We start from the raw sequence: 72,089 nt of genomic DNA on the forward strand, positions 1-72,089 counted from the left end.
CAGTTTTCTCTGACCACAGAGAAAATTAAATTAGAAAATAACAAAAAGAAGACACCTAGAAAATTCCCAAGTATTTGAGAATTAAATAAGACACTTTTGAATGACTCATGAGTCAAAGAATATATCACAAGGGAAATTAGGAAATATTTTGGGGTGAAGGAAAATGAAAATAAAACTTTTCAAAATTAGAAAAAAAAATCTCCAGTTCTTTTATTAGATTGAATGGAAGTTTATGATTTGGGGGGAAACATTCTAGGAATAATAAGGAGGAAAAACTAACATTTTGCATCAGAAGGTGTTGGTTTCCCTTTCAGACTCTTCTGATAACTAGAAGGGCATCATCATGGAAGTACACAGGTAGTCGCAAATGGTATGTGTTTCTGAGCCTCTTAAAGACTGTTACAGAAACTTAACCATGCATTAGACTCTTCTTTCCCCTTGCAAGCTCCCTGCTATGTTGCTCTCTAACATATCCTTCCTTCCTTCTTTTGTTCCTCCCTCCCTTCCTTTTTTTTTTTTTTTTTTTTTTTTTGTGGTATGCGGGCCTCTCGCTGTTGTGGCCTCTCCCATTGCGGAGCACAGGCTCCGCAGCGGCCATGGCTCACGGGCCCAGCCGCTCCGCGGCATGTGGGATCTTCCCGGACCGGGGCACGAACCCGTGTCCCCTGCATCGGCAGGCGGACTCTCAACCACTGCGCCACCAGGGAAGCCCCCTCCCTCCCTTTCTGCTTCCCTCTCTTCCCCTTTCCTTCCTTCCTTCCTTCCTTCCTTCCTTCCTTCCTTCCTTCCTCTTTCCCTCCCTCCCAACTTTCTCACTCTCACTTTCTTGTTTAAAATTGCTTCTTTCCTTCCTTCCTTGCTATTATTGTTGTTGTTGTTTGCTTTATTTTTCACAAAGGAGAAATATTCCAGCCCTTGAAGATAGTTTGAAGCCAGGCGTTTATTCCCAGTTTGGGCATGGAGAAGAGATTCACTACTAGATATTTAAAGCTCAGCTAAACATTCAGTCTGTGATTGGAATGATTAGGTTGTAGACTGATAGCAGGGGCACTGAGTGCAAAGTAACCCAAAACTACTAAGGAGGTACCAAGAGTTATATGTCAATGAATATCAGGTTCAGGAGAGAGGAATGATCAAATACAAAGCATTATACTACTACTACTAGCAAATAGTTAAAGAGTGCATACTATGTGCCAGGTACTTAGTATATATACTCATATTTTTTGACAACAGTCCTATGAACCAGGTACAATTATTATGCCCATTTTATAGATTAGGAAGTGGAGGCACAGAGGAGATAAATAACTTGTCCAAGATCACACATTAGTATAAGGATTTAAACCCAGGCATTCTGGCTTCAAAATCATCCTCTTAGATGTGGATGTACATAGAGACTGTCATACAGAGTGAAGTAAGTCAGAAAGAGAAAAACAAATATCGTACATGAACACATTTATGTGGAGTCTAGAAAAGTACAGATGAACCTAGTTGCAGGGCAGGAATAGAAAGGCAGACATAGAGAACGGACATGTGGACATGAGGGGGAAGGGGAGGGTGGGGCGAACTGGGAGATTAGGATTGACATATATACACTACCAAGTGTAAAATAGATAGCTAGTGGGAACCTGCTGTATAGCACAGGGACCTCAGCTCAGTGCTCTATGAAGACCTAGATGGGTGGGATGGGGGAAGGCAGGAGGTCCAAGAGGGAGGGGATATATGTATACATATAGCTGATTCACTTCACTGTTTAGCAGAAACTAACATGGCATTGTAAAGCAATTATACTCCAATAAAAATAATAATAATAAAAATAAATAAAATTTTAAAAAAAACAACCAAAAAACCAGGGAAAGATTTCTGCAAAGAGAGTTATGCAGCCTGAGAAGAGTACAAGGAATGAAGGAGTGTATTGTGGTTAAGATCATTGGCTCTGGAATCCAGACAGAGCTGAGCTTAAATTCTGCTTCTGTCACTCCATAGCTGTGAGACCATAGGCAAGGTACTTTTCTGAGCCTGTCTTCTCAGCTCTCAAATCTGAATAATTATACATACCTTTCAACATTGTTGTGAGAATTAAATGAAGCAATGTCTGTTAAGTTCTTTGTAGCCCAACACCAGGCACAAGGTGCTTAATGAACAAGACATTCATACATATACGTACATACGGGTATGGATAATCTGAAGGGTGGAAAGGAGCCTGGGAATTTCTAAGTGGGAAGAAATGTTCTTTATTTCTGTGATGAAGAATACTCATTGGTCTTTTCCTATAGAGGTGTTGAGTTTTAGAATAATTTTTTAAATTGGCAACTCTTATTTAGTTTTCAAGAATTCACCTGTACTTTTGAGGCTCCTTCTGAAAAGGAGCAGTGTCCATCACTATGCAAAAGACACACACACATAATATTGGGACAAACCTTTTTGTGGCTTGGACCTCTTGCCAAGAAATATAGATAGAATGGATGAAAAACACTGGAGGTGAAGGCTGTGCATGACTCTCCCAGCCCTCAGCCAGTGCTGATGCATTTACGTTTGATACACACTTTAGTTAAGGCAGTAAACAAACTTCACAGCCCAAGAATAATTTTGGATTACTTATTTCGACGAACACATTCCCACTGCGTTCCTACTGATTATGAATTAATTCCACTCAGGTATTTCTCACAGGGAATGTTTTATAAAATTATCATATGCAAATAGCTTGTGGCATATTTACCCTTTTTTATTTTTTTATTTTTTTATCCACACCAGTTATTTTGTGGAGTGCTTCTCCAGCAGCACATCAAAACTTGCTTTTCAGTCATTAGGCACAAAATAAAGACTTCTACACTTGGTATTGTTTCACAAGTCTTGGAACTAGATGACTTAGTTTTCTTATTTCGGAATCTGAGAATCCCAAAGTATGAAGGCCTGTTCTTTGCATATTCATTTATGCCTGGCGACTCAGACAGGTACGGGGGAGAAAAAAATCATCACGTGGAATAAACTGCAGTATTGTTAGTCTCAACATGCAAAGTTATTCTATGATACCTAATTTCAATCTGCTATGCCTAATTAAAGTGGTGATAAAATGAGAAATAGAGAATCTGAATTTTAAATAAATTTTAAAATATATGAGCATTTTTAAAGAACTTAGTGGTAGAACACTTCCAAGTAAAATAACGCATCATGCTTAAAATAATCTTCAGAGTCTTTCCTTTTGGTGGGATTGGCAGACCACCCTTCAGAAAGCTTAGGCGGACAGTCTCACAGTAGACCAAGAAGTTGGTTCTTTTTGAAGATAGTAAATAGAATTCATGCTCCATGTTGCCTGAGGAGGTTTAAGTGATGCATTTCATACTCTATCTTGGGCTTAGTGAATTCCAAATTCAAATCTAATACCAAGATTAAATTAGAAGCTCAGAAGCTTTGTGGCAGAGACTTTTGTTTCTCTCAGATTTAAACACGTAACTGGTCAGACTGTGTCAGCTCATGATGGCACCTACTGAGAAAGATAGTCCTTAGGTTAATCAGGGCACAAGCTAGTGACAATATATTTGGCAAAACATTTCCATATGTAAAAATTTAAATACAAAGTGTTATTCATCAAGATGCTAACAGTTAGTGTATTAGTAAGCAAATACATCTATGTAAAATAATGAGTCTGGTTTTTGGACAGCCTAGGAAAACCCAGAATCACATGTTTAATTATTTGGTAAGTAGCAACACAGGTCACCCCAGGGAATCTCTGTCTATTCGTGGTAGCGCCTTGACCTAAATAAACCAGCTTCACAACTACTAGACATTGTCCTCAAGTTACATGGCAGCTTAATTTGCCTGTATATGCTCATGAGCTAAAAGACATGACAGAAAAGGATGTCTGGTAAAGAAAAAAGGCACCAACCCACCATACCTCCAATGTCTTGAGGATCCTAGAGGTGAGCTAATCCCATACAGTGCTGAGGTCTTATATTTGCCACAGTAGCTAGTCTGTGAGTTCTGGGCTGAGTGGAATCCCTTTCTTCTGCTGGGGTCTGTGTAAGAGATTTCAGTTTTCTCTAAATGGAATAGATGTGGCTCAGAATCAGGCACCCAAGACTAATGCCAGTTTTCTTTCTGTTCCCCCTTTCCCTGCTATGGAAGCCACAATATACAGTGGAGGTGAGGAAATGCATTTTTCAGAAAAGCAGAAAGATTCTCCTAGAAAGGGAGGCACTGGCACTTTGGATCCTCAGAAGTGGGAGAACCTAAGACCAGATGAAGTCCTAGTTGGAATAATTAAGGTAAACAGCTAATTAGAGGCTTTTGAAGCCTGAGTGGATGGAGGAAACGAGAAATAAAGGTGAAGTAAGCCAAAATGGCAAGCTTTCTTGAAAAATTGCTGCCTGAAGCCAAGAGGCATGAAGTTCTGCCAAAGAGAACAGAGACTGTAAGGTTTCAGACACAGAAGGGATTCAGAATTATTGCTTTGTAGACTTAAGAAGGAAGGGCCCAAATCTAGTGATAGAATATATTTAACCCATCTTTAAATGCTTACAACTTTTAAATATTGTTCTTTAATATGTATGCCTCTTCATCCATTAGGCTATTAGAATAAGTCATTCCAGGTATTTATTTTTTTTGCCAAAAGACTATATTTACCAATTCACAGTGACACTAACTTGGCTTTTCTTGGGAAAGTCCCACTAGTTGCTTCATACAGCCATAAAGTAAGGCGCCATTATTCATTGGGCAGGGGCTTCTTGAACTGGAACATTGAAATTGGGAAGAACTGCCCAGCCCAGCCTTTATCGGGGTATTCCTACACCTTCCCAGTAATAAAGACCATACATGCATGTCCATCCCAGAGAAAATCCCTAGTGTCATCCTAAATTGGCATGGTCCCCTTGGGTACATGGAGGATGCTGAGTCATGCCCCAGCTCAAAGCTTTATTGTCTTTCCACCTCAAACCACAGAGAATTTATGTATTAAGCTCAACAGCTTAAACTTTCCTCTGTGGCCTACTGCGTACTCCTGGCCCTTGGTGCAGGGTGCAGTGTGGCTTTAACAGTTAAAGTATTTTCTTTATGCTCTACCAAGGAAACAGGAAATCATACATAATTCTGGTTGTAGTGGCATTAAAGAAAAAGCATCTCAGCCTGCTTTCACCTACCTAATTCAGATAGGAAAAGACAGTCTTAGCCATAAATTCCAAAAAGGAATCCAGAAGTAAAAGTGGAATCAGGGGAGTGACTGAGAAATACGGAGATTAGAAATCTAAATGTCACGAATATATATTTACAAAAATGTTCATTGCACTATTTTTCGTGATCATAAGAAATTGGAAGCAGCTTGAATATCTATCAATAAGATGATGGTTAGGTTAATTATACAACCACCATACCATGGTGTGTGGTAGACAGGGAGATTATATGAGATAAAGGAGTGTGGTAGATAGAGAAAAATCCCTTATACATATTGTTAAAAGGAGAAACGAATTGCATAGCAATACATATTGTATAATCGCATTTATTTCATAATCAACATTACGCATATACAGAAATATTATACATATATTCTTAAATGCATTTTTATATGGTCTGAGAGAATATTCCTATCAGTGGTTACTTCCGAAGTGGAAAATGAGTTGGGGAATGAAGGGGGAAAGAGAGACCTAGATTTTTTTACTGCACTGATTTAGGATTTTAAAAAATGTTTTTACGATGAACATATATTATTCACATATCACTTATTTATATAAAAAATAAATAAAGGTGAAGAGCAACACCTAATGGTTCCTTACCTTAGTATCTTAATTTTTTTCTTTTCACCTTATCCAGTTTTCTCTCTCTCATTCTCCTAGGGATTTTTATAGATACCTCTTCATTTTTATAACACTTGATAGAATCATGTTCCTATGCTTTTTTAGGCCAGCAAATATTGATGGATTAATATATCAGGGTCTCAGTGGTTATATTAATTTGCTAGGGCTACCATAAAAAAAAACTACCGATTGGGTGATTTAAACAACATAAATTTATTTTCTCACAGTTCTGGAGGCTAGAAGTCCAAAATCAAGGTTTGATTTCTTATGAGGCCTCTCTCCTTGTTTTCTGTTTCTTGTGAGGCCTCTTGTTTCTTGTGAGACCTCTCTCCTTGGCTTACAGATAACCGTCTTCTTGCTTTGTCCTTACATGGTATTTCTCATGTGCACACTCAGCAATTTGTATTTCAATTTCCTCTTCTTATAAAGACATGAGTAAAATTGGACTAGGGACCACACTAACAGCCTCAGTTTAACTTAATCATGTCTTTGACAGCCCTGTTTCCAAATACGGTAGCATTCTGAGGAATTGGGGGATTAGGACTTCAACATATACATTTTAGAGGGACAAAATTCAGTCATAAGAATGAGCCTGGAGCTCAAAATTTTCTTTAAATGTTCACACTTGTCCACCAGAAGAAACCATAAAGACCTTGAGTCCTTTAAGTGCAGATCTGTGTTCTTAAACGAGGGCTCCTTGTCACCTCCAGGCCACTCCAAGGGAATGGGCATGCACCAAAAGTCAGCACTTTGAGACCCCTCTCATTCACCTCAGGGGAGGTGGTATGGCACACCATGGTGAAGAGAGGACGGGCTTTAGAGTGAGACCACCTTCTCTGCCACTTACCTGCTCTTCTTAGACTCTAGTTTTCCATCTGAGGTAGGAGGACAGTAATACCTGCCTCAGGGTCAGGGCCAACTACATACATTTTTGGCCTTAGAGCAAAATGAAAATGTGGGGCCTTGGTTGGGGTGGGGATGTCAGTCTTCCCAACCCACTGGCAAATGGATAACACCCAAGGGATTGTTACCTCTGTGCTAGAACATAGGTAGTACCTGGATCAGGGCTGGGCAAAAGGCCTCCAGCCAGTCATTCCAGTTGTCAGCTACCTCCTTGCTGCACTGAGATGCCCCAGGGGACACATGCCTGACCATGATCCTCCCCATGGTCATGTCCAGGTCTCCAGCAGGAACAGACGGCAATGATGGATCGCAGCCTCTCCTTGTCGATGCAACCTGGTTGCCACCCCAGAAGAAGGGTGGCTTATTTCCCATGTGTGGGGATGGGGGAAGGGGGAGGTCAAGTGCTGCATGCAGCTCCAGGTAGTGGGGAGCTGGGGGCTGAGAACCTGTCCAGAGAGGTGTGGAGGTGGTGAGACATGGGACAGCATGTGAGTTCAGGCTTCAAATCCCCAGCGCATACTTCAATGTTCTATCAGATTTCACCTACAAACCACAAATTCAAAGATAAAATTATTAAGAATTTCAAAACACTAACTGCAGAGCATTAAGCCCCAAGTACAGGGCCCTTCTGAGCACAGTGTCCTGTGCGAACGGGCTGATCTCATGCTCATGAAGCCACTCTGCTCACGGCTAAATAACCTAAGAAAGGCTTACTTAACACAGAGCCTGATACACAGTATGAGTTCAGAACAAGAGTGTCTCTCTCCATTCCCATTCATTAAAGGAAGCTTAAAGTTACTCTTGCATAATTCACTGCCTTCATAGGACTTCTGTCACTTATCAAAATGAGTTTATCAAAGGATCCAAACAAAAATAAACCATGCCCTCTCATCCTTCAAGACCCAGCTTAATTTCCATCTACTTCAATAAGCCCTTGCTTTTGAATTAACCTCTCTATTTCCTCGGGTGGAAATTCTCCAAGAACTTTGCTTGTTCCTGTATTTAAACTCTGCCTTAGTCCAACCCAGGCATGTTGGACTATAGACATCAGAAGGCCCTGGGAGACAAGCTAGCCTCATCTGATTGTGTCCTTATAATACCTAGCACATGAAAATAAGTTTGGGGTTGAATTAAATCCAATGGAATTGAAATGGATTCTATCTATTCTAAGGAAGCACTTTTCTAATTTCTGAGTTTCTCATTCCCAAATTTGGTTATACATTTTTAAAGTAACACTAAGTGACCAGTGATACAGGAAAAAGCTAAAGCTCTAAAATGAGTTTAAACGAATTGTGGGTTTTCTTTGAGATTTCAGGGAAAAAGTTCTAGTCCAACACAAACAAAATGTTCTTACCAAATGATAATTAGCCAGATTGGTAAGTACATACATGAAACTCCATAAATTCAAGACATTGAATAATATTTAAATGGTCAAATGACAAGGCTTCCATTAAGTTATTATTTAGGAAAAAAGTGTCTATCCTAGCACACCTGTAATATCCTTTAAAAAAATGCATGATATGGACTTGAAGAGAATGTAGAGATATGAAAAGACATTGATTTGTCAGGATGATGGGGTTATAGTAAAATTATTTCTTTATTTACTCTTGTGTTCAATACATTTAGGAAATAAGCTAAAACAAAATGTTTCTATTCATACTGCTACTTAACTTTAGTCCTCGAGTATACTATTCCTTCACGAATACTAGTCCCAAGGGAAGGGTAAGGTTTTGACTAATCAAGATTTGTCACATTTGAAAAGAAAACACAAGAACAACAGAATTCCCCTACCAGATGATTTCCTAATATTCTTAACTAATCAATTTCTAAGATTAGTGGACTTTCCTGTTAGTTTCTTAAGAGGTCTAGGATTCCTATGAACATTTATACCTTTTTAAAAGCATACCTTTGGCATTTTATTCAAACTCCATTCATTACCGGTATGTGCCAGGTGATGGATTCTCACGGATTGTTTTTCCTAGAATTTGCCTCCCACCAAAAGAGCATAAACTATCAGTTGTGGTGGTCCCTAAATATGTGATGATTATCAGGAACACTTTTTGTAGACTTGTTCTGGAAGATTTTATTTAGGCAAGGGCCAACTATTTGTAATATCCTCTAACTAATTTATCGCAGACAAACTTGTTCTATTTCAAATACCAACCTTAAAGATGTAGGACTTCTAATAAGCCAAAAACCGTTCCTTGTACTTTGAGAGTCCTTTGGCTTATAATAGCTTGTGGTCTCTGCTCCCATGAAGTTTTGGCAACCCTCACTTAAAAAAAAAAAAAATCTCAAAAGAAATTCACATCTGGATTCAATTGATTGGACTTTAACCAGCCTCCATTGCAGTATGCAAATAATCGTCCTCCGTGGTATGTACTTCATGGCTGATAAAACTGAGGTGTCTTATTCTCAGAGCCCCAAACTTCTTTCTCATTTCCTTCCTTCCTCTGATACCGAAACCTTTCAAACAGACAGATGTCTTCATCCAGAATGCATCTCAAATGCTGGACAATATTGCCGAAAAACGTCAGTGCTGTACTGCAAAACATAAAACAAGCAGATGTGAAATTTCATTAACAAGGTTGCCTCACTGTGAGGCAAATGGACTCCTTCCAACCATCTCCATAAGAGCAGACTTAGAATATGAACACAACTCTTTCCACATCTCTGTTTTCCTCACTTAATTCCTCACACTTTTATACTGACCCATGCTCTCTCCACCTCCCACTCACCCACCTGTCCACAACATCCAAAGTCTCCTTGTTTTTGCAAATCTAAAGGTCATTCATCTCTTCCCTTCTTTCAACTCTTCACTGCTGTCTATATTTTGTTTCAATGACTTGCTTATTTTTCATGATCTCTCTTAAGATGTCTAAAACATGGAGATTGTTTTAATACTTGGAAAGTGACCTAGGATACCCAAAGAAAGTTAAGTAAAAATTTTGGCATGCCCAAATTTCCAGAATACCCAGTAATCTGAATTTCCTAAAATCTGGAGGCAGATGCTTCTAATACTAAACTCGAGAACTTGAGGACAGCTAATCAACATGATTATATATGATATATCCTTAATTTCAATTCTAGATGTGAAGCAATATGCCTACACAAATGTTCCCATCGACGGTCTCTGCAATGGATGCTAGTCCATTTGAGAATTCAAACTTAGATATATCATCCTATTAGTTTCTCTGACATTTATCCCCACCCCCACACCCCCAATTTCAATTCCATGTGAATTTAACACAGGTGCAGACTCAGGCTTAACATAAGGGAGCAATTTTCTGATTCATTCGTGTAAGACCCCGCGGGAAAGGGAGAACAAGATGTACCAAGGTAATATTGTATTGTCAAAAAATTAACTTAGCTTGTTTTTCCACTGAGGCAAAACTACCCACATCCAAATGCTTAGATATGTAAATTAGGTCTCACATACAGTTCTTGTCTTAGTCATAGTGTGGTAGCATTTTGAAAACTCATTCTCAAGAAAATAATTTTAAGGGAATATAGATAGATGATTATTTTAATGGGATTTTGAGGGGAGAAGTCCATATACATTGTTGTTTCAGTTCTGCTGGGGGCAGGGATGCAACAGCAAAAAATAAGGTGGTCCCTCCCCCCAGTCACACTGCTCTGCAAAAGCCACTCTTGTTCTGAAAGGAAATGGCATGTTGAAACATTTTTTATTATTATTTATAAAAATTCTTAGGTTTTATTAGTCCAGGGCTCAGTGAGTCTTCTAGCCGAACTGTACAGTTATTCAGTGCCTAGGAGCAGAATGGAGGGAGAAACTAATTAGCATAATTCTTACATCACCACCAGAAATTCTTTATTTGCCTTCAGGATCCACATTGCCGTGTGCTGATCAATATGACAAGGTCAGTAACCGTGTTTTTGTAACAATGAATGCTAACAGACTCAGGCCTCACACACATTGTCATTGTTTAACAGGGTCAGCTGAGTTAACTGAGAGCATTATGCATGTACAGTGCCAAGAAGACCCCATCAACAGTCAAATATACAGTGTTATCATTTTAGCATAAGTAGTGGAGCAACAGATTGCCCAGCTGTGCGCAAGTCAGATTTATCCAAAGATTCTGCACCAACCGTTGAGCCATAAGAAGGATTTATACCATGGCACAGGGGCACTGGACAGGGAGATGGGAGACAAGGGTGCTAGTCTTGCCTCTGCCACTTCTTCTCTGAAGGCTCAGTTTACACAGCAATAGAATGAGAAGTCAGACCAGATGACTTTGAAAACCTCTTTATGCCCCCAAGGCTATGATTCTAAGGCAGTGTACAGGACAAATGCATTGCCATTATGAATTTCAATGGAAACATAGTTTTAATACAGTATGTTTTGTACTGAGTTTCTATTTTTATTACTTTGGCATTTGGCAGAGAGATAAAGAAACTGAATTCCAGCAAGTCTGGTTACCTCAGGTGGCATATGTGCAGGAACTCAGAAGTCTGTACAAGATGAATCACGTGATGACTGACATGTGCTCCTTAGGCCTTGCAACATCATCAGCCCTATAATACAATCTACTTATCACTTTTCTTCTGAGAAATTCTGTTTAAATGTCCAGTGGGAGTGTGTGACTCCCTTTAGAATACCGGGGAAGTAAACATTGTTTAATCCATTTTTCCATATTGAGAAATGGAGTTCATTCCAGTTAAGTCAATATTAGGATAATTTTAAGGCTTAACCAACAATTTTTTCATTTTTGTTATTAAAATTTGCTTTTTTAATGTCATCACACACACAGAAACAATTCATAAATATCAAATATTAAGACAGAGTGGAACTGTAACAATTGCCTAGAAAGAAGAAAACCCAATATTCTATAAACAAGTAACAAGGTTCTTTTGGTGGAAGAAGGGAAAACAAGGATAAAAGAAAAACTGTCTAGGGCTTCCCTGGTGGTGCAGTGGTTGAGAGTCCGCCTGCCAATGCAGGGGACATGGGTTCGTGCCCTGGTCTGGGAAGATCCCACATGCCGCGGAGCGGCTGGGCCCCGTGAGCTATGGCCGCTGAGCCTGTGCATCTGGAGCCTGTGCTCCACAACAGTGAGAGGCCCACGTACCGCAAAAAAAAAAAAGAAAAAGAAAAACTGTCTAATGGAAAAGTACCATAAAGTATTGTAGATTGACATATATATAAGATAAAAAATATGAAGGAAGGAGTGTTGCTTTTAAATCCATTTTAGTATAAATAGACATCTTAGAAAACAATTTATTTTTAATGCAAATTGTTCTACTGTTATAGTACAAACTTCCTTTGCATATCGTATTGGTTAAACTATGTCTTTTCAACCTTAATTTTTTGTAATAAATTGTAAATATTTGGGCCTTTTAAATGCTTGATGCAGTGTTATTATTCTGCAGCAAAACATTTTTCAGATGTGCAACATTATTTTACAATAAATCCCTCAAGATGAATATAGTTGCTGGAGTCCCTTGAAATTTATGGCATTTAAGACTATGTTTCTTCAGTGCGGGGGCTCTTCAAGGGAATTTTTGACCGCTGATGCAAACGTTAGTAAGCAATGCACTTGTTTGGTTAAGACTTTTAGCCTTGACCTCCAGCTTTAAACCCTTGTCCTTTATTAATCACGTGTTTCCTGAATGAAAGAGAATATTTTCGGAGGGGGAAAATTGTTCTGGGACTGAAGGAGTGTTATATACCAAACAGACATGCCCAGATGACAAATAACCCCTGCATGATAGCCAGGGTTCATCCAGCTGGTCGGCCCCATATTTTGTGATTGATGGTGTTGATGTTCTAAATAGGCCTAAGATGTGCCAAGTATAAGAGCCATAACAAAGTCCTTCAGATTTATACTGTAGATAGAAGGAGGAAGCAAGAAGGCATGTTCCCAGCACATGGCAATTCTAAGAATGGTGTCATGATTACAAGTAACCTTGCAGAGTTTGTCTGGTTTCTTTCGAAATTAAACAAAAACTATTTGCTGGTCAGGAATGAGTAGGGTCACGTAAGGTCTGTCTGAACCTTACGATTACTAAAATATTTCTCTGTAACTGGACACCTCCTGAAACTAGGATGACATTGGAATCCATTGTAGGGATTAATCCACTGATTTTTCCTTTGCCTTTTGAGGCTTCTGAGAAAATAACAGTTCTTTGCTTTAAAAGAAAGAGAGAAAGAAAAGAAAAAGAAAGTGGCACCATGACATATATTGAAGTCATTAAATATTTAAAGTAAAAAACCTTAAAGATTATTTAACTTAATCCTACTCTCCTTACATTTAGGAAAATAGGATGTTTTTATTTTAATTTAATTTAATTTATTTATTTTTTATACAGCAGGTTCTTATTAGCTATCTGTTGTATACATATTAGTGTATACATGTCAATCCCAATCTCCCAATTCATCCCACCACCACCACAACCCTCTCCCTGCTTTCCCCCCTTGGTGTCCACATGTTTGTTCTCTACATCTGTGTCTCTATTTCTGCCTTGCAAACCGGTTCATCTGTACCATTTTTTTAGATTCCACACATATGCATTAATACATGATATTTGTTTTTCTCTTTCTGACTTACTTCACTCTACATGACCATCTCTAGGTCCATCCACGTCTCTACAAATGACCCAACTTCATTCCTCTTTATGTCTGAGTAATAGTCCATTGTATCTATGTACCACATCTTTTTTATCCATTCATCTGTCAATGGGCATTTAGGTTGCTTCCATGACCTGGCTCTTGTAAAGAGTGCTGCAATGAACATTGGGGTGCATGTGTCTTTTTGAATTATGGTTTTCTCTGGGTATATGCCCAGTAGTGGGATTGCTGGATCATATGGTAGCTCTATATTTACTTTTTTAAGGAACCTCTGTACTGTTCTCCACAATGGCTGTATCAATTTATATTCCCACCAACAGTGCAAGAAGGTTCCCTTTTCTTCACACCCTCTCCAGCATTTGTTGTTTGTAGATTTTCTGATGATGCCCATTCTAACTGGTGTGAGGTGATACCTCATCGTAGTTTTGATTTGCATTTCTCTAATAATTATTGATGTTGAGCAGCTTTTCATGTGCCTCTTGGCCATCTGTATGTCATCTTTGGAGACATGTCTATTTAGGTCTTCTGCCCATTTTTTGCCTGGGTTGTTTTCTTTTCATCTTGTTTATAGTTTCCTTTGCTATGTAAAAGCTTTTAAGTTTAATTGGGTCCCATTTGTTTATTTTTGTTTTTATTTCCATTACTCTAGGAGGTGGGTCAAAAAAGATCTTGCTGTGATTTATGTCAAAGAGTGTTCTTCCTATGTTTTCCTCTAAGAGTTTTATAGTGTCTGGTCTTACATTATGTCTTTAATCCATTTTGAGTTTATTTTTGTGTATGGTGTTAAGGAGTGTTCTAATTTCATTCTTTTACATGTAGCTGTCCAGTTTTCCCAGCACCACTTGTTGAAGAGAGTGTCTTTTCTCCATTGTATATCCTTGCCTCCTTTGTCATAGATTAGGTGACCATAGGTGCATGGGTTTATCTCTGGGCTTTCTGTCCTGTTCCACTGATCTATATTTCTGTTTTTGTGCCAGTAGCATATTGCCTTGATTACTGTAGATTTGTAGTGTAGTCTGAAGTCAGGCGGTCTGATTCCTCCAGCTCTGTTTTTTTCTCCCAAGATTGCTTTGGCTATTCAGGGTCTTCTGTGTTTCCATATAAATTTTAAGATTTTTTGTTCTAGTTCTGTAAAAAATGCCATTGGTAATTTAATAGGGATTGCATTGTATCTGTTATAGTTTTCTGAGTACAGGTCTTTTACCTCCTTAGGTTTATTCTTAGGTATTTTATTCTTTTTGTTGCAATGGTAAATGGGAGTGTTCCCTTAATTTCTCTTTCAGATATTTCATCATTAGTGTATAGGAATACAGGAGATGTCTGTGCATTAATTTTGTATCCTGCAACTTTACCAAATATATTGATTAGCTCTAATAGTTTTCTGGTGGCTGCTTTAGGATTATCTATGTATACTTTCATATCATCTGCAAACAGTGACAGTCTTACTTCTTCTTTTTGAATTTGTATTCCTTTTATTTCTTCTTCTTCTCTGATTGCCATGGCTAGGACTTCCAAAACAGTTGAATAATAGTGGCGAGAGTGGACATCCTTCTTTTGTTACTGATCTTAAAGGAAATGCTTTCAGTTCTTCACCATTGAGAATGACGTTTGCTGTGGGTTTGTTGTATATGGCCTTTTTTATGTTGAGGTAGGTTCCCTCTATGCCCACTTTCTGGAGAGTTTTTTTCATAAATCGGTGTTGAATTTTGTCAAAAGCTTTTTCTGCATCTCTTGAGATGATCATATGGTCATTATTCTTCAATTTGTTAATACGGTGTATCACATTGATTGATTTGCATATATTGAAGAGTCCTTGCATCCCTGGGATGAATCCCATTTGATCATGGTGTATGATCCTTTTAACGTGTTTTTGGATTCTGTTTGCTAGTATGTTGTTGAGGATTTTTGCATCTATATTCATCAGTGATATTGGTCTGTAACTTTTTTTTTTTTTAGTATCTTTGTCTGGTTTTTGTATCTGGGTGATGGTGGCCTCATAGAATGAGTTAGGGAGTGTTCCTGCCTCTACAATTTTTTGGAAGAGTTTGAGAAGGGTGGGTGTTAGCTATGCTCTAAATGTTTAATAGAATTCACCTGTGAAGCCATCTGGTCCTGGACTTCTGTTTGTTGGAAGATTTATAATTACAGTTTCAATTTCCTTGTGATTGGTCTGTTCATATTTTCTATTTCTTCCTGGTTCAGTCTTGGAAGGTTATACCTTTCTAAGAATTTGTCCATTTCTTCCAGGTTGTCTATTTTATTGGCATAGAGTTGCTTGTAGTTGTCTCTTATGATGCTTTGTATTTCTGTAGTGTCTGTTGTAACTTCTTTTTCATTTATAATTTTATTGATTTGAGTCCTCACCCTCTTTTTCTTGATGAGTCTGGCTAAAGGTTATCAATTTTGTTTATCTTCTCAAAGAACCAGCTTTTAGTTTTATTGATCTTTGCTTCTGTTTTCTTTGTTTCTATTTCATTTATTTCTGCTCTGATGTTTATGATTTCTTTCCTTCTACTAACTTTGGGTTTTGTTTGTTCTTCTTTTTCTAGTTCCTTTAGGTGTAAGTTTAGGTTGTTTATTTGAGATTTTCTTGTTTCTTAAGGCAGGATTTTATTGCTATAAAGTTCCCTCTTAGAACTGCTTTTGCTGCATCCCATAGGTTTTGGATCATCATGTTTTCATTGCCATTTGTCTCTAGGTATTTTTTGATTTCCTCTTCGATTTCTCCAGTGATCTCTTGGTTATTTAGTAACATTTAGCCTCCATGTGTATGTGTTTTTTACATTTTTTCCCCTGTAATTTATTTCTAATCTCATAGCGTTGTGGTCAGAAAAGGTGCTTGATATGATTTCAGTTTTCTTAAATTTACCAAGGCTTGATTTGTGACCCAAGATGTGATCTCTCCTGGAGAATGTTCCATGTGCACTTGAGAAGAAAGTGTAATCTGCTGTTTTTGGATGGAATGTCAATTAAATGTCAATTAAATATCAATTAAATCTATCTAGTCTATTGTGTTATTATTTAAAGCTTGTGTTTCCTTATTAATTTTCTGTCTGGATGATCTGTCCATTGGTGTAAGTGAGGTGTTAAAGTCCCCCACTATTAATTGTGTTACTGTCGATTTCCTCTTCTATAGCTGTTACCATTCACCTTCTGTATTGAGGTGCTCCTATGTTGGGTGCGTATATATTTATAATTGTTATAGCTTCTTCTTGGATTGATCCCTTGATCGTTATGTAGTGTCCTTCCTTGTGTCTTGTAACATTCTTTATTTTAAAGTCTATTTTATCTGATATGAGTATTGCTACTCCAGCTTTCTTTTGATTTCCATTTGCATGGATTATCTTTTTCCATCCCCTCACTTTCAGTCTCTTTGTGTCCCTAGATCTGAAGTGGGTCTCTGGTAGAGAGCATATATATGGGTCTTATTTCTGTATCCATTCAGCAAGCCTGTGTCTTTTAGTTGGAGCATTTAATCCATTCACATTTAAGGTAATTATCCATATGTATGTTCCTATTGCCATTTTCTTAATAGTTTTGGGTTTGTTTTTGTAGATCCTTTTCTTCTCTGTGTTTCCCGCTTAGAGAAGGTCCTTTTGCATTTGTTGTAGAGCTGCTTTGGTGGTGCTGAATTCTCTTAGCTTTTGCTTGTCTGTAAAGCTTTTGATTTCTCTGTCGAATCTGAATGGGATCCTTGCTGGGTAGAGTAATCTTGGTTGTAGTTTCTTCCCTTTCATCACTTTAAGTATATCATGCCACTGCCTTCTGGCTTGTAGAGTTTCTGCAGAGAAATCAGCTGTTATCCTTATGGGAGTTCCCTTGTATGTTATTTGTCATTTTTCCCTTGCTGCTTTCAATAATTTTTCTTTGTCTTTAATTTTTTGTCAGTTTGATTACTATGTGTCTTGGAGTGTTTCTCCTTGGGTTTATCCTGCCTGGGACTCTCTGCACTTCCTGGACTTGGGTGGCTACTTCCTTTCCCATGTTAGGTAAGTTGTCGACTATAATCTCTTCAAATATTTTCTCGGGTCCTTTCTCTCTCTCTTCTCCTTCTGGGACCCCTATAATGTGAATGTTGTTGCGTTTAATGTTGTCCCAGAGGTCTCTTAGGCTGTCTTCATTTCTTTTCATTCTTTTTTCTTTATTCTCTTCTGTGGCAGTGAATTCCACCACTCTGTCTTCCAGGTCAGTTATTTGTTCTTCTCCCTCAGTTATTCTGCTATTGATTCCTTCTAGTGTATTTGTCATATCAATTATTGTATTGTTCATCTCTGTTGTTTGTTCTTTAATTTTTCTGGGTGCTTGTTCTTTAATTCTTCTAGGTCTTTGTTAAACATTTCTTGCATCTTCTCGATGTTTGCCTCCATTCTCTTTCCGAGGTCCTGGATCATCTTCACTATCATTATTCTGAATTCTGTTTCTGGAAGGTTGCCTATATCCACTTCATTTAGTTGTTTTTCTGGGGTTTTATCTTGTTCCTTCATCTGGTACATAGTCCTCTCCTTTTCATTTTGTCTGTCTTTCTGTGAATGTGGTTTTCATTCCGCAGACTGCAGGATTGTAGTTCTTCTTGCTTCTGCTGTCTGCGTTCTTCACATTGAATGTTTAATTTTCTTATCCTAACTTCCTTGTAATGTTGGAGGGTCTCCTGCAGAGGTGGGGGGTGGGGTGGCTGTGCCTCACTGTGGGGACAAGGACACTGGCAGCAGAAGTTCTAGGAAGTATTCCTTGGTGTGAGCCCTCCCAGAGTCTGCCATTAGCCATACCAAAGAGCCCGTAGGCACCAGTGCTCAGGAAAATGGGATGTTTATAAATCAGGGAGAGTCATAAGAACTTCGTGCTGTTTATTTTTTAAGGCATTTATAAACAATTCTTTTTTTTGTTAATGTCATATAATAATTTATTTAAAATCCATATGCAGTCACACATCTAAATTTCCATAATTATCTCTTCTGGGACAGTGAAAAAGAATATGCTCCTCGGGGCAGCGGGGACTTCAGACTATACTACAAAACTACAGTAATCAAGATAGTATGGTACTGGCACAAAAACAGAAATATAGATCAATGGAACAGGATAGAAAGCCCAGAGATAAACCCACACACATATGATTGCCTTATCTTTGATAAAGGAGGCAAGAATGTACAGTGGAGTAAAGGCAGCCTCTTCAACAAGTGGTGCTGGGAAAACTGGACAGCTACATGTAAAAGAATGATATCAGAACACTCCCTAACACCATACACAAAAATAAACTCAGAATGGATTAAAGACCTGAATGTAAGGCCAGACACTGTCAAACTCTTAGAGGAAAACACAGGCAGAACACTCTATGACATAAATCACAGCAAGATCCTTTTTGACCCACCTTCTAGAGAAATGGAAATAAAAACAAAAATAAACAAATGGGACCTAATGAAACTTAAAAGCTTTTGCACAGTGAAGGAAACCATAAATAAGACGAAAAGACAACCTTCAGAATGGGAGAAAATATTTGCAAATGAAGCAACTGACAAAGGATTAATCTCCAAAATTTACAAGCCCCTCATGCAGCTCAATAACAAAAAACAAACAACCCAATCCAAATATGGGCAGAAGACCTAAATAGACATTTCTCCAAAGAAAATATACAGATTGCCAATAAACACATGAAAGGATGCTCAACATCACTAATCATTAGAGAAATACAAATCAAAACTACAATAAGGTATCACCTCACACCGGCCAGAATGACCACCATCAAAAAATCTACAAACAATAAATGCTGGAGAGGGTGTGGAGAAAAGGGAACCCTCTTGCACTGTTAGTGGGAATGTAAATTGATAGAGCCACTATGGAGAACAGTATGGAGGTTCCTTAAAAAACTAAAAATAGAACTACCATACGACCCAGCAATCCCACTACTAGGCATATACCCTGAGAAAACCATAATTCAAAAAGAGACATGTACCACAATGTTCATTTCAGCTCCATTTACAATAGCCAGGACATGGAAGCAACCTAAGTGTCCATCAACAGAGAATGTGGCACATATATATACAATGGAATATGACTCAGCCATAAAAAGAAACGAAATTGAGTTATTTGTAGTGAGGTGGGTGGACCTAGAGTCTGTCATACAGAGTGAAGTAAGCCAGAAAGAGAAAAACAAATACTATATGCTAACACATGTATATGGAATCTAAAAAACAACCAAAAAAATGGTCATGAAGAAACTAGGGGCAAGGAGGGAATAAAGACGCAGACCTACTAGAGAGAATGGACTTGAGGATATGGGGAAGGGGAAGGGTAAGATGGGACAAAGTGAGAGAGTGGCATGGACATATATACACTACCAAATGTAAAATAGATAGCTAGTGGGAAGCAGCCACATAGCACAGGGAGATCAGCTCAGTGCTTTGTGACCACCTAGAGGGGTGGGATAGGGAGGGTGGGAGGGAGGGAGACGCAAGAGGGAAGAGATATGGGGATATATGTATATGTATAACTGATTCACTTTGTTATAAAGCAGAAACTAACACACCATTGTAAAGCAGTTATACTCCAATAAAGATGTTAAAAAAAAAAAAAGAATATGCTCCTGTTAAACACTTCCGTTTGGTTATAAACAATTCTTTGAAAGCAGATAACATATGGAAAAGCCAAAAAGTCATATTTGAGCTTTTCAAGAAGAGGCACAATGATAGCACTTCCCATTTTAAAATGAATATTAAATAGAACTCATATGCATAGGAAGTTGATACTGTTATTTTATGAGGCTTTCATTAGTAAGAGTTCATATCCTCATGTTTATGTAGCAGTTATTTTTGTGAACCTTCAGAGCACTGAGGAAGCAGATCCCAGTAAACTATCCCCCATTCCTCATCTCCTGTATATTTGCTAAATTTATTCCATTGGGTGCTTTAAGGAACAGTTCTAGGAAACTTATTCCTGAGATTGATGTAAGCGTGTTGGTCAGGACAATTTCTATGCAGACTCTTTGAGAAACTTCTTTCTACTCTTAGTATGTGAAATAGTTGTGCTTCTCTGAGACAGTGTATTTACATTTATCATAAAGACCCTGAGGTGCACATAACTCAGGGCATTCCTTCTTTGCATTGGCCATTAAAAAGCGTGGAACCTAATTGGAAACCCATCTTTCACAATAAAATAGGGCTCAACAGTGCACATTTCAGTTTCTAGTCCATTCCTGGGCTCATTAGCTGGTCCTGTCTTTTCTTTTCATTGTAGATTTCTCACTAAATTGTGTTATCTTGCTGTATCTATCTTTGTGATCCTCAAGTTTTCTGGGAACAAAATAAGCCTGTTAATCAATGTTTTGATTCCTTGTGAGAAAATGTTTTTCCCTATCACCTTTTACAAATTCTAGAAGACTTTATAAATGGGAAAACTAATAAAATGCAAAGTTTGTTGAATGGACATAAATAGTACTATGGCTTAATAAGACAGAATATTTAAGATCAGAATTGTCAACTAATCAGATCATATGAGGCTTATATTATTATTAATGTTAGAAATCTATTTCCCAACTGAGGATGGGTTTATCAGTCAGGGAAGCCAGTTAGATTCTGTTACCTGATACTTATAATATTTATGTATAATTGGGTATGACTACATCTAGAAACCTAAGGTTGATAAAATACTATATACCAGTGAAGAAAATCAAAGAAAATTAAATCATGATGTTTTCATTATGTTTTTATGACTCCTATATCAACAATATTTGCTATAACATTAGCAAAAGTGTTAAAGAGACTAGGTAAATTATAATCATTTATTATGAAATCAGAAATCAACTGGTGATATGACAAATTTTCGATGGCACAATATTTTAAGTGCTGCTGAATTGCCAGTTCTGAAAAATATTCAACAAGTACATGTAGGATCACCTAATTTGCCAAGATCAGACTTTGATGAGTTTTAGTTACTATTGCTAATATAATAATTTAGAAAATCTTTAAACCTGCAAGTCATGGGACATTATCTCAGGGAAAACATCCATAGTTTTAAGGATGAAATTCTCCTCCCGACTTAAAGGAACAAAAATGAAGTTTTCCTCTCTATTGTAGTTCTGAAAAATAGCGTGCTACAGTACTCCTTGGTTTTGTTTTTATCTTTGGCACGTTGTTGTTTCTGTTATCAATATAGTTGTTATGTTTTAAAGTGCTTTATATTTGCCCATTAGCCTTCACTTCAGCTTTCCAAGGCTGGGGAATATCTAGTTTCTTACGTCTAGTTAACAAATACGTAAACCAAGGCACACATTTAGATTCTTTTTCACCCATTACATAGCAAGTATGGAGTATAGCTAAGAATAAAGTCTGTGATCACATGACTTAAGATGATTGGCTGCACCACCAGCTCATGTCTCCATGAGAGATGTGGCCAATGATGGTCAATGAGATCTAGCAACATAAATATGTAGGGATATGACCAACAGAAGAATTCTACTCCAAGCTCTATTCTGACTGGAGAAATTTCACATCTCTAAATTAACTTCAGATGATTTTTAATACAGATAAAAGTAAAAATAATGTCCCAAGAAACTAATGCTGTCATTTGCTAAAAAAATCCTCCCACTGACAAGACTGTGAATTTAGTCAGAGTTTGTCACAGTACAGCCTGTAGTTCCAATAGAGTCCTAAGCTTTTCCACCTCTACATAGAATTTTTGCTGCTATAATCAGAGTTTGCTCAGTTCAGATATTTATTTTCAGCAATAGATGACTTTGCTATGAAGACAACAGAAGTGCCTATCCTAAGGAATAATAATTACGCATATGCTATAATATACATGTATACAATATATGTATATACACATATATTTATGAATAATTATTTTCAGATGCTTTACTTCAGATGAGATTCTGATGATTCCAGTGCTCCTATCTGCCTAGGAAATTGTAAAGCTCTTAGCTAGGAGTGGTTAATGGGAGACCCTGGGATCTGGGTTCTCTTTTTCTCTGGTTCTGCTGCTTTCTTTCTTATATCAGGGCTCTTGTAACTATTGGTGGGTTTGCTCAGTCATTGAAGCTGCAGTTGCTCCAAGTTCCCTTGAAACAGGGATTATATTATCTATTAATAGTATTTTAAGGATGTTTGCTTCTTCCCAGCTTCCTCAGGAAAATTTCGTCATGGTTACATAAGAGGCTGGGAATGCCTGCTCTCTTATTTTTTGCCTTAACTTTGCTCAGAGCACTGCTGTAACCACTTCCGTCTGTGTTCTCCCTGTGCAAAATAGAAGAGGATCTATTTTGTACCTTGGGGGGAGGGGGGAGGGGGAGTAGTTTCTAGAACAGAACTAAAATTCCACAAGTACACATCATGATCCCACCCCACTGTCATTTTAAATAAACACTATATCATGTTACCTCCTCTTTAACAACATTAAATATGCATGGACTGGAGGATTCATCAGTATTCCAGATTAGATTTTATTTTGCTTTAGGGTGAGTCTTTCATTCAAGTTAGTTGTCAATGTTGATGGAGTCGTTTCCACTGTACTAAATATATGCCCACTTATAGTTTCTCCGAGACACCTATGAAGTCACCAGTCCTTTAGTTCTGACCACTCCCTCAGGTATCCTCCTCTGTTCCTGGCCTTTTATTTGTTTTCACTTCCAGTTATAGTGAGTGTACACTGTCTCCCTGAGCGCTTTCCTCAGAGACTCTCTACTGATATTCCAAAGGGCCTAAACTTCTATTCTGTCTGTCAAAAATGGTTAATACATGAGTATTAACGTCCCTTTTTTTATATAGTAATTGAAAGGTTGCCTGCTGTGCACAAGACTCTGTTCTGCTAGCCTGGAACCTGACTGGACACAGCATTTGCCAACCACATGCTGGGAGTGACAGCACAATGAGATAGCAGGTGAACTCCGTCACCCAACAGGCATTTGCCAGGCTCTGATTTCTGTGATTCAGGCATGTGCCTTTTACAGGCTCTTCATCCAACTGCAAATCTTCCCTTCACTCATCCACTTGTTTGGATTCAGAAGATAGCACTTGGCACAAAGAGACACATTCCCTAATAACGTTTTATTCTTTTCTGTCAACCACCCTCTCTTTAATTCCCTGCATGTGGTGAGCTTACTCGAAGTCCCCTGACTATATACCCTGAGCCCATATCCTTGAATCTTTGTGTCCCTTTTCACTGTTATCACTCCAGAGAGATTTTCTTTGTAATCTTGGTCAGCTCTGCAGACTCGTCCTTTGTAATAGTCTGTATTAATATCCTTTCCTTTCAATAGCATCCTGTAGGTTTTCAAAACCTTTTGATTTTTAGCTTTTCTTTTGTGATTTTCTTTATGGTTCCATTTTGCACTTGTTTAGATACTTCCAATCTGATTGAAACATCTGTCAAGTTCAATTTTTTGACCCACTTTCTGCTCAGCTTCTAGGATTCATTTCAGCAGTACACTGTGGTTTATTCATCTTTCTTGACTTTCCCTACAAGCTAGACTACTGTAGATGATTAGTGTCACTTTCTCAGCGTGGTTTTCACAGGTGTTATAGGGCTTAAGAACTCTTGCAAAGGTCTAAGATTCTTGCATCTGTAACTTTTAACTGCCTTAATGAATTTACAAGGGTTTTTCTTCTCTACAGTGAATAAACTTCTCTTGTCCTTTACGGGAACTCTCAGTATCATAATGGTTTCCATGCTGCTTAGTTTCTTAACCTTCTTTTTGATTAGTTTGTACTAATATTCAATATGCTTAGCTTCTGTTTTAACTCTCCTGCTCTCTATGACTCTAAGATTTTAAATCATCTCCGTGGATGATGAGTTTGTATTTCTCCTTCCTCCAAACTGTAGTTTTCATCAACACAATGTCTATTTATGCAAATAGGTAATTTAAGGCTGAGCCATAAACCTAAATATTCTTCATCTTGCATGTGTTAAAAACATACAAACCTAAATGTGTACCTCCTAATTTAACTGATTCAGTTGGAGAACTGCAGGATTTTTTTCCTGTCTTTGAGCCTCTAAAAGATCATTGTTTCCAAATATCTTGCATTTTGTGACTTTTCTAAAGTTTAAGCCCATTATTGACTAATGAGGGTAATTGGAATCTCTCTTAACATTCTTGAATGTGTTTATAGACTGTTATTATGTCTCATTTCAGTATTTTTTTGCCTCTCAAGTGAGTATGCTCAATACGCTGCACCTCCTTTTCCGGAGGCTAACTTATACAAACCCTTTATCAATGTTTTTGTTCTCCTCTGAACTCTGTCCTATGTACTTGTATTTTAAAAACTTTGTTTACACATTCTACCACATTTCCAATAGTTCCAAAGAAAAGTACAGAAGGAATTTAGTGCTCACTCTGCCTCTATTACTTAATCTGCACTTTGTGAGTTGTCAGGAGCCAACTGGACCCCCTCATATCTCATAAGAGCTCAGTGGTAGGTCTGACATCCCAAGGGTACCCTCTGGCACACCTAGTCCCCTTAAACAATGATCTCCTCCAACATGGATCTGCTTTGCAAGGGAGTGGGTATCAGAGTATGCAGCCCTCCATAGCCCTTTGGTACTAAAGAAGCCACACTGCCCTTAACAACCAGAAAATGACAAAGTTGCTTATGTATTAAGATGGGACCTTAAAATAAGAATCTTTAGCAAAAGATTTCTTAGTCAGTTGGATGGCCATGTAGGTTGATATTCTCATAAGAAATGAATCTGGAAACATCCCCTCTTCTATCAAATCCTGCTCAGTCAATTCAGTCACACTGCCTCTACTGTTCTCTATATAGTATATAGAGAGAGTCACACTGCCTCTACTATACCCAGGTCCTGGGTTCTCAGAGAGATGGTTTGGATAATTTTGTTAAAGTTATATTTGTTTTGCCAATGTACAAGAGAAACAGATAAAATTGAATGAAAAAGTGGGAAACATAAGAGGACAAGAAAGATTTTAAAAGAAAAATAGCTAAATATAAGTATAGATATAGATTCCAACTAACAATAGAGAAGTTAGGTAAAATGTACATCCTCTTTTCAAAACTCCCTCCTCTAATAAAACCTTTGGATTTTTTTGAAACCAAGAAGATAAAATTTTTTTTTCTAGCAAGAGAGTGCTGCTAAAAGAAGTTACAAAAATTTTTCCCAAAACAATAGCAATTATAATATTAAATTCAATTTCCCAGTATGCTTTAGGAAGCAAGCACTAGTCTTTGATTTTCATCCAGAGAGGGACATTCTCCATGTAAACCTGTGGAGAAATTAGCTTCACATGTTTCTGCCTTCTCTTACCTTATTCTACAAGATTAAGAATTTATTTCCTGCATCATTTTATTGGTTATTTTTTTTTATAGTGACATTGGATTTTAAATTCCCAGTGATGCTGTGGATAATGATGTTGCAAAGATTGTACACCTGTCCTCCCATCCTGATTAACAAAGGAATTGGCATGGATCTCTGAGTATAAATTTAGGATCATTTTAGATGGGGAAAGAACCATAATAACTGACAAACTGGTCAATATAACAGGTATTTTGCCACTTTAAAAAATGCTTGTAGGGGCTTCCCTGGTGGCGCAGTGGTTGAGAGTCCGCCTGCCGATGCGGGGGACACGGGTTCGTGCCCCGGTCCGGGAGGATCCCACATGCCGCAGAGCGGCTGGGCCCGTGAGCCGTGGGCGCTGGACTTGCATGTCTGGAGCCTGTGCTCCGTAACGGGAGAGGCCACAACAGTGAGAGGCCCGCGTACCGCAAAAAAAAAAAAAAAAAAAAAAAAATGCTTGTAGAGGGGCATTAGCTGAGGTTGCTGCTGCAGCTACTAGGCTCCTGTTAGCTGTGGTGGTACAAGTCCTAGTGGAGTTGATTTGTCTGTACTGATTTTCATGAAAGCTTTGGTTTTGGTGAAAGGAGGAAGGTAGAGGTTTTTTGGTGTGAGCGTTTCCCATCACTGTCCCAAATCCTGTACATGCTCCCACAGTGATTAAACTCTTTCATGGGGCCAGATCAAATGCTGGCCCTTTTTAGCTTTTACAATCCCTCCTGATTAAGGCCTTGAAGCAAGTTCACAGAGGCTGTGCTGGAGGTGTTTGAGAGACACCACCCAGTGATGCATTTGACTGTATTCTTCCCTGCTGAGAGTCAGCCAGAGTAGCACAGTAAAGCATCCATCTTTGCTTTTCTACAGTACAACCTCCAGGTAAATTTCCTACATTACTAGGGGCACCACATTCCAAAGGCTGGACCACTATGTCCTTTCCTTACTTGGAAATATTATTCCTGCTCTCCTAGGAGTTCCAAAGCTTTCTATACCAATTCCCCAAGATCCTGGTGACTTGCCCTAATTATCTCAGATTTGCTGAGAAGTTTATATAGATTATCACTCCCATAGGGATCTTTCAACAACAAAAAAAGAGTGCCACTCCTAAGGAGACTACAAAAAGTGGCTTGCTATTTAGTTGAGGAGGCAAATCAAAGGTTAAAGTAGCAATCCTCATTCCTTGTGTTTTTTTAGCACTTTGCATATTAAAAAAACGCTATCATTTAGCTGATCTCTATTTTGCATCTACAGATACCCTGTGACACAAGTAGGGGCAACAAAATTAATTTTTAGAACTGAAGAAACTGAAACTCAGAAATATTAAACAGCTTTCCAAAGTTAGCTTCTCATAAACACAGACACAAAAATCCTCACGAAAATATTAACAAATCAAATCTATCAATATGTAAACAGAATACTGCAGCATGAACAAGTGGATTTTAAACTGGGAATGTAAGGCTGCAGTTTTATATTTAAAATCAATCAATGTGATCTACCATATTAATAGTACAAAGAAGAAAACCCACATAATCTTATCAATTGATGCAGAAAAGGCATTTGACAAAATTCAACATGAATTTCTAATCAAAATTTTTCAACAAATAGGGACTAGAAGGGAATTTCCTCAACCTGATAAAGGACATCTACCAAAACCTACAGCTAATATCATATTTAATGGTAAAAGACTGAATACTTTACCCCAAGATCAGGAACAAAGCAAGGATGTCAGTGAGCACCACTCATACTGCCACTTGTAATAAGGCAAGAAAATAAATAAATAAATAAAAGGCATACACGTTACAGAAGAGGAAATAAAACTGTTTCTATCCTGAGATGACATGATTATATGAAGATTATAAGAAAATCCCAAAGATTCTAAAAATAAAACAAAACATCTCCTAAAACTAATAAGTGACTTTAACAAGGTTGCAGGATATGAAGTCAACAGGCAAAAATCAATATATTTTATCGAGTAGCAATGACAGTTGGAAACTAAAACTTTAATTTATATAATTTATATATGTATTGACAAATTAAATACATATATGTTTATTATAGCTTCAAGAAAAATGTTAGATTTAAAATGTTTTGTTAGATTTATACCTAAGTATAACATATGACAGAGCCTATATGATGACAATTACAAAAAGCCGATGAAAGAAATCAAAGAAGGCCTACAGTGGTCATGGATTGGAAGAATAAATATACTAACAGTGTCAGTTCTCTACCAAACTAATCTTGGGATTTAATAAAATTCCAGTCAAAATTGCAGCAAGATTTTTTTTTAGATAGAGAAAAGCTTATTCTAAAAGTTTTTGGGGGAGCTTCCCTGGTGGCACAGTGGTTGAGAGTCCACCTGCCGATGCAGGGGACGCGGATTCGTGCCCCGATCCGGGAAGATCCCACATGCCGCGGAGTGGCTGGGCCCGTGAGCCATGGCCGCTGAGCCTGCGCGTCCGGAGTCTGTGCTCCCCAACGGAAGAGACCACAACAGTGAGAGGCCCGCGTACCACAAAAAAATATATAAATAAATAAATAAATAAAAGTTTTTTGGGAAGGCAAAGGACCTAGAACAGCAAAATCAATTTTGAAAAAGAGGAATAAACTGAGGGAATCATATTAACCAATTTTACAACTCACTATATAGCTACAGTAATTACAACAGTGTAGTGTTGATGAAGAGATAAATCACAGACACATAGATCAGTGCAACCAAGCAGAGAATGCAGAACTAGAATCCACACCAATAAATGGCCAACTGATTTTTGACAAGGTTGCCAGGGCAGTTCAATGGAGAAAGGATAGTGTGTTCAACAAATGGTGTTGGATCAGTTGGATATCCATATGCCCAAAAATGAACCTCAACCTGAACTTCATAGTATATGCAAAAATTAACTCAAACCGCACCAGAGATATAAATGTAAAATGTAAAACTATAAAAATTTTAGAAGATACTTTTCATGATCAGAGTTTAAGCAATGAGCTCTTGGACCTGACACCAAGAGCATGATCCATAAGGAAAAAAATTAGATAAATCAAACCTCATCAAGGTTTAAAATGTTTGCAATATGTACATGCATCAAATTATCACATTGTACACCTTAAATTTATCAATGTTATATGTCAGTTATATCTCAGTAAAGCTGGAGGGGGAAAGTTTTTAAATGTTGTTCTATGAAAGACCCTATTAAAGAGAATGCAAACAACAAGATGTACAAACCACATATCTGACAAAAGACTAGTATTCAGAATAGATAAAGAACTCTCAAAACTCAACAGAAAAAATAAAGCAATCCAATTAGAAAATGGGAAAAAGACATGTATAGACATTTCACCAAAAAGGATATACAGATGGCAAACAAAAGCACAACATCAGTAGTGATTAGGTAAATGCAAATTAAAACCACAAGAGATATCACTACATACTTATCAGAATGACTAAAATGAAAAATAGTGAGCGCTCTCTGCTGACAATGATGCAGAGACACTAGATCACTCGTATATTGCTGGTGAAAATAGAAAGTGTACAGCCACCCTGGAAAGCAGTTTGGTAGTTTCTTAAAAAAGTAAATATGCAACCACTATGTCATCAATCAGTTATACTCTTGGGGGTATTTATCTCAGAGGAATGAAAACTTATCACATAAAAACTGTATACAAATATTCATAGCAACTGTGTTCATAATATAATATAATAAAACTGAAAGCAACTTAGATGTCCTTCAGTGGGTGAATGGTTAAACAGATTTATAGTACATGCATATCATGGAGTATACCACTCAGCAAAAAAAGGAACAAATTATTGATGCAAACAACAGCTTGGATGAATCTCCAAGGAATTATGTTGAGTGAAAAAAAGTAAATCTTAACAATTACATATTGTATGATTCTATATTATGTAACATTCTTGAAGTAACAAAATGTATGGAAATAGAGAAGAGATTAGTGGTCATCAGGGTTAAGGAGGAGGTAGGACTGGGAGGGAAGTGGATAAGGCTACAAAAGGGCCACATGAGAGAGCCTGTGGTGATGGAATGGCTCTGTGTTTTGATTATTTCAATACCAACATTCTGGCTGTATATCGTACAACAGTTTTGCAAGCTGTTACCATTGGCTGACACTAAGTAAAGGGCATATGCGGTTCCTCTGCATTATTTCTTGAAACTGTGTATAAACCTACAATTATCTCAAATTTTTAAATTTAATTTAAAAAAATGCTTGCTCTGTGGAAGTTGACAGAATGAACAGACAAGATGGAGACTGGGAGAAAATATTTACAAAACTATATCGAACAACAACTTGTATCCAGAGTATGTAATGAATTCTCAAAGCTCAATGGTAGTACAACAAGCAACTCAATTTTTTTTCCAGTGAGCAAAAGACTTGACTATAAACTTCACCAAAGAGTATATATATATAACATATAATCACATGAAAAGATGTTCAACATCATTAGCCATTCTAATAGGTGCACAGGGAAATGCAAATTAGAGAATTTGGGAGGCGCAAATGTTAAGCTATGATGAAATACTGTTATGCACTTATTAGAATGGCCAAAATAAAAAATACTGACAGCACGAGGAGCTGACAAGAATGTAAAGCAACTAGAACTTTCATACTTTGCTAGTAGGACTGTAACATGGTACAGCCCCTCTGGAAAAGAGTCTGGCAGTTTCTTTTTTAAAATTTTTATTGGAGTATGCTTGATTTACAATGTTGTATTAGTTTCTGCTGTACAGCAAAGTGAATCAATTATACATATACATATATCCACTCTTTTTTAGATTCTTTTCCCATATAGGTCATTACAGAGTATTGAGTAGAGTTCCCTGTGCTATACAGTAAGTCCTCATTAGTTTTCTGTTTTATATACAGTAGTGTATACATGTCAATCCCAACCTTCCAATTTATCCCTCCCACTCCTTCCCCCCGGTAACCATAAGTTTGTTTTCTACATCTGTGACTCTATTTCTGTTTTGTAAATAAGTTCATTTGTATCATTTTTAATAGGTTCTGCATATAAGCAATATCATATGATATTTATCTTTCTCTGTCTGACTTACTTCACTTATTATGATAATCTCTAGGTCCATCCATGTTGCTGCAAATGGCATTATTTCATTGTTGTTTTATGGCTGAGTAATATTCCATTGTATATAAGTACCACATCTTCTTTATCCATTCATCTGTCGATGGACATTTAGGTTGCTTCCATGTCTTGGCTCTTGTACATAGTGCTGCTGTGAACTTTGAGGTGCATGTATCTTTCCAAATTAGAGTTTTCTCTGGATATATGCCCAGGAGGTGGATTGCTGGATCATAGGGTAGGTCTATATTTAGTTTTTTTGAGGAACCTCCGTACTGTTCTCCATAATGGCTGTACCAACTTACATTCATATCAACAGTGTCAGAGGGTTCCCTTTTCTTCACACCCTCTACAGCATTTATTGTTTGTAGACTTTTTGATGATGTCCATTCTGACTGGTATGAGGTGATACCTCATTGTAGATTTGATTTTCATTCCTCTAATAATTAGTGATGTTGAGCGTCTTTTCATGTGCTTTTTGGCCATCTGTGTGTCTTCTTTGGAGAAGTGTCTATTTAGATCTACTGCCCATCTTTTTGATTGTGTTGGTTTTTTTGATATGAGCCACATGAGCTGTTTGTATATTTTGGAGATTAATCCCTTGTTGGTTGCTTCCTTTGCAGATATGTTCTCCCATTTTGTGGGTTGTCTTTTTGTTTTGTTTATGGTTTCCTTTGCTGTGCAGAAGCCTTGAAGTTTAATAAGGTCCCATTTGTTTATATTTGTTTTTATTTTCATTACTTTATGAGGTGGATCAAAAAAGATATTGCTGCAATTTATGTCAAAGTGTGTTCTGCCTATGTTTTCCTCTAAGAGTTTTACAGTGTCCGGCCTTACATTTAGGTCTTAGATGCATTTCGAGTTTATTTTTTTGTATGGTGTTAGGGAGTGTTCTAATTTCATTTTCTTTTTACATGTAGCTGTCCAGTTTTCCCAGCACCACTTATTGAAGAGACTATCTTTTCTCCATTGTATATTCTTGCCTCCTTTGTCATAGATTAGTTGACCATAGGTGTGTGAGTTTATCTCTGGACTGTCTATCCTGTTCCATTGATCTATATTTCTGGTTTTGTACCAGTACCATACTGTTTTGATGACTGTAGCTTTGTAGTATAGTCTGAAGGCAGGGAGTCTGATTCCTGCAGCTCCATTTTTCTTTCTCAGCATTGCTTTGGTTATTCAGGGTCTTTTGTGTTTCCATATAAATTTTAGAATTTTTTGTTCTAGTTCTGGGAAAAACACCGTTGGTAATTTGATAGGAATTGCATTGAATCTGTAGACTGCCTTGGGTAGTATACTGATTTTGACAATATTGGTTCTTCCATTCCAAGAACATGGTATATCTCTCCATCTCTTTGTGTCATCTTCTATTTCTTTCATAGGCATCTTATAGTTTTCAGAGTAGAGGTCTTCTGTCTCCTTAAATAGGTTTATTCCTAGGTATTTTATTAGTTTTGATGAGATGGTAAATGTAATTGTTTCCTTGATTTCTCTTTCTGATCTTTTGTTTTTAGTGTATAGGAATGCAAGCGATTTCTGTATATTAATTTTGTATCCTGCAACTTTATCCAATTCATTGATTAGCTCTAGTAGTTTTCTGGTAGCATCTTTAGGATTCTCTATGTATAGTATCATGTCATCTGCAAACAGTGATAGTTTTACTTCTTCTTTTCCAATTTGGATTCCTTTTATTTCTTTTTGTTTTCTGATTGCCATGGCTAGGACTTCCAAAACTATGTTGAATAAAAGTGGTGACAATGGACATCCTTGCCTGGTTCCTGATCTTAAAGGGAATGCTTTCAGCTTTTCACCATTAAGAATGATGTTAGCTGTGGGTTTGTCATATTTGGCCTTTATTATGTTGAGGTAAGTTCTCTCTATGCCCACTTTCTGGAGAGCTTTTATCATAAATGGGTTTTGAACTTTGTCAAAAGCTTTTTCTGAATCTATTGAGATGATCATATGGTTTTTATGCTTCAGTTTGTTAATGTGATATATCACACAGATCGATTTGCAGATATTAAAGAATCCTTGCATCCCTGGGATAAATCCCACTTGATCATGATGGATGATCCTTTTAATGTATTGTTGGATTTGGTTTGCTAGTATTTTGTTGAGTATTTTTGCATCTATTTTCATCAGTGTTATTGGCCTGTAATTTTCTTTTTTTGTGATATCTTTCTCTGGTTTTGGTATCAGGGTGATGGTGGCCTCATAGAATGAGGTTGGGAGTGTTCCTTCTTTCTGCAATTTTTTGGAATAGTTTCAGAGGGATAGGTATTAACTCTTCTCTAAATGTTTGATAGAATTCTCCTGTGAAGCCATCTAATTCCCAAATTAGGGAATTAGGGAGGCGCAAATATAAACCATGATGAAATACTATTATTGCACTTATTAGAATGGCTAAAATAAAAAATACTGACAGCACCAGGTGCTGACAAGAATATAAAGCAACTAGAACTTTCCTACTTTGCTAATGGTACTGTAACATGGTACGCCCCTCTGGAAAATAATCTGGCAGTTTCTTATGAAGTTAAATATGCAATTACCATAAGACCTAGAATTTGTACTATTGAGCATTTGTCCCAGAGGAATAAAAATATATGTTCATTCAACCTATACACTAACTTTCTAGTAGCAGTGTTCACGATCACCCCAAACTGGAAACAACCCACTGTCCTTTACCAGGTGAATGGATAAACAAATTGTGGTACGGCCATATAATGGAATACTACTAATTAATGAAAAAAACAAACTATGAACACAAGCAACAACTTGAATGAATCTCAAAGACATTGCACCAAGTGAAAGAAGCCAGTCTCAAAATGTTACCTACTATATGATTCTATTTATATCACATTCTTGAAAATACCATACTATAGTGATAGAGAACAGTGTTTGACAAGGGTTAGGTTGAGAGAGTTTTAGGAGTTTGAGGAACTGTTCTAGATTCTGAATGTGGTGGTAACTATTTAAATCTGTATGTGTTTTAATATTCATTGACCTGTACACCAAAAAGAGTCAAGTTTATTCAATGATATTTTGTTTAAAATTGTTTAAAATGCAAAAAATATATATACACTCCCAGTATCTGAGCAATCCTCATCAGCCTCTATTGCCACCTGGTCCCGGCTACCACCATCTATCTATTGCATTATTTTATTTTTTTATATAAATTTATTTATTTTATTTATTTATTTTTGTCTGTGTTGGGTCTTTGTTGCTGCGCGTGGGCTTTCTCTAGTTGCGGCGAACAGGGGCTACTCTTCGTTGCAGTGCACAGGCTTCTCATTGCAGTGTCTTCTCTTGTTGTGGAGCACAGGCTCTAGGCACGCCAGCTTCAGTAGTTGTGGCACATGGGCTCAGTAGTTGTGGCTCGCAGGCTCCAGAACGCAGGCTCGGTAGTCGTAGCACATGGGCTTAGTTGCTCCGCGGCATGTGGGATCTTCCTGGACCAGGGCTCGAACCCGTGTCCCCTGCATTGGCAGGCAGATTCTTAACCACTGCACCACCAAGGAAGCCTCTATAGTAGCCTTCTTACCGCTCTCCCTACTTCTTCTCTTTCAAACGTGTGTCGAATAATGTCTCTCTTCAGCTCCAGAGCCTTCACTGGGTCCCAGTTTCTCTCAGCATAAAAACTGAAGTCTTTACCACTACCTAGATGGCTGTCAGGTCCCCCAGGAACCTCTCTGACATCTTCTTCTGTGAGTCCTCCTCACTCACTGTGCTCCAGATGCACTAGCTCTCTTGCTGCTCCTTGAACATGCCAGGCCTTGGCACTGGCTGCTTCCTCTGCCTGGAACATCCTTTCTCCAAATAACCAAATGGCTCCCTTCCTTACTTCATCCTATTCTTTGCTGAAATGCCATCTTCTGTGTGTGTGACCTACTCTGACCACTCTATTTAAAATGACATCTCTCCCTGCATCCTCCCCTTCCATTTACAGCTTACTATTTCTCCACAGCACTTATCATCTTCTAACATACAGCATTATTTATTAGTTAATACACTTCGTTTCTGTCACCCCCAACACAAACACACGGATGTAAGGTCTTTGAGGGCAGAGCTTTTCCTGTTTTGCTCACTAATGCACCTTCAATGACTGGCACATAGAAGAGTGTCAATAAATATTTGTGGAATGAAGAAGTGAAGGAGGGGAGAGAGAGAGAGAAGGAAGGAGAGAAAAGGTTAATTTGTTATTAGCCATGTGAGAAAAGGGGGAGGACAAGGACAGCATCACCGGAAGAGCCGGTGACTCAGCAAAGGCCAGTAAACTAGAGCAGTGTGAGTGCTCGCAGGGCAGGAGCACAGGGCAAGGCCAGAGCGGGCACTGGGAATCAGCCTTAAATGTCACAATAAAGAATTTGTTCTTTATCTTTAGGTTGAAAGCATTTAAGTGACTGAGAAACATAATGATGTTTGTGGAGAGTCAATTGGGTGAGGGCAGTGAGCTAGTTAAGAGGCTAATTGTAATCTAGTAACTAGTTATTTAAGCAAAAGTGTTGACCTGAACTAAGACTGTGGTAAAATCAACAACACAAGGGGGCACATTCCAGAATCTTTAACAGAATCAGTAGGACCTCTGTTAAGTGTGAGAAGGGTAAGAAATCGAGGATGCCCCCACCCACCCACCCAACACATTCTTCCTTGTGCCTCTAGGAAGGAGAGCACAGACGAATGGCTTTAACAAAAGAGGATGAGTCCAGAAGCAAGTTACTTGTAATGTGGTGAACACACTACTCTTTCCCATCTCAGTGCCTTCAACCATCAGGGTTGTTATGTCCAGAGTACCCATCTCATCCATCTTGCTAACTCCTACCTCAGCTTTCAACTCACTGACCCTGACTCAGCTTATAAATATTATGAAAAATATACCCAAAGATTTTGGTAACTATCAGAAAAGACAAGATGTAGGAACTGATAATGCAGTTATTGGACAGCTTATGGAGGTGGAGATTGATCCCATTTAAAAAAGCAGATATTTTCCATACCAGCAGATTTCTGTCTGAGAAATATGTTATTGTAATGTAAGTGGCCCATAAGGCTCATACTGTTATAATGAGTTTACACAGGATGCACTGGGGTTATAAAAATGAAAACATTAGCTTTGCACTGTCAATGCCAAATGTAAATACAGTGATTCTATGTGTTCCCTTGATATTTGCCCTTGAGCAAGTTTTCAACCCACTTTTGCCTCTGTTTTCTCATCAAAATTGACAAAATGATCTCTCAGGGCTATTACAGCTCCCCAAATCAGGAATTTTTCTTTTCTTTCTTTGTGAAGAGTCAGAGCAGGCACTATGCATATTTTACAGATGGAAAACCAAGGCTCAAGAGGATACTCCCCTTTGAACAGACCTGAATAAGAGCCACCTCCCCCACTACCCTGATACCTGTTCCCATGGGCTACCCAACATCCAACTACTGCAACATTAAAAACAATCATGTTTTTAAAACTATAAGGATAACTTGATCATATGATATTTTTAAATTTTGCCAATACAAAAAAGGAAATTTTTATTTTGCTCTTTTGCAGCTAAAATAAGTTTAAGTCAACTTTCAGCCTAGAGGGTTTTTGTTTTTGTTTTTTTTGGCTATTGCAAAATAATGGAAAGTGACTGACTCAGATTTAACTACTGTGAGGGTTTGGACTCTTAAGAAACAATAAAGTAAATTAGGTGTTTTTATAGATATTTATGTGAAGGGGATCATTAAAAAGATTGAAAAAGAATGTTAAATATGAAAAGATGTTATAGAGCATTATTTGGTTGGAAAATGCTGTAGTTATTTTAAAAATAAATTAGTTTTACATGTTATGTTTTAAAAACTTAAATCTGATAAAAAGTTTCATAATAAAGCGCAGTATAATGACAGAAAGAAAACCATAGATCCAGGAAGCTCAGAGAACACTATTTAGGAAAATACCTAAAACTCTATAAAATCAAAGACACAGAAAATCTTTAAGGAAGCCGGAGAGGTGGGGGAAAAAACCTTATCTATAAAGGAACAAGGATAAGAATGACATCAGACCTTCCTTCAGAAACCATGCATGCAGAAAAGAACAAAACCACCAACCTAGAATTCTGTATCCAGTAAAATTATCCTTCAAAAGTATAGGAAAAATAAAGATTTTCACAGGCAAAAATTGAAGGAATTTTTCATCCATAGATCTGCCTGGCATGAAATGTTAAAAAATGTTCTTCAGAGAGAAGGAAAATGATTAGGTCAGAAACTCAGATCTACATGAAGAAAGGAAGAGCATTAGTGAAGGAATAAATAAAGGGACTCCTCAGTTCCCTCCTCTGAGATACTGGAGACATGTCCAGCACCCGGATTCCTCTACCAATGCTGAGTAAGTCAGACACGAGCACGATGAATTGTTGGGCTTAAAAAGAAAGAGGAGACAACTTGCTGCTTTCTTACCCCACAGCTGCAACCTCTGCCTTTAAAGATACAGGAATGTGAAGTAAGTCAGAAAAAGAAAGACAAATACTATATGCTAACACATATATATGGAATCTAAAAAAAAATGGTTATGAAGAACATAGAGGCAGGACAGGAATAAAGGCGCAGATGTAGAGAATAGATTTGAGGACACGGGGAGGGGGAAGGGTAAGCTGGGGACGAAGTGAGAGAGTGGCATGGACTTATATATATACCACCAAATGTAAAATAGATAGCTAGTGGGAAGCAACCGCATAGCACAGGGAGATCAGCTTAGTGCTTTGTGACCACCTAGAGGGGTGGGATAGGAAGGGTGGGAGAGAGATGCAAGAGGGAGGAGATATGGGGATATATGTATATGTATAGCTGATTCACTTTGTTATAAAGCAGAAACTAACACACCATTGTAAAGCAATTATACTCCAATAAAGATGTTAAAAAAAACCCCACAAACCTATTGAAAAATAAATAAATAAATAAAGATACAGGAATGGACATAGCAGGCTATCTGGGCTCATGGAAAAGGAATCTACTGCAAAGAAACTGGGCAAAACTGTAAATAAGAAATAAAATTATGTTGAAAGCTATCTTCCTCTTAACTTTACAGATTTTAATGATATACCTTATTGTGTCTTACACAATGGAACAGTTTCATATAGTATCATGATGCCAGCTAAGTTGTCCGTTGAGACCAATCATTCAGAGTTTAAGGACAAAAGAATTAATGTTTTAAGTGTAGACTTTAATGAGCTCTTTAAAAACCAAAAACTATAATAGGTTTTCAAACTAGAAATGAAAAGACCACTGAAGCATCCTATAGGTTTTAATTTCTCGTAAGGTAAATACCAATTGCTATAACCCACAGAAAAAGAAAGCGCTTCAGGTGTCTCTTTTTTAAAAAAAAGAATAAAAGAGTCTTGAGACCAGAAAGTGAGAAAACCACTGTGTTTTATCCCTAGCTTTCATAGATTCATTTCTTGCTATTACCTCATAAAGAGCCATTTTTATGGAATTCCAAGCACCTATACAAATCCCTGGCTGGGCCTAGGTTTCTGGTCGTTCTAGCCCAGGAATTTGGTTTTTGATGACCTGAGGGACTTTTACCATAGTTAGTTTTTTCCCTCTTTGGCTTTTTGTCTGTTTTGTTTCCTTTTTGTTCCTCTGCTTTGTTTTCTCTTTTAATCATTTGTGTGTGTGTGTGTGTGTGTGTGTGTGTGTGTGTAAACCACTTTATTGAGGTATGATTGACATAGAAAAAGCTGTACACATTTAATGTTCACAACCTGAGGAGTTTGGATATAAGTGTATACCCATGCGGGGGGGGAACTATAAATGGATCTTAATTACATCTATATAAATAGTGTTCACTACAGAGCTAATAATATAATAGGATCAAGACCCCTTTTCTAAAGAGTCCAATATCATGACTGCTGTGCTCCTGCAATTCAGTTGGAATGGATTTCCCATTTTTGTGCTCTTCCATTTGCCTTAACTATATTCCCAAGGTCTCAATCATACCTCCTATTCTGTTGATTCTTCTTATTTCTTGAAGATCTCCCTCCCAGAGCCATTAATCCTCATATTCCCAACTGGACCAGTTGCTTTCAGGTCTGCTGCACAGTTACCATTCTAGAGGAGGAATGTCAGTACTCTCAAATTGGATTAATTGTTCCTGAAAGCTTCTTAATAATTATTACTACAAAAATGCTGTGTAACTGTAATGCTGCCTGACAAGCAGCCCTGACATCTCAGTGGTAACAACAAACATTTACTGTTCTCACTCTGCTTCAGAATGTAGGTTGAATTCAAGACTGCTCCATGTGTCTTTCATGTGGTACCAGCAGCTATTTGGGGCACGCTCTTCTCATGGAAGATGGAAGAAGAAAGAAAAAGACCAAGACACGCCAAATAAGCATACTGAAAGCCTCTGCTCATGCAGCATCCACCAGTGCCCCACTAGCCAAAGCAAATCATATGGGCAACCCCAACATCAAAGGAGTAGGGAAATGTAGACATGAATGTATACGTCAATGACAGGGGAGATGTGAACAATAGGAAGCAATAGTCCAGTCCACCAAAGGAGCATATGCCTTACTCATTACTCTTGTTTTGGTGGAAAATACGCTCTAGTAACTTCCTAAGAAAAGATGTATGGAACGTGTCTGAAAATGTATTCTATCCTCCTACCTAATGGTTAAAAAACCTTGAGAGCCTTGCTGCAGTATCTTCCAGTACCCAGGGCTGCTAATGAGAAGCTTCTTGCCAGGCAGTTATCTTGTAAGTGCCTCTTTCTGTCTCTCTCCATACTCTCTTTACCCCTGATGTTTTAAAATGCCTGAATGAGACAGATATAGGTAACTTTTCCTTTATTGTGCCAGGCTGTAGGTTCTCTCCAACTGACAGACTTTTAACAAATCTTCCTGTTTTGCTGCACAACTCATTCCTGACCCCCTCTGCATCAAATGTTTCCAAGTGTGGTGACTTATACCCCTCCAGGTATAGTATAGGCTGCCACTTTCTCCAGTATGCTTCATCAACTTTCTATATTTCATAAACCTCTTGAATCCCCTTGTCCACTGATGATCCTTGTCTTACTCTCTTCATGTTGTGGAGTGAGAGCACTTAAAACATTTTTTTGCTTAGTTTTATTGGTGTCTCAGGAGGGAGAAGTAAGAAAATGGTGCACCTAGGTCATCGTGTGACTCACTAGTCTCAATATTTTATTTTTCTGAACACTTTTTACATTTAAATATAGACTGTTTAAAATATTTGTAAAAGATTTGTCTGTACCAGAGAATGTAACATATCTAAGACTAGTATTTTAAAACCTGGCTATATTAGCATTCAGATGTTCAAAGGTAATTAGTTTGAATATGATTATTTACTTTACAGAAGAATTTGAAACATTACCAAAGATATCCAGTTTCTCTAAGGTAGCACTGTTCAATACAGTTTTTTGCAGTGATGGAAATGTTCTCTGTCTGTGTTGTTTAATACAATGGCTAAAAGCCACATGTGTCTATTGGACACTTAAAATGTGGCTGGTGCTGCTACTGAGGAACTGAATTTTTTAATTTTATTTAATTTTCACTGATTTAAATTTAAATAGCCACATGTGGCTAGCAACTCCTTTATAGGACAATACAGCATGGATCTAGAATTTTATTAAATTCACAAAATTAAAAATATGTTTTTAGGCATGCATCACTTATATAAAGAAAATTATACCTGAAAGAGATAGATATGAGAAATCTTATAAGATATATGGGCAGTATAAAGTTATGTTTATGATTTACACCAAGGAATATACTCATTCACTCAGTAAATACTTCAAGGGCACATACCATGTGTGAAAGCACTATGCCAGGTTTCAGGGTTACAAAAATGCAGACACACAAAGCACCTGCCCCCAAGAATATTTCAGTCTCCTGAGGAATCAGACATGCAAACCAGCCAGCAAATACAATCAGAAGATTACCTTACCTGCGTATGCTGGGAGTGAGAGGAGAATGTCCCATTACCCAGGCAGTAGCATTTGAGTCCTGACTCAAAGCTGCGATTAATGAGTAGGACACTTCAGACAGAGAAAGAACAGCAAGGGTACAGGCATGGAGACAGGTTGCAGAAAAGCGAGACACCTGGTATTGCTAGAAGCTACAGTGCAATTGTGGGAAAATCAGGACAAGAGACTGGCCAGTTAGTTAGGCAGAGTGACAAATCACTGCAAAGTGAGAAGAGCCACCCCACTCCCGCTGAGGATAGATAAAGTATAAACCTGATAGGGTGTAGACTTTTTGAGTTGGAAGAATGGTAAACTTATTATATGTTCCAACCCAACCCTCTCCATTGTCAGTCAACAAATATTTTTTGATATTCTCCTAAATCTTTTTTTACACTGATGATTGGCTTTAGGAACTTTTTATTTTTCCTTTTTTCTTTTTCTTCCAGTCTTATTGAGATATAATATACAACACTATATAAGTTTAAGATGTACAGCATAATGATTTGATTTACATACATCATGAAATGATTACCACAATTAGATTAGTGAAATCCATCACTTCATATAGATACAAAATTAAAGAAATAGAAAGATTTTTCCTTGTGATGAGAACTCTTAAGATTCACTCTCTTTACAACTTTCATAAATAACACGCAGCAGTATTACTTATATTTATCATGTTGTACATTATATCCCTAGTACTTATTTATCTTATAACTGAAAGTTTGTACCTTTTGACTACCTTCATCCAGTTACCTCTCTCCCCAGCCCCACTCTGGTAACCACAAATCTGATCTCTTTTTCTGTGAGTTTGTTTGTTTGTTTTTGAGGCATACTTGACCTACAACACATTGTTAGTTCCTGGTACACAACATAGTGATTCAATATTTCTATACATTTCAAAATTATCACTATTATAAGTCTAGTTACCATCTGTCACTATACAAATATACTACATAACTGTTAACTGTATTTCCCACAATGTACACTTCATCCCTATGACTCATTTACTTTGTAACTGGAAGTTTGTACCTCTTAATCTCCCTCACCTATTTCTCTCCTCTTCCAACTTCCCTCCCCTCTGGCAACTGCCTGTTCGTTCTCTGTATCTATGACTCTGTTTCTGTTTGGTTATATTTGTTCATTTGTTTTGTCTTTTAGATTCCACATATAAGTGAAATCATACAGTATTTTTCTTTCTCTGTCTGACTTACCTCACTTCACATAATTCCCTCTAGGTCCATCCACTTTGTCACAAATGGCAAGATCTCTTTTCTTTCTATGGCCGAGTAATTTTCCACTGTGTGTGTGTGTGTGTGTGTGTGTGTGTGTGTGTGTGTGTGTGTGTATCTATGTATACCACATCGTCTTTACCCATTTATCTATTGATGGGCACTTAGGTTTCTTCCATATCATGGCTGTTGTAAATAATGCTGCACAGGAGTGCATGTATCTTTTTGAATTAGTGTTTTTTGTTTTTGTTTTTGTTTTTCGGATAAATAGCCAGGAGTGGAGTTGCTGGATTAGGAACTCTTTTTAAGTAGCTGGTGAAAAAGTACATTTTAACCCAATATCAACTGGAATGAGAGCAGATTCCTAATTAGAGACCTCCCACTCAATAAACACATTTAAAATGATGATGAATATCATACTACAGACGTTTGCAGCTCCAGAAAACACAGGATTTAACTCCAACATGCAACTGCAGAATAACAGAAGTCATTCCAGTTGCCCTTGAACTTTCCAATAAATCACAAATGTGCTTGTGCTAATTACCTATTGACAGGCACATCTAATAATCTTATCCACTTTTCAAGTTTACAACTGTTATTTATTTACATCAGCACTATTTGAATCTGGTGAAATTTGGGCATTTGGAAAATGAATTCCTCTAAACAGTTACTTCTCCCTGAGAATCTGATACCACAGAGAATGGTAATTTTTGGCATAAGTGTTCTAGGGAGAGTCAGGGAATGGAGAAGAGATCTAGCCCAAGATTTCTATATGCTTTAAATTTCTCTGAATCAAGACATAACAAAGTACAGAGTATCATTTCCTGATCCTTTCAACACACACACACACACACACACACACACACACAAAATCACTAAAATAGTCTCAATTAGAGGCAGTGAAAATAAAGTCCTGGGTTAGCACAGTGAGTTTTAAAAAATAATAAAAAATACTTACCAAGGTGTCATGACCCCATCTTATTGTTGATTCATCTTTTCCATTCTAAATCCCTATTTTCTGTTTATAACTTACTCCAAAATGTTCCTTTTGACCTTTGGGTCTGATATTTCTCTTGCCTTGTCTCAATCCAAAGGTGAATTTATTTGCAATTTGAACTAAATATCTTCAGTTATTTCAGTTACTTGAGTTTGAAGAAAATACCTGCTTTGTGCTTTCAGAAATCGTTCAGATTTTTTTTCCAAATATTTTAAGTTCAAATAGCTTAAAAATGACTTTGTTGGGCTTCCCTGGTGGCGCAGTGGTCGCGAATCTGCCTGCTAATGCAGGGGACACGGGTTCGAGCCCTGGTCTGGGAGGATCCCACATGCCGTGGAGCAACTAAGCCTGTGAGCCACAACTACTGAGCCTGCGCGTCTGGAGCCTGTGCTCCACAACAAGAGAGGCCGCGATAGTGAGAGGCCCGCGCACCGCAATGAAGAGTGGCCCCCACTTGCCACAACTAGAGAAAGCCCTCGCACAGAAACGAAGACACAACACAGCAAAAATAAATAAATAAATATTTTTTAAAATGACTTTGTTTTGAAGCTATAGAATTAGAATGGCTGTACTAAACATCCAATTTGAAAGGAGTTGGTTAAGAAATTTGGATTAAAGAACCAGAAATGATGAGGCTCCGTAGCATGTAATTACTTGGAGGCAGGTACACATCCTCTCCCATCAGCTGTCTTGCACATGCATGTGACAGTAGTAACAAGAGAGGTCAAAACCTACCCCCAAAAATCAATTTAAAGTGCATGTCTGACTTTTAAAGGTTTGACATAATAATAAAACGGTCCCAATTCCCACAAAGGACATATTCATATGCAAGGAACATCCATGTGATTTTTGCTGGAACTTGGATAATATGATGCAAAATACACTACTGGGACTTGAATCCTCTGGATTCTTGCTCAGGTTTTCTTCTGACTTTTACTTATGACTCTAAGTTGGGCCTCTAATCTTGCTTCATCATTCTGTCTACAAAATGAAAGATGACCTGATATGTGATCATGCTGAAAAGAATTAACCATACCATCTATGCTTTTCAAGGGCATTCCTTTCAATAAATAACTTTATTTCACACCTACTGAAAGCCAGGCTCTGTGCTAACTAATGCTGTGGGTATGGAGATGGAGAAGACAAAGATGCTCACTCAGGAAATTCCCTGAATACGGGAGAGGATGATGAAGTATAATAGTATAGAATAAATATAAATATTGATTATTTTCAATAAAGACAGATAACTTGAGTCTATTGCTTTCACTAAAAGAAAGCAAAAGAGAGATAGACAAGTAGACAGAGAGTAGACAGATAAAGATACAGATCTAGACATAAATTCCTATATGCCTAAAATGGAAAATTTTTAAATTCTGCATACTCACCATCAACCCCTCCTCACCTCCAGTCCTATCCAGGCCCTCCAGATAATAAACATACAATCTAAAGAAATCAGCATGCTCGCTAAACAAATGCATTTTTAGAACAAGTCCCTTAGCTGCTCCGTCATCCTCTTCCCAACCAGATTGTTTCCTCCAAGCCACTCCTACTCAGGAATTCTGGAGCTCTCAAAAAAGGGCCCATCCTAACAGTGCCTCCAGATAATTATAGTAAAAAAATTATCTGGTCCCTCTGTCTGAAATTAAACTCTTTGTCCTTCAGACTTCCAATGCATTTATACTTGCCTCTCCTAGAGCAACTACTGCTTTCCCTAGATTCCTTTTTTTAAAACATACATTTAATATTTATTTATTTTATTATTTATTTATTTTACTATTTTTGGCTGCGTGGCATCTTAGTTGCGGCACACAGGATAATTGTTGCAGCATGCTGGGTCTTTCGTTGCAGCACACGGGCTTCTCTCTACTTGTGGCATGCGGGTTTTCTCCCTTTAATTGTGGCGTGTGGGCTCCAGAGCACGTGGGCTCTGTAGTTTGCGTCACGCAGTCTCTCTAGTTGAGGTGTGCAGGCTCAGTAGTTGTGTCACGTGGACTTAGTTGCCCCGCGGCATGTGGGATCTTAGTTCCTCGACCAGGGAGTGAACCCGTGTCCCCTGCATTGGAAGGTGGATTCTTTACCACTGGACCACCAGAGAAGTCCCTCCCTAGATTCTTTTTTTTTTTTTTTTTTTTTTTAATTTTTGCGGTACGCGGGCCTCTCACTGTTGTGGCCTCTCCCTTTGCGGAGCACAGGCTCCGGACGCGCAGGCTCAGCAGCCATGGCTTACGGGCCCAGCCGCTCTGCGGCATGTGGGATCTTTCCGGACCGGGGCACGAACCCGTGTCCCCTGCATTGGCAGGCAGACTAAACCACTGCGCCACCAGGGAAGCCCCCTCCGTAGATTCTTAATCAGTTTTTTTCACATTTTAAAAATCATCCCTGGTGATGCAATGGATAAGCCTCCATGCTCCCAATGCAGGGGGCCTGGGTTCGATCCCTGGTCAGGGAACTAGATCCCACACGCATGCCGCAACTAAGAGTTCACATGCCACAACTAAGGAGCTGGCGAGCCACAACTAAAGAGCCCTAGAACCGCAAGTAAGGAGCCCACCTGCCACAACTAAGACCCGGGGCAACCAAATAAATAAATAAATATTTTTTAAAATTAAATCATTGTACATCTTGCAGTCAATGGGTACATTTACTTTAAGGTTTCTTTTTTCCCAAGAATATGTTATTTATTTATTTTTTGGCTGTGTTGGGTCTTCGTTGCTATACACGGGCTTTCTCTAATTGCAGCGAGCTAGGGCTACTCTTCATTGCAGTGCATGGGCTTCTCATTGCGCTGGCTTCTCTTGTTTCAGAGCACAGGCTCTAGGCACACGGGCTTCAGTAGTTGTGGCACACAGGCTGAGTTGCTCTGTGGCACATGGGATCTTCCTGGACCAGGGATCAAACCTGTGTCCCCTGTATTGGCAGGCAGATTCTTAACCACTGCAGATTCTTCCCCATCAGGGAAGCCCCCCAAGAATATGTTATGAAATTGATGGTGCATCTTGTGCTGATTCATTAATTCAACAAACATTTTTTGAGCACCTGCTGTGTACTGGGCTCGATGCTAGGGCACTTGGGCCATATCTCACAGCCTTTGAAGACCTGTATCTCATGACAGTTTCAAAATTTATCAAATGCTAGGCAAATTCAAAGCAGCTGGAGAATATTGCTTCTAAAATCTGGATTCAAAATCTGTTGACTTCTTGATTTGGATTTTTACATGCATATTAAAGTGACTTTTAAAAATCTTACAATAATGTCATTCTAAATAAAGTGAGGTTTTGGAGCTGAGACGCAATGAACACATTACAGTGTGTGCTGTGGTAATGTAGAGCCGCTATCCACACAGATGGTATTGATTTTCATTTCCTGTGAAGCTGAATCAACATGTTGTGGCTAATGTCTACATAATTTAATGTATTGAATAAAATGTACCATTTCTCTCTACTGGGGGATAAAAGGTCTTACTTGACTGTGGTACCTTGTGCTCTGAAAGCCACAACAGACATGTTTAACAATCCTTAGTTATTAAAAATCAACCTAAGAAAATCTTTCCTGTTTCTTAAAAAAAACCATAATTTTTCTTTAACTCTTTTTTTTTTTTAATATCAGAGTAGAAGAAAGGAAAGGCAAGTGTTAATAGAATTTTCTCTTAGGCTAACGTGTTTTGCAGATAAAATTCCATTATGGTGCCAACATCGTAAGATAGCCACAAAATGCCTGGAAGGATATACAGCAAGAATCAACAAGCTAAGGCATCAGTACCAAATGGGATGCTCTGCTCCTCAGGGTCCATGGCAGGGCTAAGAGGGGCCCTCCCTTCCTGTGCCCCTCATCGGCCTCCCTCCTGGGTGACCAGGGCTCTCATCTGACTCTCTGTCTGAAGCCACTCACTGCAGCACCTCCCATGTCAATCTCCTATGTTACAGTCTCTGCATTTATTAAAACGGAGACAATTATCCTCAGTCTGCCAACCTCACAAGATTTTTGTGGGGAATCAGATTAAATAACTTATGTGAAAACACTCATAAAATTGTAAAGTGTAATACAAATGTACATCATACTTTAAATGGTATTATGGTTTTCTTATTATCACTCAGTGTTTGGAGCATCTTGCTCCAAAATTACCTGCTCCCCTGACCATCAAAACTACGAGTCCTTTGAATCTGATTGGTCAGTGATTCAGTTTTCTGGCTGCAGAACCTTACAATAATGTGTGAATGAATGATAGTTTTTAAAAGGACATCAGAATTGATAAAATGTGATGGGAGAAAGCAGTTTTTGTATATTGGTATGTTGGCCATTTTATCACCATCAAACAAACAGTGGTTAACAACCACTAAAAGAATTTTGATTTTGCCCACTCATTTTCTTTTTCAGATCTCCCCAGAGAAGTGTCTTTCCTTGCTATTAGGTGATTCAACATTGGGAGAAGAGGGAGGACTGAAAGGAGGAGAGGCTCTTTGTCTATGGGGCAGGAGTTTAAGGTGAGTCAAATAACTGACTGAGTAGGTGTGAAAGCAAAGAGGGTTTAAGAAGTGTTGCTAAAGGCTATGTGTCCTCTTCAGAGGGTTGGTTAAGTATAAGTAAGGAGACTGAGCATATCAGATTTTTTTCAACTTCCAGGCTTTGACTGCTATACTGCTGTAAGACTGGACCACATGTGTCATAGCTTCATATCAACATTTATTTAACACTGAACTAATGCCAGATAATATATGTAATCACTTTTCATACATTATCCTATTTAATATTTACTCTCATCCCGCAAAACATGCTACTGCACCCAGTTTTATACATGAGGAAAACCCAGGCTTGAAGTTAGAGCCTACCACAGTAACACAACTAGGATGTTTCAAAGCCAGGACTTGAATTTCAGAGACTGACCTCTCAATCACTCACTGTACAACTTCATGCAAACCAGTACCCCTCCCCCATTGGTAGATTGTACAGGAGAAAGGACTTTGATCAGCTGTGATGAGGGATAGTAGGGGAGAAAAGTGGAGTCTTTAGTTTCCCTTCTCTAATCAAGTTGGTGCCTCAAGTTCAGGAAAGCAGAGTTGGAACAGCCCTCATTTGTGTAGGTTAGTGACAACTTTGCTATTTATTGTTAAAGAAGCTGAATAATGGTGTACCAGATGGTACACAGAAATAGCTTTTGAAATAACATTCAAAAAGAATACAAGAGCCAACACCTACATTCCCTACAAGCAAAAAAGGAAGCTGCCTACATGAAATTAAGTTATTTGACTACACTTAAAGTAGAGGCGATATTGAACTCAATTTGGAAGAGGTGAGTCCAGTCTCAAAATGCAGGGCCATGATCCAAAGGAACCAGAATAGTTGAGAAAACTGTTTATTGGTGGTCGGAGCTTTGAAACTACAGATGATAGCTTAAGAGAACATTTTGAGAAATGGGGCACACTTACAGATTATGTGGTGATACGAGACTCACAAACAAAACGTTCCAGGGGCTTTGGTTTTGTGACTAACTCTTGTGTTGAAGAGGTGGATGCAGCAATGTGTGCTCAACCACACAAGGCTGATGCCCACCTAACAGTGAAGAAAATTTTTGTTGGTGGTATTAAAGAAGATACAGGGAAGCAGCTGCATAGCACAGGGAGATCAGCTCGGTGCTTTGTGACCACCTAGAGGGGTGGGATAGGGAGGGTGGGAGGGAGACGCAAGAGGGAGGAGATATGGGGATATATGTATACATATAGCTGATTCACTTTGTTATACCTCAGAAACTAACACAACATTGTAAAGCAATTATACTCCAATAAAGATGTTAAAAAAAAAAGATACAGAAGAATATAATTTGAGAGACTACTTTGAAAAGTATGGCAAGATTGAAACCATAGAAGTTATGGAAGACAGGCAGAGTGGAAAAAAGAGAAGATTTTCTTTTGTAACTTTCGATGATCATGATACAGTTGACAAAATTATTGTTCAGAAGTACCACACTATTAATGGGGATAAGTGTAAAGTGAAAAAGTCCCCTTTCTAAACAAGAAATGTAGTCTGTTGGATCACAAAGAGGTCGTGGAGGTGGATCTGGCAACGTTATGTGTAGTGGAGGAAACTTTGGAGGTGGTGGAGGTAACTTTGGCCGTGGTGGAAACTTTGGTGGAAGAGGAGGCTGGTGGTGGTAGACGTGGATATGGAAACCAAGGTGGTGGATATGGAGGCAGTGGTGGAGGATATGATGGTTACAATGAAGGAGGAAGTTTTGGAGGTAACTATGGTGGTGTTGGGAACTATAATGATTTTGGAAATTATAGTGGACAACAGCAATCAAATTATGGACCCATAAAGGGGGACAGTTTTGGTGGAAGAAGTCTGGGCAGTCCCTATGGTGGTGGTTATGGATCTGGTGGTGGAAGTGGTGGATGGTAGCAGAAGGTTCTAAAAACTCAGAAGAAAAGGGCTACATTTCTCAGCAGGAGAGAGAGCAAGGAGTTGTCAAGAAAACTGCAGGTTACTTTGAGACAGTCGTCCCCAAAGCATTAGAGCAACTGTAAAAATCTGCCACGGAAGGAATGATGATCCATAGTTAGAAACGGTACTGCAGCTTAACAGGAAACCCTTCTTGTTCAGGACTGTCACAGACACAGTTTGCAAAAAGTGCAGCTATTTATTAATGCAATGTAGTGTCAATTAGATGTACATTCCTGAGGTCTTTTGTCTGTTGTAGCTTTGTCATTTTCTTTTCATTATATCAGGTATATTGCCCTGTAAATTGTGGTAGTCGTACCAGGAACAAAAAATTAAGGAATTTTTAACTTTTCAAAACAATAAAAATAAAGGAAGGGCATTCCCTGTTACAGATATCTTTGTAACTGGCAGATTAATTCATAAGTAATCCCAAATTTAGACATTATGATCAATCAAATCTACAGTCATATCTAGATGTTTCTCCTTTAACAACAATGGAAGGAAATTCTTTTTATTTTTTTGAAATTTGTAATTAAATAAATTAATACACAGAATTATGTCATGGGTAAACTATAAACAAAATTACCAGATACTTATCTGATTTATAGATAGTCTGCTAGGCTTAAGTTGATTCTATTGTCTTTGGATTCCTAACGATATCTAGTACACTGGCTTACCTATATAGATGACTATTGAATTAAAGAATGAACATGGACAGCTAACAGATTACAATACCTATATTTCTTCAGTAGAATATGATTCTTGGTTAACCGCTAATGCCGTTTTGCAAGGGACAGCTAAATTCTAGCCCTCAGTGGCTAGGCTCAAATGATAGACTAAATGTCCAAAGAAAACCTTCTAGTACAGCACAAGTTAATATGCTAAATAAAACATTTTAAATGTTTAAAATCTATAGCAAAGCTGTTGAGAAGTAAAGGATTCCTTTAGAGGCCAGAAATAAGAAAATAAGAGCCAACAGAGCCAACAGTGCTTGTTCAAACACTGGAGGCAACTTTTGCCCTACAGGTACTTGCTGAGGCTTTCTGGCTGAGAGCTGAGCTTCCCAGCCAGTGTGAAAATCCTGTCAACCCTTGGGGTGATCAGCTGGACTTGGGGCAGCTAGAGCTTCCACTAGGCTAATCACCTCCATCCAGATACGGCCTCTTCCAGGACTGAGGAGGACTGCTCAGGCACAGTGAGTGGGTGGGCCCACAGTCCTTCCAGAGGACAAGCCCTATAATGTCAGCTGCCCCTCAGCACTGCCTGAACTCACTGAGTACAGCCCAACAGGAGCTCTACAACCTGACATCAACTCCGTCAGCCAACTGCAGATGGACCATCGTGGACAGCAGTTCAGCCTGTGGAACTGTTGTAGGAGGTCATGATCCTGGTGCCCAAGGAGCCCCACCAAGACGAGAGTTTTGAAGCTGGGAAACTAGGCAGGGTCTTCTAGAATCCAAAGCTCCATGAGGTGCATCTCATCCGTCTTTACTCATGGAGGGTGTTTTAGTTTCCCAGGGCAGCCATGACACATGATCACAAACTGAGTGGCTGAAAACAACAGAAACTTATTCTCTCACAGTCCTGGAGGCTAGAAATCTGAAATCAGTTGGCAGGACCACGTTCCCTCTGAAGCCTCTAGGAAAAGACTCCTTCCTTGCCTCTTCCTAGTTTCTGGTGGCTCCCAGCAATCCTTAGCATACTTTGACTTGTAACTACATTATTCTAATCTCTGCCTCCATAGTCATATGGCCTTCTTCTCCGTGCATCTGTGTCTCTCTGTGTCCTCTCTTCTTGTCAGGACACCAGTCGTTGGATTTACTGCCCACCCTAATCCAGCATGACCTCATCTTAATTAGTTGCATCTGCAAAGACCCTAGTTCCAAATAAGTTCACATAATGATGTTCCTGGTGGGCATCAGGGGGAGCACTTATTCAACCCACTACAGAATATATTTCTGTCTGTCTGTGGCTGATGTGCCCTTTTAGCGACATATCACTAGTATCTTCTCAAAGTGACTGCTATGATAATGCCTGAGCAGTTTACGAATTAGAGAAACGTTCAGTTGAATTGCATATAGCCATTTCAGGCAAAAAGGAAATATGATTAAACAATTTGAAAATATTTTGTTTAGAAATTTTCTATTTAATATCTTAAAGTAAGGTATAATGTATAATCTTAGTGTATACAATTTAACAACCCACATATCCATCAATAAGAGAATAGATATAAAAATTGAGATCAAACAATAGATTAAATACAACAATAAAAATAAACAAAACGCAGCTTTAGACGACAACACAGGTTAATCTCAAAGCCATAATGTTGAGCAAAAAAGGGCCGGTCACAGAAGCATACGCGTAGATGTGATTCAGTTCATATGAAGTTCAGAAGCTCATGAAATTAAGTGATTTATTATTTAAGGATACATACATATGTGGTATAACCATAAAGAAAAGCAAGGGAATTAATACAACAGTATTCAGGACAGTGGTTACCTCTGAAAGGCAAGAGGTGATAGGATTAGGAAGGGACCCACGGCATAGGGAAATTCAGAGGTATTGTTATGTTCTATTTCTCAAACTGGGTGGAGGGTACATTGCTGTTCATTTTATTATTTTTTGCTGTACATTTACATTATATGCACTCTTCCCTGTATGTTTCAGAATGTAAAAGCCAACCTAAGGAAGGGCGTCATGCATCCAGTGAGAGCTTTGTGTTTATTTTTTTTAATATCCTCCATAGCTGATTCAACATAGAGAGTGTCTTGATATTATTTATGAGAATAAAGGATACATATAAGTGAAAATAGAATCATGAGAGTTTAATGACACCATGACTCTGGGATTTAGAGAAGTCCCACTAAATCCAGTTACCATCTCTTTGAGATGCTGAGCAGTGGCTGCCAACTAGAAATAGCACAAGGAAATTAATGGAGGGGAGGAGGTGGGATTTCAGAGGGATTAGCCAAAGGTATGTTGCACCACTTCCTGTTATTCACTGCATACGTCCGGAACTTCTCGAGCTTCGCCCTATCAGTTGCCCAAGTTGCCCATTGTTGGAAGAGTGGGGCAGAATAGCCAAAGACAGAGAAAGACCAGTTTGAAGGGAAACTATCCACAGCATCTTTAAAAATAACTCTGGTCAAAACTTGCAACCAATAGATAAATAAGTCCTGGAGATCTAACGTACAGTATAGTGAACATAGACAACAATATTGTATTATAATCATCAAACTTGCTAAGAGACTAGATCTTAATTATTCCCGCCACAAAAAAAGAAATAATAATTGTGTGACCTGATAGAGGTGCCAACTGATGCTACAATGGCAATCATATTACAATCTATAATCATATTATGTGTATCAAATCAACATATTGTACACCTTAAACTTATACAATGTTATATGTCAAATATCTTTCAATTAAATAAACAAAACTCTAGTCAGACTAGCACAGAGGGTCAGAGTCAAAGGAATCTATTGTTCCTTCTCTTGGTGTCAGGCTTCCTTACGGGGTGGGGGAGGCAGATGTGGGAGAATTATTAAAAAAAAAAAAGTTGTATCTCAAAATAATTCATGTTGTCTAACAAAACAGTAAAGATAAATTAAAAACATCTATCTGCCTACCAACAATGCCGTTACCACAGACTCACCCCTCAGCCAATCTCCATAGCCCTATTATACACATTTATTAATTTCATGCAACTGGTAGCAATTCACGATAGTGACATGAAAAAATCTGGTACCAGAGTAGAAACGTATGCTCTCAAACCTTATTTAAAATCAAACTTTCTCATAGCTTGGTTTCCATTCAGCTCAACCTAATTTCTCTCAGGACCTGGGCCAGCAATCATACTAATTTGCATGACCACCACTGTTTAAACAGCCCCCTTAGTTTTCGATGAATGACCTTTTATGTACTATCAGACTTTTGATGCATAAATCAACTACCCTTATTCTCGTAGGCCTGGGGCAAGGGTGGAGAAGACTGACTGTAGCTACAAAGCTGCATAACTAAAAGACAAAGGCATTAAAAGCAACTCTCCAAAAAGGAAAACAAAACTAGTGAAATGAGGCATACAGTAGGCCCTACTCAAAGCAAGAATATGTGCATGCAACTTTTTGATTGAGCTGCTGTATCTAGGCAGCAATATTTTTGTCTGTAGTTGGGCTACCACCCTTTCCAGCCTGATACCATTGTCCTAAAGGTCAATAATCATTTATTTATGCTGATTGAAAAGGAGTCTCAAAGGCAAAAAGGTAGCTGTACTTGAGCAATTTACATTCTAAGGGGGAAAACATGAGACAAACCAAAGGCAGTGTGAGAGCCTTCCAGCCACTCACAGCCTTGGCAACTTAAAACATTAAGTATTTTTACTAAGGACCTACTGTATAGCAAAGAGAACTCTACTCAGTACTCTATACAGTGAATATGGAATTGGGTGGAGAAATGGAATCCACATGTATGGAGAGCATTATATATGAGTATGTAGAGGATGTCAAATATTTTACCTTCTCCTGTCAAATTTTCTAACTGCATTTCATTTAACCACCACTAAGAGAGGTTCTCCTTGCTGAGTTTTAAGAAATCTAGTGAAGAGTTGCCTTATCAACTTCTAGGGAGTGGAAACATTCAGAACTCATGCTGTCAGAGCAAAATAACTATTATGTTTCCTCCATAAAGCTAAATTAAATTATTAAGTCAGCAATTTTCAAATCGTGGACTCTGAAGACCCAGGGCTCTAAAAGGTATCAGTGGGGAATCCTTAAAAAGCACACACAGTAATCATATAAGACATTTAAATTAGAACAGCCTCTGTTTCTCCAACACAACTCTACAGTAAGAAACTTTAAGAAGTTTCTTCCTTAAAACAAGAAACAAAAACACAACAACTAAATCTAAGGCAAAAGGATACCATAACTTGAGAGTGTGTAATGGATTAGGCAGTGACTCCACAGGATCCTGTCCTAGGAGTAAATGGTACTTATATCAGACTTGCTTTCAAAAATAATTGGGGGAAAGGGTAAAGATAATGAAAGGTTTGAGTCTACTTAGTGTTGGCTACATCTCAAGTGCTGTATGTTTTGCTATATAGTCTCTCAGATTGCAAGGCCACTTTCAATTCCAAATAGCATTTCCTCTAGATTCAGAAAAGTAGACCTGCTTCTTCCATAGTCTGTGTCTGAGCCCTGAGAAGACTGACAATCACCATAAAATATTACTAAAAATATTTTAGATTTGGCAAACTTAACCACATTTTTGCCTTCTGAACAGTTTCTCTGAATTTAAATCTGAGGACATTTCAAGGAAAATTTAATTTTCACCTCTCTGATTAACTTGCACTTCATTTCTCATAATATTTTCTAAGATCTACTTTATAGCCAAAAAGAGAAATCAGCCTTTGGGTCTGTGAACGAGTAAACCATATTTTCCACAAAATAAGTGAACTAAAGTTAATTAAATGGTAACATGTTTTCAAACTCAAAACTCTTATAGAATTGATACTTTGCAAACCCTTACACTCATTCAGCTCATTTAAAGATCACCTATAGTGTACAAAGCCTTACACTACATAGTGGGTTGGTATAGAAAAATGAACAAAAAAATTGCCCTTGCTTTCACAAAGCTTCCTACCTCCTGGGGAAGGCCAGTGATACCAAACTAAAACAAAATGTAATAAATATGAAGGAAATGGGATTCAAAAAGTACAGTAGGAGGTGCAAAGTATGAAACTGCCAATCACAATTGGGAGTGCCAATTTACAAGGACGGTTTCTTGGAGAAAATACCAATCTATTTGGGCCTCAAAGGATGTGTGGAGTTTTAACAGTAAAACAGGGAATGAAAGGCATCGCATGCAGTGACTAACATGACCAAAAACAAAGTGTGAGAATATATTTTGTACTGGAGGATGTAAAAAAATCTATTGGTGTGGCAGGAGTGAAGCTTACTTGGCCAAGAGGAAGATGTGGTAATAAAAATGTTGAAGTGGTAGTTTGGACCAGATTATAAAAGACCTTGAATGCCTTGCTGAGGAATTCGAACTTTTTAATTTAAATAATAGAATCATAGATGAAGATGGTGGAGTAGGAGGACATGGAGCTCCCTCCCACCACAAACACATCAAAAATACATCTACATGTGGAATAATTCTCCCAGAAAACTAACCGGAAGCCATCAGAAGAACTAAACAATCAAAGCTGCAAGAAAAATCTTCATGTAACTGGGTAGGACAGAAAAGAGGCATCGGGTCGGGAGCTGCACCCCAGGGAAGGGTCTGTAAGGAAGAGAAGGTTCACATGGGTGGACCCTCACCCTGGGGCGCCAACACGTCAAGCCACAATCTGGACATCACAGTCTTGGGATCCTGTGTGGAGGAGACAAGCCCCCGTGGCTGCTGGGAGAATCACTGGGACAGACAGAAGGGCTGGTGAAGCCTAGACTCCACTTGTGAGGAGTGTGTGCATGCTGGCTTGCCGACAATCAAGGCAGAGAGAGCCTTGCACAGACAGCAGCCGACTCACTGCACATCCCAGTCTGAACAGGGTGAACACCCGAGGCCCACTCACTCCACACCACAGCCTGCTGTAAGATCTGGGCCAACTGAGAGCCCTGGGAAAAGACGCAGTCTAGTCATGCAGAGACAGACCAGGGGTTCTGGACTGTGATCTGGGTGGGGCGGCAGTGGCCAGTGTCAGTGCCCACAGGAGCACACAGCGGTTCCTCTCCCAGCAACAGTACCCCGGCTCCACCCGCCCACTCCACGCTGCAGCTTAGTGCTGGATCTGGGGAAAATAGGTGTTGGGTCAAAACTGCCACAGAGGCAGCCCAGATCTCTGGCAGAAGCACAGCCACCTCAATTGCTACAGCCACAGCGCCTCAACCCCCAGCCCCAGCCTACTCCACACCACAGCTTTGCACCAGATCTGGGACAGGCACAACAGAGGAAGGGATGCAACCTTGGGCTGCTTCTGAACAGAGCCACAGACGCCTACACAAGCAGTGCATAGGTTCTCTGTGAGCGCAAGGGCCTCACGTGCTACAGCAATCGCCTCCTTTGGGGCAGAGCATGCACTCAAGGGCAACAGAGCCTGATCAAGCCAACCCTCAGGGCTTCGTTCCAACAACTGGGGAGCAGACCCTGCCCCTGACAGGGCCACAACAGCCAAGGAGCAGGGAGCAAGTCCCGTCTCACACCCTGCTGAGGCTCTAGACCCTCCCTATCAAGGGAATAACAGCACACGCTGAGAAAAGAGCCAAAGTAGGATAAACTGACTCTTTTGATGTGTACTCAAAGGGATGTATAGGAGGGCAGGGGCAGAAGTCTAGAATGAGTCTTAGGCCTCTCCATGGCCATTATGTAAGATAGAAACAACCAGAGATTAGCAGAATTGAAGGAAAACATCACGACTTAGATTTGGAGCACTTGAGTTCCAGGTGCTAGGTAGATATCCATGGAGGAATGGCAAAAATACAGTTGATGAGCAGGTCTACTCCTCAGAAAAAAGACCAAAATAGAGCCATAGGTTTGGACAGGGCAAGGTTAAGGTATATGGGCATGATAACTAGACTAAAGTTTGGTGCACCTCTTTATTTTTTTTTAACATGACTATTTTCTTCCAGGTTTATTGAGATACAATTGACATGTAGCATTGTGTAAATTTAAGGTGTACAACGTGACAATTTGATATACAGACAGACTGTGAAATAATTACCACAATATGATTAGTTAACACATCCATCACTTCACATAGTTAACTTCTTTTCTGGTGCACCTGTTTGGACTGATATTCTTTCAATACCTGGTTGTATTAGTTTGCTGGAGCTGCCATGACAAAGTACTACAGACTGGGTGCCTTAAAAAAATAGAAATTTATTTTCTCACAGTTCTGGAGACTAGAAGTCCAAGATTAAGGTGTCAACTGTTTTGATGCCTTCTGAGGCTTCTCCCCTTGGTTTGTAGATGGCCAACTTCCCCCTGTGTCTGAATACTGTCTTTCCTCTGTACATTTCTGTGTCCAAATTTATTCTTCTTAATAAGGGCAGCAGTAATATTGGATTAGGACTCACCTTAATGACATCATTTTAACTTAATTGCCTCTTTAAAGATCCTATCTCCAAATATATCACATTCTGAGGTACTAGGATTAGGACTTCAACATAGGCATTTTTTGGCGGGGGTGGGGGAGTGGGGGGAGGACATAATTCAGCCCATAGTCAGTATTATTGAAAGGAGAGATGGAGCACTGTGTAGGAAAGGGTGGAGAAGGAAAATCACAGGTGACAAGTCAGTAATTCAGCTTATCTTTTTGTTGTATACCTTGCTCAGCAAAACAGAAGTACTAAAGGTCACCCCTCACCCTCTCTACATGGTAGTTTAAAATCATCTGTTGGTAATTGAGCATGATGGATAGTGTGAAGATCATAATATACTGAATCTGACATATATGTATATGACTATAAGGCACATGAACTGTCTACCAGATATTCAGGCACACTACACAGCCAGAATAATAAAAACAACACACAAACAGACCAATGGAATAAAATGCAGAGCCTAGAAACACATTTGCATAAATGGGAAGTTGATATATGATAAAGGTGGCATCACCAGGGCTTCCCTGGTGGCGCAGTGGTTGAGGGTCCGCCTGCCGATGCAGGGGACACGGGTTCGTGCCCCGGTCCGGGAAGATCCCACATGCTTCGGAGCCGCTGGGCCCGTGAGCCATGGCCGCTAAGCCTGCGCCTCTGGAGCCTGTGCTCCGCAACAGGAGAGGCCACAACAGTGAGAGGCCCGCGTACCGCAAAAAAAAAAAAAAAAAAAAAAAAAAAAAGGTGGCATCACAAATCAGTGATGATTTTTAGGAAGGTTCATGGTAAACTGGCTTATTCTATGGAGAAAAAATGAATCTATATGATATACAGAAGTGAATTCTAGATGGTTTATAAAACTTACCTGTGAAAGGTAATACTGTATAGTTAACAGAAGAAAATGTTGGCTCTTTGCAGCCAGCACAGATTGATGGGCATTTCTGGAGACAACTGGATTAGTCCTGTTTTAAACTACCATTAAACCTCATGTGTGTGCTGTGCTTGCTGCTGGGACTCTGACCGAGGCAGTAATTGGTACCAGGTATGGGGGCGTGACAAATAGATCCTCAAAATGGGATTCTGGGATTGAGTTGCTCCTATTTGAAGAGTGCACAGAGTGCCAGAGGAATAGAAAACACCTGTAATCCACAGCATAGCATCACGGTCACTCAGATTATCACCAATTGTGGCCTTGAGTGAAGATAGAGACCAAGGCGCTGTCAGGTAGCGGCTGTGGTAATATTAGTGATTACCAAGATGTTGGAGGTGGGGTGGGGGAATGACTACTTACAGCTGCTCTGGAGAGTGTATGTAAAGAAAAAGATAAACATAAAGTCTTCAATTTCCAACCCAAGGCAGTTGTAGAGAACCAGAAAGCCTCTATGGTGCCATATAATTTCCTCATCTCATGTAGCTGAAAGGCAGACTTGGCTGAGAATCAGGCCAGGGCTTGACTGTAAGAGTTGGAATTGCTATTTCATTTAAATATACCAGGCACCAGGTCTCTTTTGCTAACATGGGAGACTAGTTGGGAAGGAGTAGGGCTCTCATGATCGGGGTGGGATATTTGGACAAACACAGGCAGTAGCTTTAAATACCCACTTATCTCTGTATCATTCTCACAGGGACCTTGATTGAATTGGTATCCCACAAAACATCACCCCAGTCCATTTTCTGGGGACAGTATACTAATTGGATCTGATGAGTGGGAAAAGGCAAGGATCTCAAAGCCTTAATAAGATATGTGTGCCAGAGAGGGGACGTAAAGAAAGTTCACAGGTCTGCCCCATGGGGAAGTTTCTGTGAGTTCAGTGTTCTGGAGCATATTGGGATATTTTTTCTAAAGAAGAGACATACTGATGCACCTTGAGCCTTTCTCTATGAAGATAAAGGTACAAACAACACCTGGTGGACCTTCTTGGACTTTAGAGGCAACATATATTTGTGTTACTCTGATAGTAATAACACTAGAACAAAACAGAAAGAAAAGTATAAATGCATAAACATTAAAAAGGGTGATGGTGGACAGGATATGTGTTTAACCCATTTGTAGACTGATAATAATAACCAGAAAAGTTGCTACATTCTCTATTGGTTGGTTAGTTGTTATACATTTGTGTATAGTCCTCAGGATGAACTTAAGTATGTACACCTGTGTGTGTGTGAGCGCGCGCGCGCGCGCGCGCGAGAGAGAGAGAGAGAGAGAGAGAGAAAGAAAGAAAGAATGACAGAATGTATTTTTTAGGTAAATTATTTCAAAATACTGAAACTTTCAGTACATTGATCTCCCTGAATTGAGCCTTCCTTAAGTGCTTTAAGACCTTGCTATTTGAAGTGAGGTCCTCAATCACAGGGATCAGCATCACCTGGGAACTTTAAATGGCGACTCTGAGGCCTACCTAGGGTCTCAGAATCAGAATTCTGCGCCCAGTCTTAGGCCCACCCAGACTGGATCAGAATCTGCGTTCTAACAAAACCGCCAGGTGATTTTTATACAAACTAAAAACTTAGAAGCCTCACCCTAAAGTATGTGTTTATTTTGGAAAATGCATCAGACATTGGGGAAGCCTGGGTTGCATCCTCACTAGCTTCAGGGGTACTGGTATCATATAAGAAATTTCCACTTGTCACTTTAAGCAAAGCCTTGGGCCTTCAGCTGTGTGCTTTTCCATGAAACCTTTGGACTAAAAGAAAAGGAAAACTGAATGAGAACCCTTGATAACTACTACAGATACTATTCATAGGTTTATCATCTTTGCAGTTTGTCTCCAAAAGATTCTAGTTCTCCACAAAACTCTTGTCTTTTCTTGTCTCAAAACACATATATTAGGCTGAAAGCCCACCCAGAAAGTATTTGCAGATCAAGTGCCTTTGGGTCTTCACATGTTGTCTTTGTCTACAGCTCTCTTTCCACAACCCCTCCTTGCTCTTCTGCTGGCTAACTCCTACTAGAGCCTCTGGTCCCAGTCTTATCTTCTGAGGACTATTCCCTGACCTCCCCTCCTCACCCCACCCCACCCCATCGCACCCTCGGCACTCAGCTAGCAGCCCTTCCTGGGAACCTCCAGGTCATGCTTCTATTCTAGAATGGGGCACACTGAAGTGAAATTGCCTAAAAGCTCTGTGAGGGTGAGATGGCAATCTCTGTGTAACTACAGCACATACACCTACCCTGTCGCTTCTCAGGTGCCTATTTTACTTGCTAGGTGAAGGAATGATACATACAGGAAAATCTGTACCCAAGACCATATAGCTGGGATTAGAGCCAAGTTCTGACTAAGCCTCCAAACCCCGTGGGTACTACCCCACGGTGCCTCTAGGTAACCTCCTAAATAACCAGAGTAAAAGGATTTCAAAGCAGAGATTGTGACATATAATCATCATGTTTATTTTACGCAGAAAGTGCATATTTTTACATATATAATCATGTTAGCATCACCATGCAGAGCTCCAGTACCGCCAAGTAAAGAGTAGTGAGAAATACATTAGGAAGAAAAGCTGTCCTTAGAATAAAATAGTTGTAAGGAAATGATTATCAGACACAATAAGTGCTTTGAAAGAAAATTCAAATATATATTGTAGTCTTCCTTTATTGCAAAAAAAAGTAGTCTAATTTTCACTCTCTTCAGTCACTTAAATTCTTAAATTTATTTTCAGAAATGAGTGATTGTTTAGTTGTGACAGTTGTGACACTTGATCCCTTAAGAGTTCTTCCATTTTCTGTTTGAATTTGTTAATTATGGTAGCCTGAAGGCTAAAAATTATTTCTCTCTTACCCTGGCACACCTTTCTTTTCTTTCCTTCTCTCTCTCCCTTTTTTTTAAGTATAAATGAAACTCTAACCCAGTTAGTTCTTCTTGGTCTGATTGCCAGACTTTCCAGTAATCACATCTGAGTTTTTTCCAACATGTGGGCAATTTTCATTATTTCGATCCAGCAGTGACCTTTGGAATTCCGGAATCATTTTCCCTCCCCTTCCTGGTGCCCCCAGGAGACTTAGAAGCACAAACACCTGAGGTACCTCTGGGCATCTTCACATCTGTTGGCATAGAAGATGAAGGCCACTGAGTGGTAGATTTTCAACAACAGGTGTTGAGCTTGGGGAAGAGTTCCTTGGTTTTTGAGGGCTGGGCAGAAGCAGTACTTGATCCTTAGTTTCCAGGCTCTTTGGAAACACTTAGGAAACAAAGTTAATCTGTTTATACAAAGCTCACATTGAGAAACCACAGTATGCAATTGCTAAGCAAAAGCAGGCAGGTTTTTGGTTTCAAAGTTCTACATTTTGTATCAATTTTCTATGCAGAGCAACTCAGTCTTTCTGTCTGGGGTTATGCCTCCTTGATGCATGTTGAATCCATGAAATATTATGTTTTCAAGGAGTACCTTATTGTTCTTATGCCCAGTTTTCAACAGTGCATACAAAGTTGAAATTTTTTCCAAGATGAATTAGCCCAGTGGAAGTTTTTCACTAGGAACAATGCAAAAGAGTGAATACCATCTATATTATCTGCCTTATGAAAGTCTCTGGAATCACTGCTTTTCTTTGTTCACTGGTAGTAAAGACTCTAAAGTACAGAAACAATAGAAACACTGTGTTTAACTCAAAATATCACTGAAATCCCATTTTAGGAAAATCTGTTTCTTGCAGATTTTCTCTGAAAAGTACAAAGTGTCGCTTGGTGTGCAGTTATCTGCCAGTGTAAATGGTATAAATGGATGATTACTTAAACACGGCTTCTTTTAGAAGAGAGTTTGAGGACTTCACAAAAGCACCAAGTTGTGCTTGCCATCCAGGTGAGCCTCTTGAAGGTAAATAATTTGACTTAAAGGATTGTTAGAAACTTTTGTTATCTCCTTATCTGGGCAATAATTACTATATCTCTAATCTGCTTTTTTAAGATCGGTTGGGGTTTGATTCCTTCCAAATATCTTAAAATCAGGAATTATTTAATGGGAATGGAAAGGTAGCTGAGCATGTCAAAGATAAGTGGTCATCTTTATCTAAACACCAAGTATTACCTTTCCTATCCTGTAGCATGAAGCTGACCACAATCTGCCTCTGAGGCCTTGCAGTAAATGTGTTTTAAATATCCCATAGATTTGGAATTTTGGAGCAATGTTCATCTCAGAACATCACGTTCAGAAGAGCCTAATGATCTTGAAGAGATGAGTTCCAACTCAGATATTCTGTAGTACTATAATCAGTCAGGTAGTCCTTTCATTGGGCACCACCAGATCCTTTTGCAGAGTATGAGCTTTCACTGACTTCCAAGTAGTGAAACAATCTTTGTCCTGTTGGGTTACCCTTTTAAGATAGGCTTCTGATGCCTGTGGACTAAACATTCCTCTTACAGTACCACATTCTTGCTTCTGCTTTCAAGTATGCAAGTGCCTACGTACTGCTCATTCTCAAGTTTATATCAGATTTCAGTAGGCATTTGCCTCGGAGGTTTTGCAGACCTTTGTGATCGGACTTATTTTTCTCACTTAGTGAAAATTTGCTGTTAATAGACCAAAGTGTCAGAAAATTCAGAGTATTTTATTCCTCTTAGTCGGGGTTTAGCTCACCCTGCCAGCTACCAAGCAAGGACATTCCACTGCTGGAGAGGTAGACCAGGTAGGAATGTGGGTGTCTTAGCAGAAATCCAACCCCACTAGAGGAAAAAAAAATTCAAAGGAAGTGTCCTGGTGATGGGTCCATGGTCCAAAGACAAAGACCATGCCATAGACATGTAGGCAAGCCAATCCAAGAGCCATAATTGCATCTTCCAGTTGGCATTCAGATGGAACCAGGTATTTACAAATTGTTTCCCAAATATTTTTCTTAGCTTTGATTCACCATTGTTTTGTCAGGAGTGCTCCTTTCTATTTCACAGAAGGGGAAAGTTGCACCAAGAGAGATTACCAGACTGGCATAAGATAGTTTATCCCCTCTGTCAGTTCAATGTCGACATGAGTTTTCTCCTCTTTCCTAACCTAACTGAGCCAAATGGCCTTTACTTCTCTGTTATTCCCACTGTTGCTGGATCTTCGTAATAAAAGTGAATCTGTTTCAACTAAGGGTGTAATTCCAGACCTACTGGCAGGCCTGAGGCAGAAGAAATAACAAAGACCTACTAATGATGAGGGAAATTACTAGAATTTCCATGGAATAGAGGTATCACTAACAAATAACACATCTTGCCTCAAGGAGTCAAGAGACTACTAGATTCCTTTTATTATTTTAATTTTTTACTATAATAATTCATCATCAGTTACCTACTAGCAGAGAGTACATTTACTTTTACTCAAAATATCACCATCCCCAACTTTGCAAAAATAACCTTTTCAGAGTAAAAAACACTGGCAGTATTTTCCAAAGATGGCCATCCCAATATCTCTGTTCCCACAAGATCTTCTAAACCTTACCACTCCCATTTCAAGAAGTGGAATCTAATTATCCTCTTTCCTTGTAACCAATGAAATGTGGTAGAAGTCTGTGTGACTCTGAACCTAGGTCCGAAAAAAAAACTGTTATATCTTCCACCTTGTTGGACGGAACACTCATACTGAGTCCTAAGCAACCATGTGCACAGTCGGACTGCCATTCGGCCACCATACTGTGAGGAAGCCTAACTTAGCCCACCAGGAGAGGCCACATGGAGGAGCCCTGACACTATGTGAAGACAATAGATAGATGGAGAGATGGGAAGATAGAGAGATAGATAGGAAGAGATATGCCAGGCCAGCCAGCAACTGCTCCAGACCATTATTTCAGCACCAACTACTAGTTATTTATAACCGTGTAAAAGACTGCAAGCTAGATCCACCTAGCTGAGCCCATCCCAAGTTTGTGACCCACAGAAACTATGAGATTATGTTATGATTGTTGTTGTTTTAAGCCACTGACTTCCTGGGGTGATTTGTTATGCAGCAATAATAACCAAAACAGATACCATTCTATAAAGAAGAAGAGACTGCCTATGAATTTATTTCTCTGAGACTTCTGTAATCACCAAGATAGGAATTGAAGGGATGATGGACTAACCACCATCCATAACACTCACTTCCTTTTGCTCCTTTAACTAGAATTAGTTTCATAGAAAAATTGGGAGGTAATATGGCTTAATAACCTACACACACATCTTACAGCACCAGGTTTTGCCAGCTTATACTCATCTGACAGCATTGTCTTCAAGGTAGGCAATGCCTTTCTGGATCTAGAACTAATTTAAATTATACTATGTACACTCCCTCCATCCCTAGAAATTCTGTCACTCTCTGGATGCAAGAACAAAATAGCATCATGTCATCTCTCAATAGTTAACAATAAGCTTTGCAAAATATTTTTCTTGTTGCCCTTGTCTTACTTATTTTGAAATGTATTTATTTTTATGTAAAGCTGAAAGTATTGACACATGCTGTACCTTTCCTTTAGAAAAAGTGCATTTGCTTGACATGGCACCTGTGCGCGTACAGCTGACGTGTTCTACTGGTGCAAACGGATAATTTCTACATTTCACAGATCCTGCCTTCTCACTAATTTGGCAAAGTGGGTGTTTGGGATTGCTTCTTTTTATTTATTTTATTTTTTTATTTTTATTTTTTGGCACTTTGCAAAGCTTGAGTGTAAGGAGAGAGAGGAAATAATACCAAGCTGATTTTGAAAAAGCAAACCTGCAAAGAATCTGCTGTTAGATATTCTGCTGTGCTGGGTGGTTGTGCTCTAATTAAGTGTTATAAGTTAGAGACATCCAGGTTTATGGCAACTAAAATTACAGCCAGTAACTTTTACTTTTGCATTTTTCATGAAAACAATGAGAAATTGCTCTAGCACATGAACAGTCGGTCATGCCCTTAATAAAAGGTAGATGAGAGTGAGTGTTACCTACTTGAATATCACATTTATTTTAAACATCAAGTAGGCAACTCCATGGTTAAGAAGTGTAATGTTTCTCTGAATCATAAAAATGAAAAACTATGGCCCACTTCATTTTAACTAATTCATCCAAAGAGCTCTGGGAGTAGGAAGAAATTTTATCTTGTAGAAAATGGGAATTCTAAACACTGGTCACCTGCTTTAGAACATGACCACATGATTTTTTTGGTTACTTGATCACTTATTATTATGGGCTTTCTATAGGTTTTTATGATGATTATTATTCATAGTTCTTAAATAAAAATACCTCCATAGTTCTTGAATTTTCCCCATTTATGTTATTTGTGTCCTTTCAAAGCAGCTTAGTAATTTGTGTGTACTTAATACTCTTTCCTAGGTAATGAATGCATAACCTCTATACCAAGTAGGGCCTTATTCATCTCCTCTTTTGAAAACACTATCAGTAAAAACTACCCACATTCAATCTGCCTATGGTTTTGGCAGAGCTTGAAAACGTTATGACTCCAAGATACACCATTAGCTTAATATCTGATCTCATTAAGCTATGTTGCTTTCTAAGCATAATGTAAACAAAGTAGAATTATTAACAACTTCCCTGAGTCATACGGTATAATTTATTTTTATAGCAGCTAGTTGTTAAATGAGGATATGTCTTTACATAGCACTTATGTTTCATTGTGTCCTCTGTCTTAACTGTTCATGAAAAAAACAGTTCTGCTTTCAAACACATGAAAGAAGTAAGGAAAAGAACTGTAAAGTAAAAAACCTTATTTTACTTTCACATTTCCAATAGTATGAACAGATTTTTTAAAAATCCACAAGGCTGTATTTTAAAAAGGTGCTCTCCATTAATTTACTGTGTTTCTTATTTGGCATTAAATAGAAAACTAATTCAAAATTAAATTTCAACTCTATAAAATATATCATGATTACATATATATTTATTGCAAATTTCTACTTAGATAACGCTTTTAGAATATCAGTATTAGCAACTGAGCTTAGGACTTGGATTATTAATTTACTTTCTTTCCCCAACCAAGCAAAATGAAAACCAACTCTTGTGGATGTAACCAATTTTGACTTAGGTTTTCTATAGCAAACTACTCCTGAGTTTGTCGTTTTACACCACTGGACTTTTCATTAACAGAACTTAAACTGGAGACAGTTCTGTGCTATGCCAAACAAAATGAGGCCCATTATGAACAGAAAATGTACCCCTCCCTTTTCGTTTTATTGCTTTCACTTAGAGAGTGATTAAAAGTAAACAAAAACTTCAAAAAATCGACAATAAAGTGTTCTTCATTTGGACAGCATGCTTTGTTGTTGACTTGGATGAAAAAGGACCTCTAAAAATATGTTATATCATTTGGCCAGGTTTATATATACTATAACTATAGATATAGATGTCTAAAGTTTTCTGCAGACTTTGATTTCAGACTACATGCGGACTATAAGAAATTATGGAACTTAGCTTCCCTATGGTGACTTCAAGCAGGCTACACCTATTCAGGAGTAGGCACTCCAGTACCACGTGAGAGCTAGCACAATTCAGGAGAACGAGACTATGGAGCATTCAGTGAGGGACACTTGACTCGCTTTACATCATGCAATAAACAATAAATTAATATTCACAAAACAAGCAATGCCCAGGGAGGACTAAAAACACCTCCCTTGCCTCTTTTATGACATTTCCGATAACGTTACTTGGATAGTGCCTTCCAGACAAAGACATTTTGGCAATGGTTACACTGGGACTGTTTAAACAGAGCCATTTTTCAGCAACTAATTGCATTTCTTAGAGCAATATGAGTTGCCACCCACCCAGCACAAACCCCACTAAAAGCTTTCTTAGATTCCAAATAGGAAGTCACAGTCCTCAACCATCTGAACTTTGTGTTGTTGTATAACACCTACATTAACAACTTTGTTCCTGATATTATGACAATGAATGAAGCACACCTCTTATTTAACAAGATGAAAATCTTGAGATGAACAGTTGATTTCCCATTTACCTCCACGTTTCCATGAATATGTAACTAGCATTGCTATTTTTCTAAAATAAGGAATAGTTAATACAGAAATTTTATGCAAAGTTCTTTCAGAAACTGGTTCCCCCCACCACCCCACTGCAAAAGGTTCCCTGAGTTGCTGCCTTCTGTCCATTTTAAAAGCTGAGTTTGGCACCAAAAACGTTTAAGAAAATGACAGAAAAATAGCGTCATCAGCAACTTCAAAGTAAGGCCATAAAATTCAGAATTTGTTGCTAAAAATCTTCCAGGTCTAAACCACACATGGAGATATTTTTCCCCTCATTTCTCAAAGCAAAAAAAGCTGTGTTGAGGATCGCCCAGGTTTATTAATTTTGCAATTGATTATACTGATTGCATGAAGATTTCCATCTAAAAATGTGGCAGTTATGCAGCACTAAAAATATGGCAGTTATGCAGGTTACTCATTTAAGCGAATAAGTAACTACAGGTTTTTTAAGTAGCAGACACTTAAAACTCAGGGAGTCATTTGCCCCCTTCTTTCACCTGCTTGAAATTTCTATTCATCATTTTGAATAAGAGAGTGGGGGAGGGAGGCAATGCATGTTAACTGGTAACAATCAAGACCCTTGGATGCAACAATTCAAAAATCTAAAATGATGATCTGTGGGAGCTTTACAGATAATTAAAATACAACATTGTCTTAATAAAGTACCTCCACGTAATTAAATAGAGCCTCATCCCCAGAAGGAGGAACGAAAAAATCCTCTAGGGGCTGAAAGGCCTTCAAAGACTCCAAAGGCCTTCTGAGGCTCAGCCAGAGCTTCCTCCCACCAGTACACTTCTCCTTCAGTGCCTCCAGTGGTTCTCAACAGGAAAGGGGGACTGGGCATTTTCAGTTGTCCCAACTGAAAATGAGGGGGTGCTCATGGCATTTAGTGCCAGGGGCCAGGGATGCCAAACAGGCTCACGAAAAAAAGATTGCTCCACCCCAAAAGCCCTGACTCCTTATCAAAAGAAGACCTTTTGTATTTGCTTTCATCTGCCCAGAATGCTCTTAGCTCTCACAACAAATTTGGTGAAGGGATGAATGAAATCTCCCTTGGATGCTAATTTTAACTGAATAAACAGAACCTATTATCATCACAGTATGATGCAGAGTTTCTCAAACTGGCCTGATGTCCCACTGACACTTAAGTTCCATGAGGGCAGAGGTTCTTGCCTGTTTTGTTTGCTGATGGAGCCCTAGCACCTAGAATGTGACTGATATATATTACATGTTTAATAAATACATGTTCAAAAATGATTGAGTCAAAAGGATCCAGTGGGATGACTCATAAAAACACAAATAATTGGGCTCAGCTTAGACCTGCTGAATGAGAAACTCCAGGGATCAAGCCAAATGGATCTGGGACAATGCCTTGCTCTACCACTTAATTGCATGGCACCATAAGCAAGGCACCTCATCTCTCTGAGTCTGATTCATTCATTAAACAGATAGTTTAGGATGCCTACTGTGTTTCAGCTTTGTGCTACTGCTGTGGATATACTGATGGGCAAAACAATATAGCCCTTGCCTTCATGGAGTTCTTGGGTCCTTATCTTTAAAATAGGAATAAATAATATCAATGCCTAGGGTTAATGTGCAAGTCAAATGAGATAAAAATGTAAATTCAAAATTTAACACCAAAGCCTTAGTATGGAATTTGTTTCTTTACTGATGTCCTGTTTACATGTCAACAAAAGAAAAATCACCCCCACTCGGCACACAGCAAAGCTTTCTGAAAACAGTCTTTAACGTGTCTCTTACCCAAGCACCACCCTGTGTCAGAAGCCACCCAACTCTACTGTCAGTCAAGAAATCAGACCAGTGAGATATCCGTGTTATGAAACCTTTTGTCTTTTTCGCATTTTAAGTTTTCATTATTCAGGACTCCACATTTCAACTGAAGTGTGAAATTAGTACTTAATTGTCATTATCAACATTAATCATGGTGCTTTTTATTTGTAGAGTGCACTCAGATACATCTCATACAATCGTAACAACTCATTTAAGATAGGCAGAGTTGATTTTATCTCATTTTATAGATGCTCAAAAAGTTGATGCTCTTTTGCCCACGGCATTATACTGGGAAGGAAAAACCTAGATCATGCACAGGTCTTCCTTCTGTTAGACTCTTAAAGAAAGTTACTCAGAGCAGAACAAATTCCTCTAAAGCCTTCCCTCTTAGTAGTATGATCCATGAACCAACAGGATCAGTATCACCTGGGAGTTTGTCAGAAATTCAGGATCTCAGGTTCCATCTCATCCAGTGGAATCAAAATTTGCCTTTTCACCAGACCACCCAGGTGATTTGTATGCATGTTAAAGTTTGAGATGCACCCTTCTAGGAAAAATAACTGTTTTACGTGGAGCACACGTTGAATCATTTAATAACCCTTGGAATTCTTAACATGCTGAACTCAGCTTGTGACTAATACGTTGTATAATACCAGCTGATAAATAATCATTTTTCATGAGTAATCTGTAAATGGATGAGTGAATGAATGAGTGCCTAAATACCACAATGAATTTTATAGTGTCTTCATTTTTTCTTGCAAAAGTACAATAAATCATCAGGATGAATGTTCATTTTCCTGCTGTCAGTCATCTACTCACTCTTGAGTCCTCCAAGATGGTCCCTGGCTGGAGAGTTTGAAAATCCAAAATTTCATTTCTACAGTATGCATTCGAACACCTAATTACTTCCTTAAAACTCTGCATGTAGGATCAACTACCTTCTTATAGCCACTAGCAAGGCTTGAGAACCAGAGGCTGAAGGAACACTTGGACGTAAAAATAATTTATTTAGCCAATTTTTTTTGTACCTCTCCTCGTGTAAGGCACAGATTAGGCCCAGAGAAGACATGGAGAATTTTAGCTCCTTCCTTAGTAGCACTGTGTGGGAATCAAAGATGAAATGGTATTGTCATTAACAAACTGACATTCTAAAATTTGAATAGTTGTATTATAAGGTACAATGTGATAAATTCCACCAGAAAAGAAAAGATCAAGCACCCTGGTCATTTAGAGGAAGGGGAGGCTGCCCATGCTCTGTGCAGGAGTTAGGAGGGCAAGCAGTTTTCAACAGGAAATGTGTTATTGAGCAGTATCCCTGCAAGCTGAGATGGATGGAGTTCAGGTGAGGCCCCAGGCCTAAGGAACAGCAGCTGAGTCTAATTGTCAGGAAGGAGGCTCAGTGACCACGGTATGAGCGTGTCTGGGGGAGAGGTGATTCCAAGAAGCTTTGATGGTAACAACTAAGGCTGTGTCTGGACCCCTAGACCCTAACTCTAGAAGTGCAGTTGACTCTTGCAAAGCCTCCTTCCACCACTGAGAGCTGCTGCTCTCATCCCTGCCTTGGTGAGGATTGGTTTGGGAACTGGAGCAGTTTGGATCCCCCCAGTGCTGATGGGGGAGATGCTAGAGGAGCAAAAGCAAGATGAAGGAGCAGGGAAGTCGAGCTGATCTTACATTCCTAGTCAATGTGCACTTTCTAGAATGTAAATTCTCTAAGTCTCCTGCCTACAAAAGATCTTTAGAAAGCTGACCTTTGCCAAAGTCCTAGTAGAGCTACACACACAGAGGGTGTTGAAAAAACATCAGGTGGGAATGGCTCACAGTGTCAAGCAGCTGGCCCTCCTTTGTGCCTCCTCTGCTCAGGTATTAAAATATGCGGCCAGACTAGAGGGACTTTCGTGTGATGGACCATCATTTAAGCTTGGCTGCAGTATCCTCAGACTAGATGCTCCTCATGCTCCTGGAAACTGAGATAGACATAGGAAAGATAAATAGGAAAATCTGAACTAATTCCTGTAGGTTTTCCATATATTTGATTTTTAGCTTGTTCTTTAGGAAGTAGGGTTTGTGGAGTTTTTTTATTTTATTTTATTTTTTTTATATGAGCAGGCTGTGTGACTTCTTCTTGCATATCTTTTTCACACACACCAGAAAAATAATAGATTCTGGATACTGTGTGTTTCTGTATATTATTTGGGTTTTTTCTGCTAGGCTCACCTGTCACTATTACTATCCATACAACTATTTCATAACACTCAGAAAGGAGCAGAAGGACATACCTAATAATTTCCCTGCCCTCCCTTACCTTTCCACCCAATTCCATGCTGGGCAGCCTCTTTTAGATGGGAAAACCGTATACATCTCGGCAAAGAAATCATCACTAACAGAAACATCTTTAAATTGGTTCTTCTCGGGTTTGATTTCTTGAAAGAGAAAATGGAAAAGTTAACACTGAAGACCTCAGGTGACTGAGATTTCTGGAGGCCACAGGAACAAATTCAATTATGCTCTGCAGTCTCTCCCAACCAAGACCTATTTGGCACTGGTTATTTTCCCCAGTTGCTTCATCTGAGCACTGATGTTTTGGTGATACCAGTGTCCACAGAAATGAGCAGTGAGACTTCACCTAAATTATGTTCAGCTCTCCACCTGCTTAGATGAGGAGTTATTGTGTTCACGTGCAGTAAACATGAAAAAATGGAAAGAACAGTTCCAAAGTAGTCATTCTAAGCCATGGCATTCACCCATCTCTCATTCATATCAGAGACATTCTTAGGACCCATATTCAGACAAAAAAGATTCTGAATATTTCAAACTGTACGTTTAAAATCCAACTCAAATGTCATGACATGCCCTGCTGTGAAAGTGACAAACTCATGGCAGAATCCTTAAAATTTCTCAACACTTGTCATGATCCTAATTGCCATCAGTTCTGTGACCACTGTTTCTTCACAGAGTCAACGTCTGAGCCATTTTACTCCAAGCTGACTTTCAGCAAAGGTATAAGAAATAAAGAATCACTATCACTCATATTAGTTTTCATTTAAATTT

At 38.7% G+C, this 72,089-nt stretch overlaps 1 long non-coding RNA gene and 1 pseudogene across 1 annotated transcript; one reads left to right on the top strand and one right to left on the bottom strand.

Annotated features, from left to right (window-relative positions):
• Positions 1–5,548: 5,548 nt before the first annotated feature.
• LOC132597783 (uncharacterized) lies at positions 5,549–44,323 on the bottom strand. The gene is made up of 3 exons (XR_009565082.1): positions 44,192–44,323; positions 8,851–9,230; positions 5,549–7,229 (listed from the first exon to the last, which is right to left on the bottom strand). It is a non-coding gene; the product is annotated as an uncharacterized lncRNA (long non-coding RNA).
• A 3,787-nt stretch (positions 44,324–48,110) lies between these two features.
• On the top strand, positions 48,111–49,199 carry LOC138842808 (heterogeneous nuclear ribonucleoprotein A3-like; annotated as a pseudogene).
• Positions 49,200–72,089: the final 22,890 nt, after the last annotated feature.

The sequence above is a fragment of the Globicephala melas genome, chromosome 9 (genome assembly GCF_963455315.2).
Source record: "Globicephala melas chromosome 9, mGloMel1.2, whole genome shotgun sequence".
Lineage (NCBI taxonomy): Eukaryota > Metazoa > Chordata > Mammalia > Artiodactyla > Delphinidae > Globicephala > Globicephala melas.